General features: G+C 31.7%; 3 protein-coding genes and 2 pseudogenes across 4 annotated transcripts; 3 read left to right on the forward strand and 2 right to left on the reverse strand.

The window, feature by feature from the left end:
- Positions 1-6,513: 6,513 nt before the first annotated feature.
- LOC128032605 (ATP synthase subunit beta, chloroplastic-like) lies at positions 6,514-7,223 on the reverse strand (annotated as a pseudogene).
- Positions 7,224-8,228: 1,005 nt separating this feature from the next.
- On the forward strand, positions 8,229-18,973 carry LOC105799698 (ABC transporter G family member 39-like; annotated as a pseudogene).
- Positions 18,974-19,224: 251 nt separating this feature from the next.
- LOC105799697 (growth-regulating factor 3) lies at positions 19,225-22,161 on the reverse strand. Its single transcript, XM_012630373.2, has 5 exons — positions 22,065-22,161; positions 21,391-21,663; positions 21,096-21,263; positions 20,339-20,714; positions 19,225-19,765 (listed from the first exon to the last, which is right to left on the reverse strand). The coding sequence occupies exons 1-5, from the start codon at positions 22,159-22,161 to the stop codon at positions 19,330-19,332; spliced, it is 1,350 nt and encodes a 449-aa protein (XP_012485827.2). The 3' UTR covers positions 19,225-19,329.
- A 15,801-nt stretch (positions 22,162-37,962) lies between these two features.
- LOC105799699 (uncharacterized) lies at positions 37,963-39,783 on the forward strand. 2 transcript variants are annotated; one of them, XM_052621468.1, is made up of 4 exons: positions 37,963-38,468; positions 39,036-39,146; positions 39,256-39,335; positions 39,448-39,783. In XM_052621468.1, exons 1-4 carry the CDS (start codon positions 38,229-38,231, stop codon positions 39,530-39,532), a joined length of 516 nt encoding a protein of 171 aa, XP_052477428.1. In that variant the 5' UTR covers positions 37,963-38,228; the 3' UTR covers positions 39,533-39,783. The 2 variants fall into 2 exon arrangements, with proteins under 2 accessions (XP_052477428.1, XP_012485830.1); XM_012630376.2 differs by having other exon boundaries at positions 37,973-38,468; positions 39,256-39,336; positions 39,458-39,783.
- Positions 39,784-61,888: 22,105 nt separating this feature from the next.
- LOC105799700 (hypothetical protein) lies at positions 61,889-65,148 on the forward strand. The gene is made up of 3 exons (XM_012630377.2): positions 61,889-63,238; positions 63,736-63,922; positions 64,418-65,148. Exons 1-3 carry the CDS (start codon positions 62,396-62,398, stop codon positions 64,909-64,911), a joined length of 1,524 nt encoding a protein of 507 aa, XP_012485831.1. The 5' UTR covers positions 61,889-62,395; the 3' UTR covers positions 64,912-65,148.
- The last annotated feature ends 6,941 nt before the right edge of the window (positions 65,149-72,089 follow it).

Here is a 72,089-nt window from a genome sequence, read left to right on the forward strand (position 1 = left end):
TTCGTTCCCTCTCGACGGTCCGTGTCAACGTTAGCTAAATAAAATCATAAAACATATAATATTATCAAGTTTTATTCAAATTAGAACCAATCACAAATTTGAGCGTACTTTACAATTTATTCAATTTAGTCCCTAAATTCGGGACAAACATAAATTTCAATCTAAAGCTTCGGATATAAATTCGATTTCACAATTACTCATTAGGGACTTTCTATTTCCTATTCCTATTGAAATTTCATGATATTTTTCATTTTATTCAATTTTTCCTTAATATCTGAAACTAACAATTAAGTTTTACAATTTAGTCCTTTTTCTTAATCTAAGCTTAATTTCTAGATATTTCACACCAATTTCATCTACTTCTTAACAATGGTTACTTTATGAAACTTTAATAGTTTCATAAATTAGTACATGGGCTAGCTAAATCCAACTCTCATGACTTCAAATCTATAAAAATTTCAAGAAAAGGACCTAAATGAACTTACCAATTTATGGTCGAATGTTTCAAGCTTGGGAGGTTTCTTAGTTCAACAATGGTGGTCGGTTTAGATAATGAAGAAAGGTATTCTTTTTCTCTTTCTTTCCACGAAATCATCCTTTTATACATGCCTTAATGTTTGATTAGTTTTGGTTGATTATGTTTTATTTATAATTAACCTTAATTTCACTTATTTAGTTTAATAAAATCATACCGTCCATTAAGTATTAATTAAGTATGGTCTAATTGCTATTTTAGATCTAGTCCTCAAGTCATTTTCTAATTAAAAATCTACAACGATTAGAATTTACAAATTAGTCCTTGGGCCCTAATTAACCACAATTTTGACTAAATTGATCATCCAAATTTTAATTCATCTTTATAGTAACTCCGTAAATATCCTTGTTTAATATTTATGGAATCAATTTACAAAAATAAGGTCCTAAAATCGTAATTTTTATACCACTAAAAATTGAGTCGTTACAAATGATCTTCAACATTTTCAAAAGTACAAATATTTTCTACTTGAAATTATTGAAAAATCCAATTGAAATGAGCATACCAACACTTTTGAAGTATTGGAGTAAAATTGTGATGTTTTTGTGTTTTAGTTTTAATTTATTTAATGGGTTGATGTTGTATTTGATTGAATTTTTCTATTGGAGTAATGTCTAATGTTGTATCAATTAGACTTTTGCTTTTATATTTAGAAGTATGTTGACTTAGTTATTGAAAAGTCATATTGTTATGTTATAAAAATCATTATTACATTTTCAATTGAGTTTTAAAATAACAAGTTTAATCAAGTATGAGTAAGAAAACCGAGAATTGACCTTAATTGAGTTTAGATTGATTATATCTCAAGTTGAGTTTAAGTTTAAAATAGATGTTCAATTGAACTCGAATGGAGTATTGAATTTTGAATTTGAGCTCAACTTGATTACATCTAGAGTTGTCCATGGATCAGGTTGGCCGAACCAAGTAAAAATTTAGGCTCGTTTTTCTAGGCTCGGGCTTGAACTGACTCAAAAAATGGGCCTAAAATTTTTCTCAAGCTCGGTCCGGATAAAAATACTAAAACCTGAGTCCGGCCCGATCTACTCGTATTAAAATTTTTTATATTATTTTTTATATAAAAATAAATATAAAAAACATAATACATCAAATACACTAAAAATATTAAAATAAATATTTATCAACAAATGGAAAAAGAATAAAAAAAATACTTAAATAACACTAAGATAAGTGCAACTTAGCAAACAAATACCTCTAAAATAGTAGCAAAATTAATAATAAAATAAGAGTTATATAATATTCAAACAATAACAACAAAATTGTAGCAATATAGTAGCGAAATAATAGCAAAACAATAGAAAAACAATGACAAAACAGTAAAAAAATAACAACAATTTTTTTTTTACAAATTCGGGTCGGGCCGAAAAAGCTTACTCAAGCTTCGGTCCGTTTAAAAAATGGGTATTAAATTTTTGGGTCTATATTTTTACCCAAACATTTTTAACTTTTCAAGCAGACTTTTAAGCCGATACATGGGCAAGTGTAATTACACCTCTACTTGGGAGGCTTTTGATGGTGTAGACGAAGCTTGCTTTATTGGTGCCCAATAAGTTATATTGGTACTGAATAGTGTAGTAGCTGAGAAACACTTGCGCAACATCTCCAAATGCAGTGCTTTGGTTTGTTAGGAACATGATTTGATTAAACAAGATTGGGTGGCGGAAGTAGTGCACTGTGCATACATATAGAGAGCGTAATTATGCAGCTAATGCTATGCCGAATTTTGAAGCAAATCATCCCCCCGGGGAGTCCAAGTTTTCAGCCATCCTCCTCACCTCATCATGATGAAAGCATCAAATCAAACCACTCCTTAATCTGTTTTTTTTATATATACTTTCATGTCTGACATTTAGGATGGCTAATAAGAGGTTTAGCCACCGCCCTATACGTTGTTGGATGTAGATGAGTTGATATGTAACTTACGTTAGCTTTGACTTGTAAGAAGGGGGTTGGGTTGGCATCATTTCCTATTTCCTATTTCTGATTCACAAATGACAAACCAATACACGTATTCACGGGGCATTCCTCAATATCGGCGTCCTAGTGCTTTCTCACTGTCCCCCATTAATGCGTTTCCACCGCATTTATTCTTATTATTATGTCAAATTCTAATTAGCCAACAATTTGGATTCTCATCTCTTTTTCTAGACTAAAATCTAGGTCTATTAATTTGGGTTTGGCACTTTGCCTACCCTTGGCTCATTTTCTCTAATTAATTTAGCCATTAAATTTCATATTTGATGATGGATTGCACGTATTCAAACAGCGATAACTAATAGATTATACCCTAATACACTTAATTTAGATTTTTTTTCTTAATTGTTATTAGTTCATTTGAGAGAGTGTCTCAATTAATATAGATACGACTTATAAATTCATAAAAAATATTAATATTATTAAAATTAATTATACAAATTATGTTTACGAGGATTAAACTATCTAGTTTTATTTTTCATTAATTTATGCATCGAAAAGTAATTATAATTCACTTTTTTTTCTCATTACAAATCAGAAGGACATTAACTATATTTGGGAAAGAGATTGCCAAGTTTTCTCGTTTGACATTAGTTAACTATATTTGGGGGGTTTTCGTAATCGGCCAAGTTGGCTCCAACATTTCTACCCATTTAATATTACAATCTAGCTTGTGCATAATTACCAGCTTTATTGACCCATTTTTATTCCTACTGTCGACTACCTTTAGCAACTTAAAATTATAAAAAAATTGTTAAAAACTAATAAAAAATTATATAAAAAAGCATTTATATTGCATTCTCATTTTAGAAATTAAATCTCTAAATTTAGAATAAACATGTTGTATTAAATTAACTATTGAATAATGAGAATAGTTATAAGATTGGTTGAGATTATTACATGTTGAATCAAATTTTCTCGACCTTCCAAAGATAAAATAACAATGACCTTCTCCTTTTATTAATAATTTATTGTTTAATTTTTATTTCTTTTCCATTTTTACATATAATATTTTGGACCTTGAAATTTTGAAAATTATTTACTAAGTATTACGTGCTATAAAGTATTTTTCAGATGCTTAGATACTTTAAAGCTGAAATTGCCTTATTCAACGATTACAAATATTAGTATGTCAGCATAAAATATTTTGATAACTATTTTGATGACTTTTTATAATTTATTAGATTTTTTATAAGTTTTGTGATTTTTATAAAATATATAAAATTTATATTTTTTCATGAATCTTTATAATGTTTTATAATTTTTTTAGTTTATATATTTTTTATAATTTTTATTAAAGAAAAGTGACTATCACGTGCCATCATTTGATCGGATCGTTAGTTAATTTTAATGGTCAAACATAGTAAAAACCAAAACCGTTAACATAAAGGCTTAATTTATTTATTTTATTAATAGCAAGGGTTCAATTGGGGTAAATTAAGTTAAAAACTTGATTGAATTTTTATTTTTCTTAAGGACTTTTTATAAGTATAACCCTTTTCTTTTAAGTTACAACATACAATCAACAATTATTATCATGATTAATTACTATTAACACAAAATTTAATAACTAAATTAACAAATTAATTTTAGTCCTTATTTCAATATTTGTATACATTTCAATTTTATTATCGCACTTTATTACTTCCATAAATTATATATTAATAATATATTTGATTGAGTTGATGTCACAAGCTAACTTGATACCGACTCATAACACTATAATAAATAATTTAATCTAATATTTTTATTTTAATATTATTTATTAATTAATTTTGATAAAAAATTTCAAGTACCTAATATTTCCCACTTTCACCTCTAAAAAATTAAAATATTATCGAAGCTTGGATGTTAAGTCAAAGTCACCCTTTTAACCATATTTTATGATATAATAATATGTTTGTTTATTTTATTAATAAAAAGGAAATTTAAAATGACATAATCCGATCACCTTTTGGTCTCCCCTTCACCATCTAGGTTTCTATAAGATGGAAAAAGAAATGGAAAACACCAGCTTTTTTTAAGTTTTATGTTTATGCATCCATGCATCTTCTCCTTTGCTTCTGATATGCATGCATGCATCTTTCTATCACATTATTCCATTAATTTGTGTCTAAATTGATACATACATAAATTATACTAATTTTATAAATTAGTATTTTCTTTTTGTAACAAGGGTACTTAAACCATACCTCATTATCTAAATTATCCCGTTGTTAAACAAATTCTTAGTCAATCATTTTGTGATAGAAGAAAATTCATAACTAAAAGAAATTTAAAAAAAAGAGTTAAACTTTATTTCTTTACCCAAATTCTATAACTCATCCAAACTCAATTTTCAACAAACTAATCCCACATTCCAGCGAGCTTCTTTTCCTTTTTAAACCTGAATTTCGATTCTTTTCTCACTCAATTCAAAATCTATTTATTATTTTCTTAAAAATAACTTTTTTCGTTTTTTATATACTTTGGATAAAATAGTTAATGTTTGATGAACTTCTATAATGAAAACCCGGATAAATCATAAAATCTAAATACAGAGAAGAAACTACGTAAGGAAAAAGAAAAGGTAAAGAGGATTGAAAAATAGTTCCCTAACATTTAAGAAAAAGGGAAATTAATTGATACATTGTCAGAGGAGTTTTTAGACTCCATAAGCAAAGTTAGAAGGTTGACAAATGTCTTATAAGACTATAGTAAAATATTAAAAAATAAATATAAAAAGACACGTGTCAATTTTTTAAAATTGGTTGTGGAAAAAAAAGTAGACTATCAATGTACCAAACACTCGCTCTACAAAAACTTTAAAAGAGAAGAAAGAATCATGGAGAGGTGGAGAGTGTAAAAAAAGTTGAAAAGTTTTAATTTAATTAAAGAAAAACTATTTTGTACATCACCTATGGAGTTTTTTAGATTCCACAAGCGAGTTGAAGGTTTACATGTGTCCTGTAGGGTATATTTAAAAATTTCAAAAAATAAAATAAAATCTCTTTGGGATCTAGTTTTTGTCATCGAAAATTGGGTTCAAATGAGTTTTTCTACGAGTTCTTGAATTTTCCATTATTGAAATTCTTTGGTGAAGAACAAAAGAGATGAATATGAATAAGTTTGTTTGTTTTTTAAAATGCTTAAGGAAATATTTTTTTTTTTGGTGGGGGTTTAGTTAAAAATTGCCAAGTATCACAAAATGATAGGCTAAAATATGTTTTGAACAACTGGATAATTTGGCTAAAGGAGTATAGCTTATCACTTTGGGTAACAGAGCATGGTTTAGGTGCCACTTCTGACTAAAAAAAAAAATTAGATACAAACTTGAGAAAATGGATATAACTTAGGTATCATTTTGTGATTTAAGCATTGTTCTTATTGAAGGCATATTCATAGTTTACTTTGGATGACTTTTTAAATGAGATCTTGGCATATCTGTGTTGTTTGATTGGCATAAGCTCAAATGACTGTCTCTTAACTTTCTATTGTGCTTTGAAATGTATCAAGTCAACATTTAGAGCTCGAGTTATGTTATTTTTCTAACGTGGCATACATGAGGATTGTCATGTAGATGACACATCAACATTTAATTAATTTTATTAAAAATTTAAAAAGTATTTGTTTATATTTTATTTATAATTTTTATAATAATTTTAATTATTTTTAATTTTCAAAAATAGTTTTTTATATATTTTTAAATTTCAAAATAAAAAATATTAAATAAAAATTGTAAATGTGCCATTTGTAGTAAATGTGGTGTATGCAACTTATTATATTAAATATATATATGGGATGAATTAGGTATATATGCTGAAAGAATTATTTGGTAAAATAAGTCATTTTTAAAAAAAACTTAAGAAAATAGATCGATTTTGGAGAGAGTGTGTGAAAGCATGTTCAGCTGGACGCGTTTTTTGCACAGTTGGCAGGTAAAATGATTTCTTTCACTTTTGAATATCAAACAATTCTATTAGGGGTAAGTACGCAAAGATTTAAGGTCATTTCTTCAATTTGCTCTCCATTTCTAAGTTCGTAGCCTTCGCAGTAGCTTCGTCGATGTTACCTACCAAATAAAAGGCTTGTTCAGAAAGACCGTCTAATTCTTCGAAAAGTATCAATTTAAATCCTCTAATTGTTTCTGCTAGACCAACATATTTCCCCGGGGAACCGATAAATGCTTCCGCTACGAAAAAGGGTTGTCATAAGAAACGCTCAAATTTTCACGCTCTTGCTACGGTTAAGAGATCCTCTTCGGACAATTCATCCAACCCAAGGATAGCTATAATGTCACGAAGTTCTTTGTGTATTGTAAGGTTTACTTAACCCTTTGCTAGATTTCATAATGTTCCTCACCAACGATTTGAGGTTGGAGCATAGTGGACGTTGAGTCTAAAGGATCTACCATTGGATAAATACCTTTGGCGGGGGGTAAGGCGAGGTCGGTTGTAGCATCTAAATGCACAAATGTTGTGGCAAAGGTGGTCGGTCAAATCATCTGCAGTACATAAACCGCTTGAATAAAAGTTATGGATCCCTCCTTGGTAGAAGTAATTCTTTCTAGTGAAGTACCAGAAAACACGTCTAATCGGACGTTTTTCCCTTTAAATCACATTTTTGACTTTTTAAATATAATTAGTTTCTTTGGTCAAGTGGTTAAATGTTAGTGGTTTTCTCCTTGAGTCTTGAGTTTGATTCATCATCCACTCATATTTGTATTTTTATTTCATGTTGTTTTAAATATTTGTACGTCAATTATTTATTTTCTCCACGTATATTGTGAGTATGGTGCTTTCTAATATTATAAAATAAATTAATTATTTAAGATACAATTATTGTTTTTATATGTAAAATATTTCATCATTGTTTTTCATTTACATTTTGGGTATGATGTTTCAAATATTTTTATATGTAAAATATTTCAGTTAATTATTTCAAATATCATTATTGTTTATATTTGAAATATTTGAAATACACATACAAAAATATATAATACTAAAATTTACTACACTCATGATATGGATTAAATATTTGATTTTATAAATAAAAGGTTATTAATTAAAATAAAATAATATATTTATTAATTAAAACAAAAAGCTTGAAATAACATGAAATAAAAATTATAAATGTGTTTAGAAAAGGAATTGAACTTAAGACTCAAAGATGAAATCACCATTTAACCAAAGGAGCTAATATGTTAAAATATTAATTAAAAAATCTTAAAACAACATGAAATAAAAATACAAATATAAGTGGAAGAGGAATTAGACCCAATACCCAAGGAAAAAATTACTAACATTTAACTAAAAAGTGACTTAAAGTAAAAACGCGTCCAATTAAACATGCTTTCTTTGGAAAACTAGTCCAGCTGTACGCGTTTTTCTGCTAAACTGGACGTATTTTCACACACACTCCAAAATCAACCTATTTCTCCAATTTAAGAAAAAAGAAATCTATTTAGCCAAATATGTTAAACATTCGGCATATCTCCCTCGTTCAGCCGTATATGATATGCTATGAAATATGACCAATGTACATTTCAGGGGTTGTTGAAGTTGGAACCTGAATTTAGTTTTCCAAAATAGAATTTCATTTTAGGTTTTATACTATTTTAAAATTTTAGTTAATGGCATCACTTACAGGTAATACTACGGTGTCCACGTGAATTGAATTTCAAACAAAAAATCTGTTATAAACGCAATCTTTTCCAGTAGCCGCAAAGTGTTCATTTTTTTAGTTCAACGTGCGTCTGGCTTCTTTGCACTTCCTGACTTAATTTTAATTTAAAAGCAGAGAAAATAATCACAAAATCAGATTTTGTATTTCTATAGTAATAGAAAGAAACAGTTTTTCTTCAACCATGCACTGAATCGTAAGCAAAAACAAAGCTTCAAAAAAGTGATTAATTGATGGCGTCTATGTAATTCATACTTCAAACAGATTTGACTCCATTATTTTCATCTTCAATTCTTTGTCTCTCAGTTTTCATTTTTTTTCTGCCAGAAACCAAGGAGAATTCATTCATGTTGTTGATATTTATTAAGATTATTATTGTCTTAGTAGCCTGAATCAAGGAGTAAGACGAACAAAACAATGGCGTCAGCTCTTGCTGGAGATGATCTACTAGCAAGGTCGATGAGCAGCGGAAGGAGCTATCGGAGCTGGACCTCAGCCAGCTTCAAGGAGGTTTGGCAAGCGCCGCCGGAAGCGTTTGGCAGGAGTGGACGTCAAGATGAGGAGGAGGAGGAACTACGTTGGGCGGCTATAGAGAGGTTACCCACGTATGATCGGTTGAGAAAAGGGATGTTGACACAGATTCTTGATAACGGCAAAGTGGTTCACCATGAAGTTGATGTAGCTAAGCTTGGAATGCAAGCTAAGAAGCAGTTAATGGCTAGTATGTTGAAAGTTGTTGAAGAAGATAATGAAAAGTTCTTGAGAAGATTAAGGGACAGAACCGATAGGTAAGTTAACCAATATACGTATGTCGTTTTGGAATATTGATCTTATTTGATTTGATTGATTCGGTTTTGTTTGGTTTAGAGTGGGGATCGAGATTCCAACCATTGAAGTTCGGTTTCAGCATTTGGAAGTTGAAGGAGATGTATATGTTGGAAGCGAGCCACGCTACTCTTCTCAATGTTACCTTGAACACCATAGAGGTATTTTTTTCAAAAGAATAATTTATCGTTCAATTTGAATCTATTGTACTAGAATTTGATATTTTATTTGGTTTATTTCGATTTCGCGTTTTTAACTTTTGTTTAAAAGCAGAGCATTCTCGGATTGCTTCGCTTGCACCATCTAAGAAGAGAAAAATCGATACTTAAAGACGTTAGCGGCATAGTCAAACCTTCGAGGTTATTTTTCCCATGAAAGTTTATCATGATGTCGTAGTTTATATAACTTTGTGTGAATTATCAATTAAATTTGAATGAAAATTTTCAGGATGACTCTACTTCTAGGTCCTCCAGAGTGGAAAAACAACGTTGTTGATGGCACTCATTGGAAAGCTTGATCGTGATCTAAGGGTGACTTTCCTAATCCCACTTTATATAATTGGTTTCATCTGAAATATCATATGATCTCCTAAAAATAACTTCAACTTGGCTTTGTGTAAACAGTCATCTCGGAAAGTCACTTATTGCGGTCACGATTTGAATGAATTTGTTCCTCAAAGAACGTGCGCTTATATCAGTCAACACGATCTTCACTATGGCGAAATGACAGTGAGGGAGACATTGGATTTTTCGGGACGTTGTTTGGGTGTGGGTACCCGATATGAAATGCTTTCGGAGTTGTCCAGGAGAGAGAAGGAAGTTGGAATTAAGCCTGATCCTGAGATTGATGCTTTCATGAAAGCCACAGCAGTTGCAGGCCAAGAAACAAGCTTGGTCACTGATTATATTCTAAAGGTTATTATTCCTCTTAGTTTATCGCTTAGACAGACAAATTAAAAAGTAGTATTTGACTCTTGTAAGAATTTGTAACAGATACTTGGATTGGATATTTGTGCGGATATCATGGTCGGAGATGATATGCGTCGGGGTATTTCCGGTGGGCAAAAGAAGCGTGTCACCACAGGTATATTTTCTCCAACAGCCTTTTTGTCTATCACCGTGGCATTTTTAGTCTAATGGTTGTTTTCGGTTCAACTTCTACTATAGGAGAAATGTTGGTAGGACCAGCAAAGGCTTTATTTATGGATGAAATATCAACAGGATTGGATAGTTCAACTACTTTCCAGATTTGCAAGTTCATGAGACAAATGGTTCATACCATGGATGTAACCATGATCATTTCTCTTCTACAACCAGCGCCGGAGACATTCGATCTATTCGATGATGTTATCGTACTCTCAGAGGGTCAAATTGTCTACCAGGGTCCACGTGAGAGTGTCCTGGATTTCTTCGAATTCATGGGCTTCAAATGTCCTGAAAGAAAAGGAATTGCAGACTTTCTGCAAGAAGTAACATCCAAGAAAGACCAACAACAATACTGGTTCCAAAAGAGCCTACCTTACGGATATGTTTCAGTTTCTGACTTTGTCAATGGCTTCATTGTTTTCGCATTGGTCAGCAACTTTCAATGGATCTTAAGGTTCCTTATGACAAAACTAGTACCCACCCTTTGCTTTAGTTACTAAAAAATATGGAATTTCCAATTGGGAACTGTTCAAGGCGTGCTTTGCAAGGGAATGGCTGCTAATGAAGCGAAACTCGTTCGTGTACATTTTTAAGACTGTCCAAATAACAATCATGTCATTGATTGCCTTGACTGTGTTTTTAAGAACTGAAATGCCAGTTGGATCCTTGGAAAATGGTCAAAAATTCTTTGGAGCCTTGTTTTTCAGTCTAATCAATGTGATGTTCAATGGAACGGCGGAACTTGCAATGACGGTTTTCAGGCTACCAGTGTTCTATAAACAAAGGGACTTATTGTTTTATCCAGCGTGGGGTTTTGGTTTGCCAATTTGGGTGCTTAGAATCCCACTCTCACTTATGGAATCAGGGATATGGATTGCTCTAACATACTATACAATTGGCTTTGCTCCAGCTGCTAGCAGGTAAGTTACATTGAAAGCAATCCTTTTTTTTTTCTATTGATCATCATCTTGTTATTTTAGCCTTTGACTAAACATCATTTTTGGGTGTAATCTCCAGGTTTTTCCGTCAGTTCTTGGCATTCTTTGGCGTCCATCAGATGGCTTTGTCGCTCTTTAGGTTCATTGCTGCAATAGGAAGAACAGAAGTGGTGGCAAACACCTTGGGTACCTTCACCTTGTTATTGGTTTTTGTACTTGGAGGTTTTATCATTGCCAAAAGTAAGTGGTTGTTGACCTCTCTTTGTCGCTATTAACATTTAGCTTCAGTTCAAACATCCTAAGAGTTATTACTTGCAGATGACATTGAGCCATGGATGATCTGGGGCTACTATGTTTCTCCTATGATGTATGGACAAAATGCCATCGTCATGAATGAATTCCTTGATGAAAGATGGAGTGCGGTAAGATCTTCAAAGTCTTATGCATTTAGTTATATAAACTTGGGTTAGCCATTCATAAATCATTGTCTTACACATAATGGATGCAATGCCAGAACAATACAGACCCCAGAATTGATGCACCAACAGTGGGTAAAGTTCTTCTCAAGACCAGAGGCTTCTTCACCGAAGAATATTGGTTTTGGATTTGTGTTGGAGCACTCTTCGCATTCTCCCTTGTCTTCAACATTTTATTTATTGGAGCTTTGACTTTCCTGAATCGTAAGTGACATTCTTAATTTCATTTTGACAACATCTACAACTTACATTTGATTGGGTTTGAATAAATTTTCAATGTGGGATTTCAGCTCTGGGTGGTTCCAAAGCAGTAGTTGTCAATGAAGATGAAAAGAAGACTAAAAACCCATACTCGGGTGGAAGAATACCAGAAGGTGATTGAAATGCTTTTGAGCTTTGAGTTTTTTTTCCCCGTCTGTTTAGAAGTGTATAACTTTTCTGAATGATTTACAGGTATTCATATGAAAGCAAGAAACTCTTCTAACAATCCTAGAAAAGGCATGGTTTTGCCTTTCCAACCCCTTTCACTTGCGTTCAACCATGTTAACTACTATGTTGATATGCCTGCTGTAAGTTACTTACATGTTATCTGAGAGACATTGAAAACTTTATAAGCTGACATTTTGTTCATGATATTTTTGGTTTAATCATGGTTTCTTTACCAGGAAATGAAGACTCAAGGCATAGAAGTAGATCGTCTTCAGCTGCTTCGAGATGTTAGTGGTGCTTTCAGACCAGGAATATTGACAGCGTTGGTGGGTGTGAGTGGTGCTGGAAAGACAACCCTGATGGATGTTTTAGCAGGGAGGAAAACAAGAGGATACATTGAGGGACATATCAGTATCTCAGGTTACACCAAGAACCAAGCAACCTTTGCTCGTGTCAGCGGTTACTGTGAACAAAATGACATTCACTCCCCACATGTCACCGTTTACGAATCACTCTTGTACTCAGCTTGGCTCTGTCTTACTTCCGACACAGACACCAGCACTAGAAAGGTTTGTAAAAACATCTGTAAAGATCACTTGTTCTGGAATCATATACAGAGTTCCTATTGTAAAACTATGTTTGGAATTTATCGTTGAATAGATGTTTGTTGAGGAAGTTATGGAGTTGGTCGAGCTCAAACCACTAAGGAATGCTTTAGTTGGTCTTCCTGGAATTGAAGGCCTTTCAACTGAACAAAGGAAAAGGTTGACAATAGCCGTAGAGTTGGTTGCTAATCCTTCTATCATCTTCATGGATGAGCCAACTTCAGGGCTTGATGCCCGGGCTGCAGCCATCGTTATGCGAACAGTGAGAAACACTGTGGACACAGGGAGGACTGTTGTCTGCACAATTCATCAGCCTAGTATTGACATATTTGAAGCATTTGATGAGGTGAAGAACTTGATGCACTCATTTCTTTTTCAGGAACTTCACCACTTTTCTGTTGTCTTTTTATTTCTATTGCCTGCTTTTCATTGAACTTAGTATTATGCTTGTTGCAGTTGTTGTTAATGAAAAGAGGAGGGCAAGTCATTTATTCTGGACCACTTGGTCGTCATTCTCACAAGCTTATAGAATATTTTGAGGTGAAACTTATTATTAGGTAACTCGATGACAAAGTTGAGCAACATAAGCTAGTTCTAAAATTGCATCTTCGAGTGCAGGCCGTCCAAGGGGTTCCGAAGATCAGAGATGGATACAATCCGGCGACATGGATGCTTGAAGTCAGTGCTCCATCTGTCGAGGCTCAATTGGATGTGGATTTTGCTGATATTTACGCCAATTCATCACTTTATCGGTATGTTCAAATGCAATGCCAAAGATCAGGCAATTTTTCTCCCCTTAGACTGGCCCATCATTGGGCTCAATTTCTTAATTTTACAAACTTTCAGGATGAACCAAGAACTTATCAAAGAGCTCATGCACCAAAGACCGCACCAAGGATCTCTTCTTCCCAACACAATATTCTCAGCCATTCCTCACCCAATGCAAGGCATGCTTTTGGAAACAACACCATGATGGTCTTCTTGGAGGAACCCTCAATACAATGCCATCGGGTTTTCATGACAACATTTGAGCAAAAATGGGCCTAAAATTATCGGCATCTTATTTGGTATTATCTTCGGATTGAAAAATAGTTCCCTAACATTTAAGAAAAAGGAAATTAATTGATACATTGTCAGAGGAGTTTTTAGACTCCATAAGCAAAGTTAGAAGGTTGACAAATGTCTTATAAGACTATAGTAAAATATTAAAAAATAAATATAAAAAGACACGTGTCAATTTTTTAAAATTGGTTGTGGAAAAAAAAGTAGACTATCAATGTACCAAACACTCGCTCTACAAAAACTTTAAAAGAGAAGAAAGAATCATGGAGAGGTGGAGAGTGTAAAAAAAGTTGAAAAGTTTTAATTTAATTAAAGAAAAACTATTTTGTACATCACCTATGGAGTTTTTTAGATTCCACAAGCGAGTTGAAGGTTTACATGTGTCCTGTAGGGTATATTTAAAAATTTCAAAAAATAAAATAAAATCTCTTTGGGATCTAGTTTTTGTCATCGAAAATTGGGTTCAAATGAGTTTTTCTACGAGTTCTTGAATTTTCCATTATTGAAATTCTTTGGTGAAGAACAAAAGAGATGAATATGAATAAGTTTGTTTGTTTTTAAAATGCTTAAGGAAATATTTTTTTTGGTGTGGGGTTTAGTTAAAAATTGCCAAGTATCACAAAATGATAGGCTAAAATATGTTTTGAACAACTGGATAATTTGGCTAAAGGAGTATAGCTTATCACTTTGGGTAACAGAGCATGGTTTAGGTGCCACTTCTGACTAAAAAAAAAAAATTAGATACAAACTTGAGAAAATGGATATAACTTAGGTATCATTTTGTGAGTTAAGCATTGTTCTTATTGAAGGCATATTCATAGTTTACTTTGGATGACTTTTTAAATGAGATCTTGGCATATCTGTGTTGTTTGATTGGCATAAGCTCAAATGACTGTCTCTTAACTTTCTATTGTGCTTTGAAACGTATCAAGTCAACATTTAGAGCTCGAGTTATGTTATTTTTCTAACGTGGCATACATGAGGATTGTCATGTAGATGACACATCAACATTTAATTAATTTTATTAAAAATTTAAAAGTATTTGTTTATATTTTATTTATAATTTTTATAATAATTTTAATTATTTTTAATTTTCAAAAATAGTTTTTTATATATTTTTAAATTTCAAAATAAAAAATATTAAATAAAAATTGTAAATGTGCCATTTGTAGTAAATGTGGTGTATGCAACTTATTATATTAAATATATATATGGGATGAATTAGGTATATATGCTGAAAGAATTATTTGGTAAAATAAGTCATTTTTAAAAAAAACTTAAGAAAATAGATCGATTTTGGAGAGAGTGTGTGAAAGCATGTTCAGCTGGACGCGTTTTTTGCACAGTTGGCAGGTAAAATGATTTCTTTCACTTTTGAATATCAAACAATTCTATTAGGGGTAAGTACGCAAAGATTTAAGGTCATTTCTTCAATTTGCTCTCCATTTCTAACAATTATTTATTTTCTCCACGTATATTGTAGTATGGTGCTTTCTAATATTATAAAATAAATTAATTATTTAAGATACAATTATTGTTTTTATATGTAAAATATTTCATCATTGTTTTTCATACATTTTGGGCAAATATTTTTATATGTAAAATATTTCAGTTAATTATCAAATATCATTATTGTTTATATTTGAAAATTTGAAATTAAAAATATATAATACTTTCATGATATGGATTAAATATTTGATGAACCAAGAACTGAAATCACCATTTAACCAAAAGCTAATATGTTAAAATATTAATTAAAAAAATCTTAAAACAACATGAAATAAAAATACAAATATAAGTGGAAGAGGAATTAGACCCAATACCCAAGGAAAAATTACTAACACTAAAAAGTGACTTAAAGTAAAAACGCGTCCAATTAAACATGCTTTCTTTGGAAAACTAGTCCAGCACGCAAGGTATTTTCACACACACTCCAAAATCAACCTATTTCTCCAATTTAAGAAAAAGAAATCTTAGCCTTAAACATTCGGCAATCTCCCTCGTTCACGTATATATATGCTCAATGTACATTTCAGGGGTTGTTGAAGTTGGAACCTGAATTTAGTTTTCCAAAAATAGAATTTCATTTTAGGTTTTTATACTATTTTAAAAATTTTAGTTAATGGCATCAAAGGACAACGGATGTAAGCATTATTTTTATCATAGAAACAATTTTCAGCATTTGGAAGTTGAAGGAGATGTATATGTTGGAAGCAGAGCCCTGCCTACTCTTCTCAATGTTACCTTGAACACCATAGAGGTATTTTTTTTTCAAAAAGAATAATTTATCAGTTCGAATTTGAATCTATTGTACTAGAATTTGATATTTTTATTTGGTTTATTTCGATTTCCGCGTTTTTAACTTTTGTTTAAAAAACAGAGCATTCTCGGATTGCTTCGGCTTGCACCATCTAAGAAGAGAAAAAATCAGATACTTAAAGACGTTAGCGGCATAGTCAAACCTTCGAGGTTATTTTTTCCCATGAAAGTTTATCATGATGTCGTAGTTTATATAACTTTGTGTGAATTATCAATTAAATTTGAATGAAAATTTTCAGGATGACTCTACTTCTAGGTCCTCCAGGAGCTGGAAAAACAACGTTGTTGATGGCACTCGCTGGAAAGCTTGATCGTGATCTAAGGGTGACTTTCCTAATCCCACTTTATATAATTGGTTTCATCTGAAATATCATATGATCTCCTAAAAATAACTTCAACTTGGCTTTGTGTAAACAGTCATCTGGGAAAGTCACTTATTGCGGTCACGATTTGAATGAATTTGTTCCTCAAAGAACGTGCGCTTATATCAGTCAACACGATCTTCACTATGGCGAAATGACAGTGAGGGAGACATTGGATTTTTCGGGACGTTGTTTGGGTGTGGGTACCCGATATGAAATGCTTTCGGAGTTGTCCAGGAGAGAGAAGGAAGTTGGAATTAAGCCTGATCCTGAGATTGATGCTTTCATGAAAGCCACAGCAGTTGCAGGCCAAGAAACAAGCTTGGTCACTGATTATATTCTAAAGGTTATTATTCCTCTTAGTTTATCGCTAGATGCACAAATTAAAAGTAGTATTTGACTCTTGTAAGAATTTGTATGAGATACTTGGATTGGATATTTGTGCGGATATCATGGTCGGAGATGATATGCGTCGGGGTATTTCCGGTGGGCAAAAGAAGCGTGTCACCACAGGTATATTTTCTCCAACAGCCTTTTTGTCTATCACCGTGGCATTTTTAGTCTAACGGTTGTTTTCGATTCAACTTCTACTATAGGAGAAATGTTGGGACCAGCAAAGGCTTTATTTATGGATGAAATATCAACAGGATTGGATAGTTCAACAACTTTCCAGATTTGCAAGTTCATGAGACAAATGGTTCATACCATGGATGTAACCATGATCATTTCTCTTCTACAACCAGCGCCGAAGACATTCGATCTATTCGATGATGTTATCGTACTCTCAGAGGGTCAAATTGTCTACCAGGGTCCACGTGAGAGTGTCCTGGATTTCTTCGAATTCATGGGCTTCAAATGTCCTGAAAGAAAAGGAATTGCAGACTTTCTGCAAGAAGTAACATCCAAGAAAGACCAACAACAATACTGGTTCCAAAAGAGCCTACCTTACGGATATGTTTCAGTTTCTGACTTTGTCAATGGCTTCAGTTGCTTCCGCATTGGTCAGCAACTTTCAATGGATCTTAAGGTTCCTTATGACAAAACTAGTACCCACCCTGCTGCTTTAGTTACTAAAAAATATGGAATTTCCAATTGGGAACTGTTCAAGGCATGCTTTGCAAGGGAATGGCTGCTAATGAAGCGAAACTCGTTTGGATACAATCCGGCGACATGGATGCTTGAAGTCAGTGCTCCATCTGTCGAGGCTCAATTGGATGTGGATTTTGCTGATATTTATGCCAATTCATCACTTTATCGGTATGTTCAAATGCAATGCCAAAGATCAGGCAATTTTTCTCCCCTTAGACTGGCCCATCATTGGGCTCAATTTCTTAATTTTACAAACTTTCAGGATGAACCAAGAACTTATCAAAGAGCTCAGTGCACCAGCACCTGGCACCAAGGATCTCTTCTTCCCAACACAATATTCTCAGCCATTCCTCACCCAATGCAAGGCATGCTTTTGGAAACAACACTGGTCTTACTGGAGGAACCCTCCATACAATGCCATCAGGTTTTTCATGACAACAGTTATCGACATCTTATTTGGTATTATCTTCTGGAACAAAGGACAACGGATGTAAGCATTATTTTTTATCATAGAAACAATGTATTTCTGCCAAGGGTGATGGAAAATTTTGGGATTAACCAAAACTATTGTGATAACTAGATCAAGACAACAAGATCGATGAATCTTCTCGAGCAATGTATTCAGTGCTTTTCCTCGGAGCAACCAATCTCATCTTTATTCAATCTGTTGTTGCAATTGAGAGAACGGTCTTCTACCGGAAAGAGCAATGGAATGTATTCTCAATTGCCTTATGCATTCGCTCAGTAAACATTGTTCGATTTTGTACAAATGAAATTGATTTGTTTTCGTGACATTGCCATTGAATGGTGGACTTAAGAACTATCATTTATTTCTGCGGTGGCAATAGAGATAATCTATCTTGCAATTCAAACTCTCATTTATACATAACTTTTTACTCGATGATAGGATTTGAGTGGACCGGTGAAATTCTTATGGTTCTACTACTACATATTAACATGCTTTATCTACTTCACCTTGTATGGAATGATGGTCATCGCTCTAACTTCTGGTCATCAAATTGCCGCCATTGTCATGTCATTCTTCCTAAGTTTTTGGAACTTGTTCTCTGGTTTTCTCATTCCTAGGACTGTAAGTCATTTAAAAGCCATTAACTAACTACACTTTTCCGCTTGAGGGGGAAAGATGTGCTAAAAATTGCTTATTATTCATCGCATTGCAGCAAATCCCAATATGGTGGAGGTGGTATTATTGGGCATCTCCAGTGGCTTGGACACTATATGGCCTTGTGACGTCTCAAGTGGGCGACAAGGACGGTCCTCTTGAGGTCCCTGGACGGTAAAATATGATCGTAAAGGGCTTCCTTAAAGAAGATTTGGGGTTCGAATACAGCTTTCTTCCAGCAGTTGCCGTGGCTCATGTTGGTTGGTGTCTCCTTTTCTTCTTCGTATTTGCCTATGGTATCAGGTTCCTCAACTACCAAAGGAGATAGATAAGCTTCGAATTTCAAATTCACCAAACCATTTGACTAACTTCAATTGAAAACAACTTGTAGTTGGTCGGTGGAAACGATAGTTCCATATTCTTTTACATAAATGCAATGCCAAGATTTTCTTGCTATAAGATGTAATTGAAAGGCTAAAAGAACTGCTTCAAAATCAGAAATGGAAGCATCTCCATTTCATCGAAGTGAAAATTAGCTTTTCTTAATTATCCCCTATTCCACCATTGCTTCAAAACTTATTTTTAAGGAAAACCCTTCATAACCGTAACATATATATGTTTGCTAATATGACAGTTAAAGACCACTAGGACATAAAGCCAACAGACAGAAAGTGCAAGCAACTTGCATAGGAACGCGTTTTCAGTGTCTAAATTAGTTAAAAGAGTTGAAAGGGGAAGAGAAAAAAATAACATTAACAGTGACTAAATTCAAGTGCTGATATAGCTAATTTCAGAAGTAGAACCCTTAGGCAACTGATGCAGAACACTAGTGGCTGATGAATTAGATGTGGATGATGATCGTAAAGCCTCGGCAAGAGGTCCTCCCATAGAAGCCACCTGGTTCGATACTGCCCATCCTCCCATGGCCCAGTTCAACGGTGGCTGCTGATGATGCTCCCTTCTGCTGTCGCCAATTCCTGTAGACAGCTTCAACGACAGATCCGAGGAGGAATTCCCGGGCATAGAAATCGAGAGGCATGTGGAGGAATTAATGGGGCTTGCATTAGTTCCATTATTGTCAGGGTCTTGTAGTGTTCTGGGCCAATCATCAATAAAATGTCTCAAAATGTGACCATCAGATCTGTCATCGACCTCATTTTGGGCTTCAAAAAGACCCTTAGGTTTAGTTTTGGACTCTGGGGAACTGCCAGACATCAAAGAACATTTTAGTGCAAATATCCAGCAAAAAGAACAAAGCAATATAACGTAAAAAAAAGTAGTTGGGGTCAGCTTGTGCAGAACTTAAATAAAATTTGTCAGATTTTGATCAGGGTCCTACTATGGACGTATCACTACCAAAAAAATATCAACATAGCCCCTACAAAAGATACTTTGGAATCCAAAGCTCCACCAGTTTCATTAAATATGTAAAAGAATCCATATCAATTCAAATTCAGATACAGCTTATTTGGAAAGTGCTTGAAAAGTTATACGGTAAACCCATACGTCCAACATGCGCGTAACTTCGACAGTCAAAAGGAACATAGAAAAATCCCACCCTACCACAACACAATTTTTCTTTATTTGGCTCTACATTTTCACCATTTTCAAAAATAAGTCCTTTTTTTCAAATCCAGTTTAAAAAAAGTATCGATTATGGATAAATTTGTACATCCCTCATCACGATCCACTAAAACACAAATGCATATAGTTTCCCTTAACAATGGTACTAGCTAAAAGCCATCCAAATCCAGAAGACAAGGCAGCAAGATTTTACCTATGATTAAGCTGAAGAAGATCAACGGGAGGGGAAGGCCTAGAAAAGCCAATATTGTTGGGACCGTTAGCCACCGCTGCTAAGGTTGAAGCGGTCATTGGGGATCTGGCTTTTACGGCACCACATCCACTACCACCACCGCCGAAACGAGCAATTACACTGACATTGCTATTATTAGCTGCAGCGGCGGTGCTGCTAGATGTGGGCATTTCCACAGGCTTTCTTGAACGGTTGCGGCCACAGTGTACGTGTCGCTCGCAATACTTCTGTCCAGGCACCACGTCCTTGGAGCACCTCCATTTCTTGCCGTCAGTTCTCCGGCAATGGCCAGGCTCCGGATCCATTGCTGCTCTTCCCCAGTACCCTGATTGTAACACTGATCGCGCGTGTACATACCATTCATCAGAGCACTTGCATAGACATAATACAAAATTATTTTGTGGACCAATTTTTTTACCAGTTATTCTATGTCAAAGCAACAATAATAAATTAATGAAAAAGTGGGCAAGTACAGATTTAATCAATATACAAAGCAAGGATAGATCACGAATGAGATGAGATCTTAACGAAAATGCAATATTTTAAAACGTAAAGGTGAACAAACCCTAACGGGGAGTTCAAACTTGATAATCAAATATTTGGAAGGCAGAGAAAATCAAAACATTAATAAGGAGAATCCATGGAGTTAATATGCATTTAAAGAAATGTAAATAATTAATGATGTAACAGAAGCAAGAAAGATGAAAGAGTGACATACAAGCTGGCTGGTAATGGTGGAGGAAATAGGAGGAAGAGTAAAGAAGGCTTTTCTTGATTGGGTGGAGGAGTTCGGGAGGAACAGCAGCGCCTGCCAACATGTATCTATAGATCAATGCTTGTAACTCCAGTTCTTGCCACTGAGCCAAGCTGAAATAGCTTCCCATTCCTACTAAAAAGGAAACTCACAACATCAAGGAGCTGGATGAAACCAAGCCACTAAGTTATAAACTTTCCAAACCGGGGAGGTGGAAATTTTCTGCCAACAAAAGGGTGCCAAGGAATAAAAATCTTACTGCTGTTGGAATCAGGAAGTGGTGCTGATAGGCTGCCACTGATTTTGCTGTTGGATTCAGATACAAACAAGGGGAGAGCAGATGGTTTAGAGGATGCGTGTTGCTGTTGCTGTTGTGAGTGGTGGTGGTGGTGGTGATGGGCATCAAGGTTAAGTAGAAGTTTTGGTATCTTTGCAGAAGGTTGTTGCTCTGACTCATGCTGGTTTCTCCATTGCTTCAAATGCAAGTCCGTGGAGAGAGAGTGAGTGAGAGATAAAGATAAAAGAGTTGTAGTTTAGTTGCTTTTTTGGTTTGGGTTTGGGTTTAGGGTTCTTAATAGACAACTTTGTTTATCTGGTGTTGGGGTATCTGTGAAGAGAAAGTTTGGGTTAAGCTTTTGCAGGCAGGTTCCTTCTTTTATATATAAAATTTTGGCAGATAGCATAGCATCCTTAGGAAAGAGAGTGATATAGAATAGGGGGAAAAAAAGAGAAACTATGTTCTGACATGAAACCTGCAAAGCTTGCTTATAACCCAGTGGAGAACCCTTGGGACACTTGAGAAGAAAAAATAAAAGACTGTCAGACAAGACAGTTGAGCGCCCGAAAAAGTAAAAGAAACCCTCAAAAAAATTATTAAAATATCTATAATAATAAATCCTATTGATAGAGAAAGGAGATAAGCTTATTATTAACCTGCAGTTTTTTCTGCCTCTGCACATTGCATTGGAAATACCATTTTTTCTTTAAGCTCCTCTTTGAGAGACCAGTGGGGAAGGAGGACTCCATCCATTTAAGATAGTGCGGTAGAACTCATTTCAAGTTTTCAACACACACACAATCACATCAAAACATAAACAGCAATAGCTGCTGAGATATTATTAGTCTGACTGACAGAGGTTAATTACGGTTTAATTTAATCCTGTCTTAACTTTTTTCTATTTTAAGCGTAATTACATTCTTAAACCAGGGACGGTTTGTATATTAAAATGAGTAGATATAATATATTTTAGGATTTTGATGGAGCCGACAGAGGCCGACCTCAGGCTTTTCTGGTTTGTCTTTCCAGTCAAAGATGTGTCTTATTCTGCAGATATGCTTTAACTTAACATGAAGATTACCCTGCATTTACACCCCCCAACTAAAAATTCCATGTATTTTCCCAAGACAATAATAAAAAGAAAACAAGTTTATATTTGTTCGTCTTCTTCGTGTTCAAGTACATACATAGGAGAAACTATATATATGAATGTATCAAATACTATATATGTGAACACCTATATTGTTTAAAACATACGCTTTCTTTTCATACATGAAGTGAAAGAAAGGCATAACACACTCTACGAATAGTTTTACATAAGAAGATAAATGAATAGTTACATAAATTTTATTATTTGTAAGAAGAAGAAGAAGAAAGAAAACAATCTTGGATCAACTGCACTCACCATGTACGGATCTCGAAAGGGAATCCTACAACTACGACCAAAATCCACGTCACTTATTTCGTCTTTACTTGAACAACTTAAAAGAACAGTGGAAAATGAAAAAAAAATACAAGGGTCACATGTCTGAAGCAGATAAATACGTCAGTGACTGACACAAAATGGCAGGAACGATGTCAGAAAACACAAAGACAAAAGTAGAGCTGCTCACGTGGGTCCCTCGTCCCTTTTCAACCTTTTTCTGTAGGATAAAGTAAAGCACGCCGGCACACCATCCCCCCCACCCCTCACGTGCCTTGACGTGCCTTCCTCTTTCGCACCATTTCCATTTCCTTTAAAAAACAAAGAAGCTAATAATAAGAAGGTGCTTCGATCTCTCGAGTTTAGAAAAGACGAGGATCATTCATCGCTTATATTAATCATCAATCATCAACAAAAAAAATTATTAATATTTGTCATATATAAATAACAACTAATTTTACCTATTTATCTGGATTTGTTTATAGATAACTTAAAAATTCATTCGAGAAATTTGAATAAAAATAGTAAGCTTGTTTAAAATATGGGTCAAGTTTGGAATTAAATTTTAAAGCCCGAGCCAATTCCATTTTTCAAGTTTGTAATGTTTTATATTATGTTATTTTATATATAATGTAATTTTGTAACACATAAAATTAAATCTATAATAATACATAATACTATTATAATATAAATATTAAAAAAATTAAGATTACTATATACAAAATTATAATAAATAAAAATCATATAAAATTATTAAATATTAAATTAATATAAATATATTTTTAACAATTAAGAAAATAATATCAAAGGATCAAAAATAGGCTTGGGTTAGCCTTTTATAAATATGGGTGAACTTGAGCAAAATTTTAGGCCCATATTTCGGGCCAATGAGAGCTTATACAAACATAAAATGTATTAATATTATACTTAGGCCTGACCTGAACTTAACCCAGCCTAGCCCATGAATACCTTTAATTATATATTCGCATGCTAAAAGTTAATTTGTTCAAATATTGAGTTATTCATTTAAATTTAAAAGGGTGTACAAATTTTGATAAGGATCAAAGAATTAAATCAAAAAATAGGCTTTGACAAAAAAATTTAAACCAATTTAAAACATGAGTTAGGCTCAACTTAAGCATTCTAACCTCAAGCTTAATCCGATCCAACTCATTTTTAATTTTATAATATACTATTTTATTTTATTTTTAAATAAGGTAATTATTTAGTACAGAGGTAGTGAAAATTTTAACTCAACAAGTGAGATTGAAATTTGACCATATGTCATATTAATTCAATTATTTTAAATGCAACTTAAGGATACATGACAATTAAAAATTTTCATCACTTGTATACTAAATAATATTTTTTGCATATTATGTAATTTATAACGATAAAAATTTAAATCTATAATAACATGTAATATTACAATGGAAACATTAACAATTTGTTAAGTTGCCCATAATAAAATTTTCATAAATGAAAATAATATAAATATTAACAATTATTTACAAATAAAAATAAAATTGAGAAAAAATTTAGATGAATGGGTGTACCTAACCTATACACATATCTACAAACAAGTATCTCAGGCTGTGTTTTAACATTGGTTGTATCTTGCTATGCCATCGCATGTGAAACTTTTGTCAACTAATTTTATTCTTTGCTTGGTTTCAAGCTTTGTTTTATCTTGTAATGGTATTAGAAGGTTTTGTCTTGCTTTCATTGTATTTTCTAATGGTGACACTTGTCTAACCTTTGCACAAATTTTGTTCTTCATTTTGTCTCAAAAAAAAGTTCTTTGGTGTTGCCACTTGTTGATGTTGGTTGATAGAGGGACCATCCACAAAGTCCCAAGTAAATTCAAGATTATGCACTTAAAAGCATTTGTCTTATTAATTTTGTATGTTTGTTGGAGCAACTATTGCAAAGCTTGTTGTTTGTCCACAAAATGGCTTACTAAATTATTAATTAAATGTTTATAATTAATAGCTAAATCATTATTTATGAAAATATAGAGATATAAAATTTTTCATGTAGCATCCTTTGTATGCATTAAGTCAATAAATTATAACAAATACTTTACATTAGCTTTTGATCTAAAGTTAAATATTTTTATTTTAAAATTTATAGATGTGTGATATATGTTCAATTACTCTACCATAATGCAAAATGAATATTTAAAGAAGGTTTAGAAATTCATTGGCTATAAATCTCTCTATTATTAAATATTTTGAAGTAATAATTGAAGATTCAAGAATGACATGATTTATCGATTATTGTAATTTTGATAAAACAATTTTCTCAACAAAAGTGGGAGAGAATAAACAACTAGATGAGTTAACTACTTTGAATGGATTATCATTATTTTATATAAATCCTCGTACAAAGTAGTGCGAATAAAAAGTGCAAAAGAAAAGTTATTTTATTACAATTTTTTTGCCATATATGTTTACTAATCTTAGGAGAGTAACCAAGTTTCAAATACTAATGGAAAATGCTCTAATTTGAATCGATATGCTAGTAGGATAACATGTTAGAGAAAATGAAAGGAAACATGTTAGATCAATAGGTTCCAAAGATAAAAATCTTGTGGAAGAAAAATAATAAACAATCATTATGGTTATATAGTGAAGGCAAATGCTATAGAAAAACTCGACATAACTAATTATAAAACTCTAAAAGAGATTCAAATAATTGAAAATGAAAAGACCACAATAAATTACGCCACAACGAGAAAAGATAGAACCAAAACAAAAATACATAATTGTTGAAAACATTTCTACTTATAATATTGTTGCTAAAATAACAATATAAAATAAGGATCTTGAACCTACATCTGTTGAAGAATGTCGAAATAGAGAAAATTGACTAAATTCAAAAGACGTAATTCAAATAGAATTGAATTTACTTGTTAAACGTTATTTTTTTGGACCTGTAATCCAAAACCCTAAATGTGTCGACTTGTAGGATATAAATGGGCATTTGTGCGAAAACAAAATGAGAAAAATAAAATTGTAAGATATAAAACACGATTTGTAGGACAGTAGGTTTCACAAATGCCTAGAATTGATTATGAAGTGACGTGCTCTCATGTGGTAGATGCAAACAAATTTAGACATATTATTAGTCTCGCAATACATGAAAAACTTGATATACACTTGATGGGTGTTATTGCAACATATTTGTATGAAAATTCTCAAAGGATTTAAAATCCTAGAAAGATATAAGATTTCTCAAGAAAATTGCTCACTCATATTAAAGAAATCCTTATATATTAAAACAATTTGACATTTATGGTATAATCATATTAGTGAGTATTTGTTGAAAGAAAGTTATAAAATAATTCAAATTGTCTATGTGTTTTATAAACAGAACTTGATCAAAAAATTTTATAATTAATGTTTATATTGACAATTTAAATACTATTGGAACTCTTCTAAAGCTTCAAAATGTAGTGAAATATTTAAAAGACTAATTTGAAAAATATCTTCGAAAAATAAAGTTTCTCAAGTTGTGTAGTTTGAGTGTAACAACCCGGTACAGTGGTGTCGAAAAGTACGATTTCGGGTTTCATTTTAATGAACCAAGTCTATAAATAATTAATAAAAATATTTACGGGGTTATGCTAAAATGAATTGAATTGAGGATATGTAATTTATTTGATTTGAGTATTTAATCTAATCCAATGATTAAATTGTAAATTTAGATCGCTATAAATTTTAATTTAAAATTTGTTAAAGGGACTAGAATTGCTAATAGACTAAAAATTTTGGATGACAATTGTAACAGCCCGATTCTGGGCCTAGTCGGAACAGTGGTTTCGGGACCACAAATCCGACAAGGGAAAATATGACTATTATTATATTTTTATGGTCTACAATTTTACGGAAAAATTTCGTAAAAATTTCGTTCAAAAATTTCGACGTTTGGGCACTCAATTTAGTCAAAAGGACTAAATTGTAAAAAGTGCAAAAGTTGAGTTCTACATGTTAGAAGTGTCAAATTGTTATGAAATTCTAAATTGGAGGTCCTTATGTGGTAATTAGACCATTAGTTAATTGATGGACAAAAATAGACCTAAGAAATGGGTGAAATAGATTTTTTTAAATGGGGGCATTTTGGTCATTAGTAAATAAATAGAATTAAAATGGGAAAAAGATGGAAAAATGGTGTCCATCTTCATTAAGTTGCTGCCAAAATTTGGAAGACACCATAGCTAGGGTTTCTTTGCTTTCTCAAGCTCATAGTAAGTGCATCCTAGCCCCGTTTTTAATGTTCTTTGCATTTTTGAAATCCTCGTAGCTCGGTTTAGCTTATTTCACTGTTAATTCATGTTAGGGTTTATATTTGGAAAAATACCCATAGGTGAAAAGTGTTTATTTTGCTGTTTTATGGTGGAATATGAAGCTAGAAATTATGTTAAACAACTTTTGCTAAGCGATTTTAAACAAAAACGGGTAAATTGACATAATCGGTAAAAATAGTTAATGTTCAAAAGTATGTGTTAGAGTGAGAATTTGATGTTGCCATAGAAGGGAATAATGTTCAGCATGCCATAAAACATAAGAATAAGTGATGAAGCTTAATTTCCGAGCTTGGGGACAAAAGTGTAATTATGCAAAAGTTTGGGGGCAATATTGTAATTTTCAAAAAGTTGGGTGGTGGATTATTTTAATAAATGTGGACATTAAATGAGTTAAATTTACCATTATAGATCAAGAAAGACGAGAAGACTACCTCAAACGGGGAAAAGAGAAGGTAGTGGAGTAAATTGAAAAATTTCGATATTTTGCACCGAGGTAAGTAAACATGTGATTTAATGCATTATTTTGATATTATTCAATATATGTTAGTATTTAATAGAACATAGAATAAATATTTGGCAAGATCCTAAAAATGTGGTTAAGTTGGGAAAGGTGGTAAAGTGTTGAAAATATGGGTTTCGGTTGAACACTCGGAATAAGCCGGAGTACATTGAATATGAAGGGGTTGCTAAGTGCTGATTCCCCGACTCATTGGTGGTTGCTAAGTGCTGATTCCACCATATCTTTAAATATAAAGGGGGTTGCTAAGTGCTGATTCCCCCAAGGGGTTGCTAAGTGCTGATTCCCCGATTCATTAGTGGTTGCTAAATGCTGATTCCACCGTATCTTTCAATGTGAAGGGGGTTGCTAAGTGTTGATTCCCCCAAGGGGTTGCTAAGTGTTGATTCCCCGAATGATTGGTGGTTGCTAAGTGCTGATTCCACCATATCTTTGAATGTGAAAGGGGTTGCTAAGTGCTGATTCCCCGAATCACTGGTGGTTGCTAAGTCTTTGAATCCACCGATAACAGTTAACATTCCGAGTGTTCAACGAGGAAATTGGGAAGGTGAATATTTATGTATGGTGGACAAATTTATGGGAGGAATATTGGGTTTGATACATAGTCAACCCATGTATAAGGTAAGAGGAAGTATCAAAAACTACAAAAGAGCAAATTAAATATAAAACTGTTTTGAACAACGGCAGTTGGGCAACTTTGAAAAATTACCATAAATGGTGGAAAATGAATTGGAGGTTGAATAATATATGAAATTAAAGCTGAGTGAGTATATTTTCATATGAAAGAAACAGAGCAAGCAAAAGAGTTGTATATTTGGGGATATTTGAATTTATTTGAGACAGGGCTGGATTGATTTCGAAATCCCCTGTTCCAACTTTGGAAAATCACCAAAAATTGTACAAAAATAATTATGGCCTGAAATTTATATGACTGGATTCCTTATTGAGTCTATTTTTAATAGAAACAAACGAGACCATTGTTTGAATTTTTTTACAGAGAGTTAAGTAAATTTTAGTAAAGGGAGGTCAGAACCGTCGGGCAGTGAAACAGGGGAATCTTTAAAGAATAAACTGTACTAATTGGCTAAATCAAAAATTCTAAAAATTTTATGGTGTAAAGGTATATGAGTGTAGTTTCGGGAAAATTTATGGAACTTAATTTGGAGTCCTGTAGCTCCAGATAAAAATAAATTAGCGTCTGTGATGCAGAAAGACAGTTTGCTGGAAATTAAACGAACCTTGAAATTTATGTGTGACTAAAATTATGTTGCTATGAAATCATGTGGGAAATTTATTTATTTGTCATATGTTTACTTACTAAGCTATATGCTTACTCGTTTTTATTTTCCCTTGATTATAGTGACATCAGCCAGCTTGGAATTTGGACGAAGTCAGGAAATCATACACACTATCATCAAATTTTTGGGTATTTTGTAATTAATATTTTGAAATATGGCATGTATAGATGACTTTATGTGATGTGGTATAAATATATATATAGTGTTGTTCAGTTTAATATGTTGGTGATTATTAATGGAAAAATTATGTCTGAACATATATCTGTAATTGGTTGGAAATATTGAAGTTGTTTGAAATTGTTTTTGGAAAGTTGCAGGGGGTTTTACGTAAAACAAGCCAAAAAATCTTCAAATTTTATAAAAAAAATTATAAGTGTTTGAGTTCTAGTAATACCTTATACTCTATTTCGGCAAGGAACACGGGTAAGGGGTGTTACAACAATAAAAATGTCAAATTTGTGGCTAAAAAAAGATGGTTGTTATGTGTTTTTATTTATTATAAAAAATAATAGTAAAGTTAAAATAGTTTAAGAGGAAGGAGAGGGAATATGTCTTCTCCATCATTCCACGAGAGAAAAAAGAGAGAAGAAACATAATAGATTTGCTTAGGGTTTTGAACTTTAACCCACAAATTGATAAGTGTAGTTTATTACATTTCTTATAAATTTTATGTTTTTAGATCGAGGAATCATAATTTAACTAATTTGTGTATCAATTTATAAAACTGTTAAGGTTTTAGAAAGTTACCATTAATGATTTTTCTATGTTTTTAATGTTAAATTGATAGATTTTTAGTATATACATGAAAAATGACTAGATTTTTGAAGTTAGATGTTAGATTTTTACCTAAGAAAATAAAATGGATATCAAGTAGAGTTTGTAACAGCCCGTTTTTAGTGGAAATCGGAACAGTGGTTTCGAGACCAGAACTCCGAGTCCGTAAGAAAAATTATTTTAAAATTATTCTATGGTCTACTGTATAATAGGAATATCGTATAAAAATTTCGTTAGGAAATTTTACTGATTACATGTTTAATTGATAAAAGGATCAAATTGCATAAAATGCAAAAGTTTAGTTTTAGTAGCTATAAGTATCAAATAGCTACGAAATTCAAAATTTGAGGTCCTTATATGACAAATAGACCATTAAGAAGAGTTAGTAGATAAGTATGATGATTCATCCATGGAAATTTAAGAAAAAAAGGACTAAATTGGAAAGTAAAATAATAAAAGACGATAATTAATTAAATAATGAAAATATCATCTTTTTCATCATCTTTCCCAAAAATTTTTTATGAAAAGCCTAGCTGAGAGAAAAGAATTCAAGCAAGCTTACTTAGCTTAATTGGGTAAGCAATCTTGTCTTGTTTTTAGTAATTTTTATGTTTCCGAGATTGTAATAGCTTAATCTAGCTATCTCGGGGATTAATTTGTAAAGTTATCAAAGTACTAGGGTTTTTCCATGGATGAATATGCATGAATTATGAAATTTATGGTAGAAAATGAAAGGTTATTGATAGATAAACAACTTTTGTAAAGCGAGTTTTCATGAAATTGTGATTTAAGGACTAAATTGAAAAGATGTAAAATTCTTGGGAAAATTCTGATTTTTGTGAAATACAACGACTGTTATCGATAAATGTAAAAATCGACTAGGCTTGAAAAAAGGATTAAATTGCATGAATTCCATTTTCCGAGCCTAAGGATGAAATTGTAATTAATCAAAAGTATAGGGGCAAAATTGTAATTTTTCCTAGGATGTGAACTGAATTGAATTGATTATGAATTGTATTAAGTTGAGACAAAATACGGAATTGGATCGAGGAAAAGACAAAGTAACGGATTAGTATATTTTGTATACACAAACATTGTCGTGGTAAGTTCGTGTAACTAAATTGTATATTTATATGCTTGAATTGAATGTTGTGTGTTTAGGCCATTAGCCATGTTTGATGAGCTCATCACTGATTCTTGATATTCACACGAAATACTTGACTAATATGTTTGATGAAGATGTGTGTTTAGGGCATTAGCCAAATTTGCTTGGATGCATTTTTGTATGCTTACCTTAAATGTAAATGAATGGAAAGTTAATTTCCTGTTATACGAACTTATTAAGCATTAAAATCTGACTCTATTTTATAGTACTTCGGAAGCTCGTTGGTTAGAAGCTTGGTGGAGATACTTTACACTATCCATCAGCTTGTTTCGGTATAAAAAGTTAATTAAATCTTAGATTATAATGGCATGTAGGTAAAAGTGGTCAAGAATAGCATGTATGTGTTTGGTTGAATTTAGCCATTGGAATGGCTTGTGATGAATAAGTTTTGTTGTGTAAATATATAAGGTTATATCATGTTTGGTGTGAGATTGATATGGTTGATTTGTTAGTAATCTTATAAGTATTGTTTATATGAAATTTTGGCCAAATAGGTAAGTTTGGAAATATGGATTTATGAAGTGATATATCATGTATAAGACTTGATTTTTGGTTGGATTTGAATGTCTTGGATTAGCTTGTGAATGTGTTAGAGTGATAATGTAGGTGCAAGGCAAGTTTGGGTAAGGAATATGGCTTGGAAATGGTCTTATTTTGTCTACACGGGTAGAGACACGACCGTGTGTCTCAGTTGTGTGTGACACACGGCCCAGCACACGGGCCGTGTGTCCCCTGCATCTTAAAATTTCAAAACAGAATGCTCAGGATTTTTCACACGGCCTAGCACACGGACGTGTGACTTGGCCGTGTGACCCAAGTCAGAGAGTTACACGGTACAAACACGGGATGGGACACGGCCGTGTGCCCTATTTTGAATGCCTACACGGCCTGGGACACGAGTGTGTCACATGGTTGTGTGAGCCACACGGCCTGACCACACGGGCGTGTGTCCTTGCACTTTGAAAAAATTTTTTGAGTACCCGGTTTAGTCCCGACTTGTTTCTAAAGCATGTTTTGGGTCTCAATGACTCATATAAGGGACTTTATGAATACTTTTGATATGAATGTTAAATAATATGAAATGTCTGTATTTGATCTGTATATTTCGGTAAAACTCCGTAACCCTATTCTGGCGACGAATACGGGTTAGGGGTATTACAGAGTTGTTATGAGAGTTTGTTATAAATCAATAATAGAGGGTCTAAAATAGAAGAAAATGAAGTCGGATTATAAATCAACGCTTAGAATGGAGAGTTATGTTTGTTTCGGTTTAAGAATTTAAATTGAATAAAATGTAAAGTTTGTTTAAGATAATAATTGATTGTGAATTCAGTGAATTATTGATGGTGCTATTTGATTGTGTTAATTCATAGCTACTGACAATCTGGTTTCTTCAAAAGCGAAGGAAAAAGCTTAAATCATTGACAAATAGTTCGAAATTCCTTGTAAGAATCACAACAACTCAACTTATTATTTATTTTTCCTTTTAATTTCATTGTTAGGTAAGTTGACAAATAAAAGGAAGTTGCACATGAGTGGCTGACTAGAAATACAATATTGAGATTGATTATTGTGATAGAGAGTTAAATTGTATAAAAATTTGAAACAGTATACTTTATTAAAGTTGCACATTTGGCTTGTATATGAGACAATTCATGCCATGTTTTATATGAAATGACATTTAACGGAAGAGTTGTTGTTGAGATCAACAGAATGGAAACTGAACTTAGAATGAAATTAGAATACGGGTTGTTGTAGTCATTATTGGGCAAAGTTGAGAATAATTAATGAGTTATAGTATCAAGTAAAATAATAGTAACAATAATTGTTTTGACTATAAGTCGATGAGTGCTAGGCGCATTTTCATTCGAACGTCCCAACTGTGGCTTTCACAACTACTACTTCGACTGAGTCGTTAAGTGCAGGGTGCAAATTATTTACGTCGGATGTATCGATATGAAATTACTTCGACTATAGGTCGATGAGCATCAGAAGCACTAACCATTGGACATACCGATGGGTGTTGGGCACGATTATTGCTTTGGATTAACCGATGAGCGTTGGGCGTAATTTGTTTAGTTCAGGGACGTATCGATGAGGCACTGAGTGCCTAATTATAGTTTTAATAGGATCCGTAAATTAGTTTGAATCTGAGCTATGTATTAGCGAACATCAATATTGACCAAGAAGAATGGTTAGATTCAAATTGGTAATGTAATACAATATGACAAATTGAGACGAAATCTAATAAGGTTGCATACATTGTTAGCAAAAAGTGTTAATAAGTTCGTTAAAATAGATTGGCTAGTTATAATATCGCATTTGGTTTGTTTGGGATACATGTGTATATTAATGCATTGGATAAATTTTGATATGAAACATACTTGAGTTGATCTAAGGAAGAAATAAATCAACTGAGTCCAATTATTTACATTTCATGCTATATTGAGTAAGTTATAGTAATACCATTTGAAATTAATACTCACCGAATAGTATTGTTTTCATATGCAGGCTACGTGTATCTTGAGATTTTGTACTCAGAGTCATCAGCATCCAACCGACAAATCCTAGACTTAACAAAGTTCGTATATTTTGTTTTGTTTCAAGTTGGCATGTACTTGGTTTTTAGTAAAGTCATTTGGCTATAAATATGTATTTGTGGCATTAAAAAAAATTATTTTTTGGTTGCTATAATCATAATATTATTAGTTAATTAAATGGTTTTAATGTGATATACCTAGTTTGTGGTATGTTTCGGAATATCGAAGTGCTGGGAATTGATTTGCGAGATGATTTGAATATGAATATATTGTGAAATCTAAATTTTGCAGGGGCTTTTACGTAAAATTAGCAGAAATGTTGTCGAAATTTTCTTAAAATAATTTAAACACTACACTATCATTTCAATAAAATGAAATAGTAAAATAGGTTGTTTTGACATTTGAACGTAGCATTTTATATTCAGATCCACTAACTGAGTCGAATATAAGGTGTTACATTGAGTATTTAAAAGACGAGATTCATGTCTATCAGTTATCCTATATAGAAAATATCAAAAAGAAAGTGGACATAAGATAGTAGAGGTAAATAAAGTCCACTTTCGTTTTGTGAATATGATAAATAAAAAAAACTCATTGGTTTTAAAGTATCATATCTTAGTTCCATGAGAGAATTTATATACATGAGTGGATATAACATTTATTGTAAGTTTGTGAGCAAGATTTAACTATTTTCCAACATGTAGACATTAGAATATAATCAAGTACATATTTAGATATCTTAGATGGACAATTGGTATACGGTTATTTTACTCAAATGATTCACAATCTCAATTAGTTGGCTATGCTAAAGTTAAATTTTATCTAATATGCATAAAGATATATTTATTTAATTGGAGGCAGCCATATCATAACGTTCAACAAAATAAGAATCAACGAGTGTCTCTTCAAATCATGCAAAAAAAATTGCAACATGAGACTACCCAATTTGTATGTTATAATCGAATATTTAAATTCAAGCTATTTTAAGAAACTTTAAATGTATAGCTATTTAATAGTATTTCTTAAACATTGTTATGAAGCTAAAACTTAAATTTTCAATATATTATTTTAAAAAAATTTAAAAATACTTTAAAATATGTTTTATTCTATTAAATCCATAAATAGGAGGTCTTAATTATGAAAAATTGAAGAAACATTAGTTTGTTAGAATTATAATAATTATTTCAAGGAGCAGTAAAATTGATCTGTTTTAACAAGAATCTTAAATGGTTGGGCCTAAACTCAAATTGAAATAAATCTTAAGGCATCAAGCCCAAAACATATCCAACATAAAACCCAAATCACTTAATTGGATCAAACAATTACCCATCTCTTTCCTTTTTTCGGATAATCATTATTTATGGAGAAAAAGGCCAAACATTCATCGCAATCCTACTTGGTATTTTAGAAATGTTAGGTAATTGGGATTTTGTTATCTAATCAGCCTCTTTTTTTGAAAATTATATTTATTTTCTCAATTCCTGACAAGTTTTATTGATTCCCACCAAAATCAATAACCTATTCATTCATTCCTTTGTTTCTTCAAGAAAGAGTTACTATTATTTCATCCAAACTCCAAACAAGAAAAACTAATTCCCAGAGTGCCACGTTCTACCAATTATTTTTAAACACAATAAATGGGATTTTTTGGTTAGAGCAATTGTTTGAGTTGGTGGGAAAGTCTTTGTTAACATTATTTTTATCTTTTCTTATTTTCTTGGGTTTGAACATTGTGATTCTTCCTTTAATCTTTTTTTTTTTCATTCTTAATTAAAGAAAAAAACTTGCTTGTTGCCCAAGCCGTAGGTTTTCAGTCTTTCAAAAACAACTTGCAACATCAAATATATAAATAAATAATTATTATTTAATATTGTTAAAACTGTTTATTTTTGAAACTTTTGAAAAAAAAGCCCTTTAAGAAACAATTAACTAAAATGAGTCAAAATTCAAAGCAACAATTAATGCGTTTGATAAATTATTGAAAGTTTGATAAATCAAAGATTTTACAAGAATTTGATTGTTCTGTTTTATTTTAAATTTTACTTTAAAATTTTAATATTAAAATATAATTGAAATATTTGAAAAATAGAGGTACAACTTAAACTGATTAAAGAGATGGCAAAAGAAAGAGTAGATTACACCAAAGATATTCAGATTTATTATTTAATTGATGAAGGTATTAAACCAAAATAAAATCTGAAGTAAAGTCAAAAAGAAGACAACCAAAATAGGGTGGTTTAAGAACTAAGAATGTAAAAGCTACATTTGTAAAATAATAACAAACCAGCAAGTCATCGGTGTTCCAGTTCCCTCCCTCCTATTTTGCTTATGCTGCCTGCCTACCTGCCATTCTTTTTTATATTTTTTGTTTTTATTTATAGGTTTGAAACTGGATTCACTTTTTTTAAGGGAAAATGATTGATGATACAAAATATGATTGTTTTAAGCTTAAACTTGTCATATATTTTGAGTAAAGCTTTTATATTAGTGGAATAGGGAGAGAAAATGTTTGAATGGATTTTAGTTGTTGATCTTAAGAAAATGAAAATCCACGCCTGGTGACGTCTAATAGGTGCTGCGCTTTAAAGGCCAGATGGATGGCTTTTACTTTTTAGTTTTCTTGTTTCATTTTGAGACTGTTGAAAGCCCAGAGTGGAAAGTAGGTCATGTTTGTCAAAAGTTTAGCTTAGCTGCCGCCAATGCACCCCCCCCGTCTGCCCCTTACCAAAAACATTCTATATTTTAAACACGATTCTAGAATGATCGGATCCAATAATTACCTCTTAACACATCTACAATAACCTGCATCTATGAAAGTAGTAATGATTTTTAAAGATTTAATAATATTTGGCCCATCCGGGATTTTTAAAAAAAAATAAAAAAACCAAGCTACAAATTTGTTCTACCTATCATTATACTTATTTATTTTAAATATAATACAAGGATACGTAGAGGTTGAGTGTAGCATAATTTAGTAAATACACTTAGTTAAATTGAAGCTTAATTAGAAGATTTACTAAATTCCCGTATGATTGGATTTTTTTAAAAATTGAAAACAAAAGAAAAACATCGATATCATGATGAAGGACTAATGTATCGTAAGGGAAAGAAGTACGTGACAAATCAATTTCGTCAAACACGTCAAAATGCATGCAAATCAAATGTAAGTTATAATTTTTCTTTATTTTCAGAGTTAAATTATTTTGGACGAAACGAGAATTTGGAGGAGGCATTGAAATCGTCGGTTTACCTGCAGGTATGAAAACTACGTAAGCTCCTAAATGCACCTTGGACCCTTTGGATTCCATTCATCTAAACTGACATGCTTGATTCAATTTATTTCAAATTAAAACTTGAATAGGTAGAGTTGTAGCTCGCATCATTGAACAAGTTTTATTAAGTCATTACGTGGTTGTAATTACGAGAAATCTACGAGTGTGATGGAATGGAAGTTAGAGCTCCCTTTAGTTATTCTTAATTTAATCACTAATGTTGTCCATATTTTATATTTTAGTCACTTCTCCATTAATTTATTAATAGCCAGAGTGAAACTAAAATTCTTTTTAGGGGGTTGGGATTGAATTATAATTTTTTTAAGAAGTCAATGTATAACTTTACATATATTAATTTATAATTTTATCATTTTTGAAAGGATTAAACCATTTTTTTCACATTTTTGGAGGGTCAAGGTTTTAGCCTGTGTTTTTGCATCGTCTATGGTTGACCGAATAATGGTGTATCCTTTTTTATTGGAATAATAAAAAAAATTTAAGTCTTTAATGTTTATAGATTCTATAAACTTGTTCTTAGTTAAAAAATTCAATAAATTTAATCGTCAAATATTGATAATATTAATGATTAAATTAAAAAAGTTAGGGTTAAATTATTAAACTAAACATATTTTAATAATTAAGTGAGTATTAATATAATTTACCCTTCAACATTTTTGTCATGATTGTTGATTTTTTAATATTGTTGGAAGTAGGGATGAATGGTTAACCGATTTAATTTTAAAAATAAAATAATTTATTTAATTTTAAATAAATCCAAATTAAGTTTTAGTACGGGTCTAGATAGGTAGTGCGATGCATTTATCTTATTTTTTACCTCACGCTATAATATCTAATCTTAATGTCATTATTATTTTTACATTAGTAAGTAAACGTGTTGTCAATACAAATTCACACTTACATCTTTCATACTATGGGATTGTAAAAAAAACTGTTTTTTACCCAAAAAGAAAGAAAAGTTAAAATGGTGGGATAGAAGAGGTGGTGAAAAAAAAATACTGAATGGAGAGAAAGATTAGGGGTAAAAAGAGAGAAAATTTTGAAAAAAGGATAATGATGTGGGGTTGGGGTTTTCAAAATTTCAAGGGACAAAAACTCTTCTTATTCTTTCAGTAAAAGTTGAAATCTTCCCAATCTTTGATCAGTGGTTGGCTGTTGGGTCATTTCAGCTTCACCTTTTATTCTTTAATTTTTTTGTTTCTGTTATTCCATTTTTCTACCAAAAAACAAAAACCCTTGCCTTATCTTTTTTTACTATTATTCTTGGCTCACAAAACCAAAGTTTAGGGGGTTAACCAACAGGCTATCATTGTTTATAAGCACTTCTCAACAGGAGAACAAAAGAAGAGAGAGAGAAACACAAGCTATCATTTCAAAAGCAAAAGCTAAAGCAAGAAGATAATAAAGAGAGGAATTCAAGGTTGCAGGAGGGTTTCTCTTTTTCTTTTTCTTTTTCTTTTTTTTTATAAAAAATATCTGTGTGAAGAAACTGGAGTTAGGGAAGATGATGCAGACTGAGCAGCAGCCTCAGCACCAAAATCAGTTAACGGTTCAAAACTCTGGGAGTCTCAGCTTTAGCAGTCATTTGTCTAAGGAAGATGAGGAGATCTCAAAGTCTGCGCTTTCTACTTTCAGAGCCAAAGAAGAGGAGATTGAAAGGAAGAAGATGGAGGTTAGAGAAAAAGTTCAGCTTCAGTTAGGCCGTGTTGAAGAGGAAACGAAACGTTTGGCCTCGATTCGTGAGGTTTGTTCTATCAAAATTTTCCTTTTTTTTCCCAAAGCAAAACGTTTTCCTTGATTTTGACTTGGAAAGGTTGAATTTTTAATGTTTTACAAGTATGCTTTTTTGTTTTTTTTTTTGGTCAATTTCTCCAAAATACAGAGTTTAGAGGCTCACATAGTGGGCAAAATTCTTGCTCTGAGGTGGATTTTTGAAATTCTGAAAAAGGGTGTTTCAGGTTTAACCTTTTGATGTATTTTCCTTGTGGAAAAGGAGGTTGCTCCTCCATGAGTTGTTTAGTAAAAAGAAAAAAAAGATGTACTTATAATGTATTTCTTTAGGAAATTAGCAGCCTGTTATCTGTCAGATTTGCAGTTAAAGGTCTTAATATATATATAAAAAATGAAATTGTCAGTTAATTTTGGGTCTTCCCATTTTTTTTTCATAAACAACTATCAGAGTTAATAGATCAAGGGTGCCTTATAAAGAGGTTGCTATCTTGAAACATACAAGATTAGCATCAGAGCTGGTCTTAATTCCATATAGTAATAATAATAGTAGTACTGCTTTGTCTCATTGTAAATATTTCAGGAGCTTGAAGCACTGGCAGATCCTATGAGGAAGGAAGTTGCTGTGGTCCGAAAGAAGATTGATGCAGTTAACAAAGAATTGAAGCCACTAGGCCACACCTGCCAGAAAAAGGTAAAATTTCGCCATACTTTGAGGCCATTTGAACCTTTTTCCGTTAATTGTGATTGTATTCATATTATCAAACCTTTGAGAGCTATGGTGGTATTGAAATATGTTACAGGAAAGGGAATACAAGGAAGCCCTCGAGGCGTTTAATGAGAAGAACAAGGAAAAAGTACAGCTAATCACAAAATTAATGGAGGTTAGTATCTATATTGTAATGTAAAAAACAAAATTAAAGATGGCAAAAATGAAATAAATGAATGGAGGTTAGTGATGAAATGATCTCACCTTGTTGTTATATGTTTTAACTGATTGAACAGCTGGTGAGCGAAAGTGAGAGGTTGAGGATGAAGAAGCTGGAAGAGCTGAGTAAGAACGTAGATTCCTTGCACTAATAATATAAAGCCCTTAAGTTGTGTTTTAACTCATTAGGCTTGTGTGATGTATTTAAGGTTACTTCCATATTTATAAATGGATTGTGTTTACTGTTTTTTCGGGTTTGGTGTACTGTATGGTGTATTTTCGTTTGTAATTTCATTAGCATTTGATGAACCTTAGCTGATTTAGAAAGGGAAATGCCCCTATAAACAGGTTTGTAACTAAACTCTTGGTGACTGCATTTGCTTCTCTGATTTTTCATGCTCAATCTTTTGTACTCTATAAATTTTTTAAAAGTTTTATATGTAATTGGAAGTTGGTTTTAAAAGAAAGAATCGTGGTTGATGGAAAGGGCATTTGTGATTATGATGATTTTCAATGTTATTCTCACTTGAAGTTTCTTGTAAATGTGGTAGATGGTGCGGTAGGAGGGTCAATGTACGTAGTGTTATTTACTCCATTTAGATTCTTCAAGCCCAAGGGTCATCATCGTATCCCTTTTTCTTTTTAAATACAAATAAGAAAGAGTTGAAGAACGTTGAAGAACTGAAACCCATAACTATTATATCTGATAAATCTCTCAAAAGGTTTATGGACAAGTAATAAAATTTGATTTCTGCAACAAACGACGCATCAATGTGGGTTCGGAAGTTGGTCTTCATCAATTTCTTATGGCAGTGATGTTGTCATATAACAGTTTATGTAAGTTAGTTCGTGGTTGTATCCATGTCATTTTCTTTCATAAATTGTGCAATTAAATTTCAAAAGAAGTATTTTATCTTGCAATGGATAGGGTATGGTCCCCAGATGAAATCTGTTTTCAACCTGGAATCATGATTTTTCACCTGATATTGGAAAATTACCGATCAAAGATTGCAATTATCATGAAAACACTGCCATCTAGTTTGATGTAATAGTTGGCAGAGAATATATCACTCGCACAAAAAAGAAGTGTCCTTTTTAGTTTGCCGACACTGGAAGCAAAGTTACCTGTTTTTTTTTTTTTTTTTAACTCCAACTTTTATGTGTGCATATGCTGTGTTTTAATCAGAGCAATGATTCAACATTCTCAAACAAGCTGGTGCTTGTTGGTGGTGGTAAAGGCAAAAAGATGGGAGAGGTAGAGGTAGATTCTTCACTAGTTTCCTAGTTATTGCAATTGTCTCGCTGGAAATTTGAGAAAGGAAGGCACCTCTTGCTTTGGCGTGTCTTGGTTAACAAAACAAGTCGGAATTATTAATGCAAAAATAGAGTTGGGGGGATTAAATGAGGGGCACGAGACCCAACTTTTTATTCAATCTTGTGAAGCAGGAGCGGTGGGTTTATTAATGATCAATTGTGTTTCATACATGATTTTGTTTTTTTTTTTTTGAGTTCCAACGTTTAAGGGTTAATTGGGGGGGCGCTAAGGGAAGGGGAAACATAGCCTACCCAAATTGACAACTTGTTGAGCAGAAAAACCAAGTATTGCACTTATTAGTGTTGCGAAAAAGAAAAGACATTGATAATGGGTTTGTCTATTCCAATATGCTGATTCTTTGTATGAGTCAAATTTGATGTTCTGAATTGAAGTATCTCAAAATAGTAGGGCATTTCAAGCGTTGACAACCCCACCCAACTTACAAGTTTCACCCTTCCTTCTACAATCCCATATCTCAAATTAAACATCTTTCTATATATTCACACAACCAAAATAAATCTACAACTTAAAACTTGAACTCATACCCTTTTTTTATATAATTAAACCAAAGCCTTATTTGCATTTGAAATAAATAACGCTTTCAGTAGGCCCATTTTGTTGTGTTGGAAATGGCATATTTAGATGTTTTAATGGTGTTGGGCTGACGTTTCACGCCCATTGCATTGTTAGGGTTTTTCTACTGCATCCTCGCTCATTGTTAGGATTGGTTTCCATCATAACATTCTTCAGGTTCAACTTAATTCTACTTTCGACTACAATAATTTATCACTCTACTTGTAGTTCAGTAAACCACACAAAACATTGTTTAAAAACAAAGAAGAAGATACTTTGAGCAAAGGAAAATACATATATGTATATTATATGAATAACAGGGTAACAAATAGTGAGGACTCTGATTGTTTGATTCCAGCCATTTTATAGATGTAGAGATTACAATCCCAACTCTAAATTGTTAATTAAGGAGTGAGGAGCAGTACAGTTGTCATCCATTAGTGGATAACTATATTATCCAAATCCACCAATAATTGGTTTATTGTCTCCTTTAAAATTCCTTCTACGCCATATGCATCAACCACACTTTCATGTTTATGAGTTTCTCTCTTTTCAGTTGCATAATAGGTCGAAATTTAAACTCATTTGGGTCCGGAGTTAGCCTAGATATGGTCATGGATTGAATTATTTTTTTCATCTTAAAATGCCCCTTCATTGTTTAGGAGGGTGCGTGGAGTAATTCCAAAAATGAAATTGGATGGCAGTTGAGTTTCTACTCCAACATTCATAAACTCACCCATTTTAAAATTACTACTCGTTTATATTTTAGTATGATGACTTATTTGACTTACGTTATTTGTCAAATCATCCTTATTAGAATTGTGTGACTTGAATCTCATCACTTGGATCTGCGGGGGCGAAAGGTCGAGGGCCGAACCCCTGCGGTACAAACCATGTCGCACAAGTAGAATCCATATAGAACAACACTTCTATTTGACATCAATTAGAATGATATTTTTCAACCTTTAAATAGATGTAATCGAAACTCCTGTTGTATTATTCATTTTTTAACATTAGTGAATCTCTTCTCCGCTACCCGTGGTTTTTTTCCCGAAAGGATTTCCACGTAAATTCTGCGTGTTCTTTTTTTTTTCTTCTTATTTTGCGATCATTTTATTGCCATTGTCGACGTCTATAATAACAATCCCAAAATAGATGAAAAAGTTAACATTTGTTAACTCTACTAATATGGCACACACGTGGATTGCCACATGGATGTGATGTAAGCAATTAATTTTTTTTTTTAAAATTCAAAAAAAATATTTTAAAACTTAAAAAAGTATTACAAAAATATATAAATCATAAAAATATTTTTAACATTTTTTAATTTTAAACAAATAATTAATTGATAATGTGGAATACATATGGCAATCTAGATGACATGTCAGCAAAATGAACAAGCGTTAACTATTCCATCCATTTTGGGATATTTGACAAACAATTAAAAATCAATGGCTAAAAGAGGCTAAAATAATTGTTTTATAAAGTTAGAGGGCCAAAAAAGTCATTGTCCCTTACATTTTTACTATTTTTGTACAATATTAAAGAAATTCGCATTACAGGGTTTAAAAGATAGACATTTTGATATTTTACAAAATTGATGTAATAAAATAATAAGATATTGCTTATTGATTAAATTCAATAGTTTTAAGTTATAATGAAAGTGTATTATGAGTTTGAATAAACGTAAAAAGAACTCTATCTCCAAAACTTATGTAAACATCTTTAACATTAAACTTCCAAATTTGAGAATTAAGATTATAATTTGATTTAATTTTAATATGAGCACCAATAAATAATAATAGACACAAATGTATTAAAATTACAAAATTTTATTTTATTATCGAATAAAAATATATTTTAATGTATTCATGTTAAAATATTGTTTTCAATTTTAAATTTTAGTATTAAAATTATTTTAAAATTTTACATTTTAAAAAAATTTAAAACCAAATAACATTGTTATCAATTAAAAAGCAAAATCGAGTTCTATCAAATATGATCAAATTAAATAATTTAAAAGTATTAAAAATAGCAATGGAATAAAAATGAAGATAAATTAAGAATTCACCTTCTAAAAGTTCAAATAAAATTTAATTTAAAAATAAATACTCATAATATTACAAATATATTTAAATTTTCTATCTTAATCTTCTACTTCAAACTAACATTTTGGTCATCATTTTCCATCTTGATTTTTTTTTCAATCTACCTTTATCATATTGGTTCATAACACCATCCTTTTTAATATGTATTTTACCAGCTAAAAGTTTTTCCTTTACATGTACCCACCACATGATGGTTGGATTAATTGTAAAAAAAATATTGAAATGTGTGAAACAAGAAAATCTATCTACCCATTTCCATATCTAGATTTGATTTATGTTCTGCAATTATTCATTTGGAGAAGCTGATGACCAAATGAAAAGAACCCTTTCAAGACAAAGAGCGATGGAGAATATTTGAGAATGGAAATGTCAAATTTCCCTTTAAATACGAAGATTTGGATTTGGATGACATGTTGGGATGGAATAATACGACATGCATATGAGTTAGTGTATTGATTTTTTTAGAATTTCAAGGTATATGTAGCGAGAGAAAATGTGATCCAAAACCAAACACTGTTATAATACTGATGTCTATTCAGTTAAATCGTTAGTAATGTAAAATTAAAGGGTCAGTATTTACACACTCACGGTAGAGGCATACTCACACCATACATTACGTTCAAAGAGAGTTGTCCAAATACAGACCTACCACTGCTCCCTTTGAGGTTCTAACCTAGGTGGGTTCTATGAGTGAACAACCCTTTTGCCACCAAGCCAATCACAAGAGTGCTATATTATTTTTAAGATGATCTAGCATTAGTTAATTTCTAACACTAAATTGTTGGGGTACTGACTTTTGTTGCTTAATGCAGTTTTTGCATTTATAAGGATTAAAATATCGTAAAATTTAATTTTTATGGATTATAAAACGGGGATAAAGGATACCCTTAATTTCATAAAAAATTTATATAAATTTTGGATGATAATAAGTGATAATATTTTCTGAATAGTAAGATTGACAAATATATGGTTTCAAAAGAATGAGACTTGTAATAAGTCACTCAATTTTTTTAATATTGTTGAAACATAATTGATATCTGTTTTAGAAATATGGGTTTATTCCTCTAAGAATTTATGAACAACAAGCATGCAATCCTAAAGTTGTATCTAATTGCCTCAATAAAACAATGCAAAAGTGGTTTGAAATTCAATAAAATTTCAAATATTTAAGTATGTAATTAAGCCGTCAATTTATACAAATTTAAAAAAAACATTTAATATATAAGGCATGAGTTTTCATAAAATTTAGATATTTAAATTTGTAATTAAGCCGTCAAATATATATATAAATTTCACAATAAAGTTCCAAATATTTAAATAGATATATAAGGCTAAAATTTAAAAGAAATGCGAGTTTTCAGTAAAATGAAAATATAATCAAAATTATATTTTTGCAACATAATTTATATTTAAAAGAAACAAAAGAAAGAAAGAAATTACTCCACAAGAGGTTGCAACAACCATGGAATCCAATGCAGAGATAAAATTGTAAGGGAAAGCAATTTGTAGTTTGACTTTGACTTTTGCAATCCTAAACATAATACACTATATTAAAATTAATACAAATTAAATTATGATATAATTAGTAACTTTTTATCTGTGCATCGGTTGATTGACTTGACAACCTCTGTTTTGGAGGTATTGTTGTGGATATCCCCACTCTTACCTTGTTTTGTATGGCCACATCTGGAATTTTGGTCAGATGGCTATTTGTTTGGACCCTTTTTCTTTTGTCTTTTGATGGTACAACTGTGATTTCAGTTTGGAGCCATGTTTTTGTAATGACGTGATAATAAGTGAGAGAAATTAATTTCTCGCACCAATCGTCTCAACATGATTGATTTTATTGAAAAATAATAATACATTTATAGAATAATTAAATATTAATTATTATTTTAATTATAATAACCGAGTGAATTTATTGAATGAAAGTGATGGGTACAAAATAAATTTAAAGTCCTTATATAGAATCAGAATCTTAAAAGATCGAAAAGTAAAATAACATTCAATAATAGAAAAAAAGTTGTAGAGAAATGAAACGTAAGCTCAACCGGCGCCAATCTCCCTGACAAACATCATAAAATGTTGAAATAAAAAATAGAAAAGAAACAAAGAAAACAGATTAAAGATGATTCCACATACACGACTGATCATCAAATTGGGTCCATACATCGACAATCGGTTATAGCACAAATCAAAACTGATGACGATGCATCTTCTACTTAAAAAGCCTCCCCTTACCTGAGCTTCTCTTTCGATGACATTGCATGTGCAGTTTAATTACCGTTTTTGGCAATGAGCACAAATCGATAAAAAATAAAACTTTTCAAGAATCTCTTCGTATTTTAGATAAACAAATTTATCTCTGGTAAATCAATTTTCTGCGAATTTAACTTTAAAATAAGTAATAATGAGTCATTTTCTATTATAACATGTCGAAATATTAATCCCTAAATGTGTGTTACTTGTAGGATTGTTAAATGCTGGAACTGCAAACTCTTCCAGCTACGTAAATGCGTGGTAGTCTTGATGACACAACATTTTACGGAATGATATGTGGTTTGCATGGCACCGCCACCGCAGCAGCTTGACGAATTTTGCACGTATTACTTTTTACCTCTGCAGGTATTTACCTCTTTTACCTTTTGTATCAAACACTATGCATTGACTTTAACAGCAGGGGGCATGTCTGGAAAATGATTGAACTTTGTATTGAATTCCGATCCCTATCCATCTGACCCACCAAACAAAGAATATGCATGTTTTGACAAAATTTACATTTTTTATTTCCTTGTTGGCCCAATTATCATATCTCATCTCCTACTACTTCTTCCTCTCATTAATAATTGATGGGTTTGATAAAAAAAAATGCAAAAGGGATAAAATTATTAGTGGTTAAGAAAATATTTTTATTTTTAAGAATTTAGATTTTTTAATTTAAAATTTTAAATCTAATTATTAATACTATTAAAATTATTTTATTAAATTCATTAGTATGATATTTTAAAATTAAAAAGTACTCACTTGATAGCTAAGTAATTAATAAAATGATGTTGTAATAGACATAGCTTTAATAGAATAATTTTAAAAGTACTCACTTATATTTTCAAATCTTAAAAGTAGGAAATTAAATTATAAATGTAAGAAAAGTATAATGACTGAATTATAAATAAATTAATCACTTACAGATAACAGAGTGTAATTACATATTAAAAAATAAAAATAAACATTGTCAACTACTAAGGATTTCATAACAATTTAAATAAATAATTGGATACTCGATTAATTTTATAAAATTATAAATAATTACATTTAAATCAAATTATTAAATAACCTTTCAAAATCACCTTAAAACATATATGATTTACTTTTAAAATGGATTTAGCAGACTTGTTTAATCTTATATATTCAGAAAGAAGAAGAAAAAAAGTAAGCTTGTTTTATCCATTGAAGTGTTAACCTAGTTGGCTTTGGGAACTAGGAAAGTTGTTATACTTAGGGCTGAATTACATTTCGGTTTCTAGTTTTTTTGGTAAAAAAATTAGGGAAGCCTTTAAAATTGGGGATGATTTATATTTCGGTCTCTTTCTACATTTTGAAACATGCAAATTAACTTTTCCTTTAAATTTATCTATTAAATGATGACATGACATTTTAATTTAAATGGTTGATTACTAATTTGGTCCTTGAACTATAGATAAAATATCATTTTGATTTTCTTTTAATTTTCTTAACAATAATTCTAAAAATTTAAATATATTTAAAATATTAATAATTATGTTAAAATATTTTTGAAAATAAAAATTCAAAATATATATGTAAAAAATCTAAAAAATTATGGTTTTCATTCAATGAAAACGTTTTTGCTTCCATAAAAACTTTAGATTTGTATTGGGTACATTGGCAGTGTATTTTTTTTATTCTACAAGCAACTTTGAAAAATTGCCATGTGTTTTATTTTTTAAAAAATAATTGTTTTTTAATATTTTACTATACTCTTATGAGACACTAGTCAATCCCCCCACCTTCCTTATGGAGTCTAAAAACCCCAAAGCTAATGTCCCAAATAATTTCTCAAAAACTTTTTGGCATGTTGTAATTTTAAACAATAGAACGACAATTGGGGTCATAGTTGGCCACCGCCGGTCGGGCCACTGTCGACCACCATCGGTTGACCCACTGCCAATCTTTTGTTGATTGACTGGGTCAAATTTGTATTGTCTCGATCAGTTTTGGTTACGTTTTGGTTATTCAGGATTTACCAAAACAATTGGTTACAAAAAACTTAAGTCCATTTCCGGCTCTCATAAATTATTCTAAAATAAATAAAATAAAATCTACATGGAGATGATAATTTGTGATCTAATTACATATCCAAAAACAATTATAAAGCCTAAAATTACATCCAAATCTAAATTTTAGGAATCACAACTTTGGCAAATTTACTTTATATATATAATAAAATAATTAAAATGTATCAATTCACGTACATAACCCAAAACATGCATATAATTACAAGAACATTTTATCAAAATTAATCAAACATGAAGAAGAGAGAAACTCAGTATTAGTTTATACTATAAACATATCACAACCTGCTTCTAATACAAATTGTTGAAAAACTCAAGTTTAGGAAAACAATTTTGAGTCACAGTGAAAATTTAAAATTTTGAAAACCGATCTGGTTTGCTATATTTATAACAATAAACTTTTCTCAAAAAATACATGTGTTTTATGCAAGACGGAATTGTATCATTTTTGGCGTTTAACCGAACATCCTTCTATGTTATCCTTATATATTAAATTGCGTCGAGTTTGAACTCGAGCAACACGAACCAAATACAGGACAATAAACGATTTAATTACTCTCAATAGGAAAGTAGTTCTCTTAAATAGAAACCAATATAAATTGCAATTTCCAAAAAAAAAATTATTATTAGAAAATAAATTTCTACTACTTTTTGGCAAAATAACAATATATAAAACTTGTGCCTAAATAAACTTACCAATGTCACCTATTTATAATGAGGGATAAGAGAATCCTGGTTGAATAATAATAATATAAATAATATTTTTTTTACTACAAAACACTCTCCTAATCTAAATGCATAACTTTTGGTTCCTTATCTATTTGAACTCAAGCTTTTACTTATATCAAATTATAAGTCACGCATATATAGTCCATTATCTACTTAGGATTAAGATATGTCAGACTATGAATGTTGCAAGTAAATAATTCCAAAAATGGGTCTATGATCTATTCTACTTGGGTCATGTTCGATGTACTGTCAGTCCTATTAGTCACATCCGTGTCTATATCTTTTGGGAGTTATCTGCTCTGATGCTCTAGACAAAACATTTTCCAATTGGACTTGATATGTAATATCCCGAAAATTTCTATAGGAAGGAAAGTAAGATAATATCTCTGATATAGTAAAATAAGGAAATAAAGTGATAAAAAGGGTAATTTTGAGTTATGTTAACATTGGGAAGTATATTATGACATATTAATTCAAGAAAGGATTAAATCGTAAAAGGGAGAAAAGTTTTGTTGCCCAAGAGTAAATACTCAAAATTTGAGGGGTTAAAGTGTAAATACGAAAAAGTTGAAGGACCAAAGGTGTAAATATTTTAAGGGTGGTATGATCTAGAAACTAAGAAAAATGGATGGATTAGGACCAAATTGAAAAAAGGTGAAGAATTTTAAGGGACTAAATCGCAATTTTACCAAATTAAGTGATGACTCAAGGATGGAATTTTAAAAGATTATAAAGGGAAAAATGGTCAATTAGAGAGAGAGAACTCTAGAAGGTAATGATGATGTTGGTGATATTTTTATTTATTAATTAGATAAATGTTATTTAATTAATATTTTATTAAGATTTTAGTATTATTTTATTACTAAATGATTAATATAAAAGGGAAGAAAGATGAAGAGAATTCATCATATTTTCCATGCAACCAACGTGAGAAGAGAGGAAAAGAAAGAAATTTTCCTTTCTTTACAATTTGGTCCTTTTACCAAAAATTTACTATTTTCACTTAGAAATTAAAAGAATTTTCATAGCTTCCAAGAGAGAAAAATAAAAAGGAGACAATGGGGAGCTAGAATATCAAGTTAGATTCAAGAAATAGAAGCTGAACGAGAGAGAAAATCAAGTTAAAGATTGAAATCAATAGCACAAGGTAAGAACATCAAGATTTCAATATATTTTTGAGTTTGATATTATTGAAAAAGTAGGAAATTAATGTTATAGTAGAGTTTTCTTATATAAGGTCTTGTGTTGATATATTAGCGAAGGGAAATAAGTGAAAGTGATGAGAAATATTATAGAGAAAGGGAATAAGGGACTTATAAACTTAGTAATCAACATCTTGCACTAAAACAGTTTTGGACAGCAGCAGTAGGTTAACTTTGGAAAATCACTATAAATCGTGGAAATCAAATTAGAGGATGAACAAAAAATGAAATTAAATATTATTGAGTCTAGTTTATCATAGAAGAAACGGTGTAAGTAATGGAATTGTAAATCATGAGATATAATAAATTTTGTGAGACAAGGTTAGAATGAATTCGGGTTCCCCTGTTCTGACTTTGGAAAATCATCAAAACTGAATAAAATAATTAGAGGCTTAAATTTATATGTTTAAAATCCTGAATGAGTCTATTTTTAATAGAAAGAAACAGGAATATTATCCGAATTCTGTACAAAGAGATAATTAATTTTTAGTAAAGAGGGGTCAAAACTGTCAAACAGTGAAACAAGGGAAACTTTAAAGAATAAACTGTACTTATTGGCTAAACCAAAAATTCTGAAAATTTTATGTAAGAAGATATGTGAGTCTAGTTTCATATAAAATTTACGGATCTTAATTTGGAGTTTCTTAGCTTAAGATATAATTAATTTAGTGATTATGACTCAAGTGAAGAGCTTGTTATGAGTAAACAAGTAAATAGTGGTATTATGTATATATATCAAGGATGTGGAATGGACTGGATGAGGAAAAATATATGTGAATATTCAGCTAATATGAGTTTATTTTAAAATAGCTAATTTACTTGTTTTAGGTTTAGGAGTAAATTGAATAAAAGTAAAATTTTAAGGGTAATTTTGTAAAATGTCAAAAATGACCAAATTGCATGAAATGAATTGTTCTATTATAAATTAATGAAATATTAACTTAGATCAAGATTGGGTGAAAATTTGAGGAAAATGGAAAATTACCAAAATGTCCCTAAATTTTGGTATTTCTGCAATTTAGCCCGGTAAGTTCGTGTAACTTGAATTATATTCTTAAATGCTTGAAATGTTTGTTATTGATGTGAATATGATTTGATTTTTAATTGTATGAAAATTGATGAAACATTGATATATTTGATAAAAAGAGGAAGAAATCTCGGTTGAATGGAAGGAAAATTCGATGGATCTCTGAAAAGAAATTGACGGTAAAAAGGATCTAGCCCGGACGGGTGATCCTATCCTGGTATAGCCCTCCCGAGGAATATGTGGAAAATGGATTTAGCCCGAACGGGTAATTCGAATTAGGGTCTGAATTTAGCCTGGACTGGTAATTCAGATCCAAGCTCATTGGAGTAATTGTCATTGCAGGGGATTTAGCCTGGACTGGTAATCCCGAAAATACTCTATGAGTTTATATTACAGGGGATTTAGCCTGGACTGGTAATTCCGCTTTAAGGATAAGGTTCGCGGGAGTGTGCTCTCTGAAATGGAAATGTGCGCACATGAATATGAATTGACGGACCCGGATTTGTACACTAAAAGTGTACCTCTGAAAATCCATCGAATTTTCGAGAAATTCAATGGGATAAATATGAAAAATAATAAGGGTAATAGAAAAGATGGAATTGAATTATTATTGGAAATATATTATCGAATTTAATACCCAGGTTGGATTGAATGCGGGATTGAGTACAATCGTTCTATGCCGAAGGATGAATTGACGGATAAGACCATAACTGGGTTATGACATTACAAATGGAAAGGATGAATTGACGGAAAATTACCCAAGTAAACCGAGGTTCAGCATTTGTTGCGGACTTTAGTGTTTACTATATGTTTAGCTCTCATGAGCTTAAGTTCAGCCTTCGGGCTTCTGAAAGCGATGTACTCATATCTGTAAGTCGTTCTTCGATACAGAAAGAACTGGTAAAAGATTTATGTGGTTGAATGGAAAGATTTATAGATTATTATTGGTATTGATCTAAAATAAATGTAACTATTGATATTTAAATGATATAACGGGTAAAGTTCTAAAGTGAGATAACATGAGTTTGAAATGAACTATTATCGGTATGTACGCGAAATCCATGAAAATGATGGTACATGAAATATCGAAATAATGAAATGAATGATATATACCTATAAAGAAACGATAAGAGAATGATATATATCATGACATGTAAATGTATGATTATCTTTAATATGTTGATACAAGAAAATTATGCATGATGAGTTTATATGTAATGTGTGCAAGTATACTAACCAGTGTTGTTGCTTGATGCTTAGGCAAGTGCCAAGCTATTGGTTGAATAGTAATATGATTATTTAATGGAGGCATTGAATTGATAAGTATTTGAGGGAAAATATGCTAGTGTTCATGAAAAAGTGGTATGGTTTAAATTATGCAATTTCTTATGAAATGACTTATCATGTAATCAATTCGGAAAAGGCTTTAGTTAAATGCACTAGCTTGTGACTATGATTGAATGATATGTTTATGACTTGTGTGTCACGCATATGGAATAAGTGTGGAAAGTAAAGAAATGCAAATGAAAATAAAGAAATTATGAAGAGTTAAAGTTATACAAAGTCCTACTAAGCTTGGGATAATATGTAAGTGATCCTGTGAATTTATTCACCTTGTGAGTTGATGAATATAGCTTCATGAGTACTATGGTATTAATATTGGATTATTCTTGATATGTATAGATTTCATATTTTAAATGAACTAATATGATTAAAGACTACACGAGCTTACTAAGCATCCATTGCTTACGTATTTGTTTTTTTTTTTATTTACCCTACAGATTATCGAAAGCTCGATTGGGTTGGAAGCTTGTCAAAGATATATCACACTATCCATTGGTTCTATCAGTAATTTTGGATGATTTGATTCTGGTTATAATGGCATGTATAAGTTAATTTGGCCAACGTTGGCTCATTAATGTTTTGATTTTGTTTGGTTTCAAATATGAATGCTAGATTAAATGAAATGTCTGAAAATTAATTTGTAAATTTTGGTAATGCTCTGTAACCCTATTTCGGCGACAGATTCGGGTTAGAGGTGTTAAATGATAAACGACATATTAGTCTTTCAATCGGTTTACTAATTTTTGAACTAAGGTCATGTTTAGGTTCATCTACTAATAGAAGTCATCTTTTCATATTATGATGTAACCGCATAATATTGCTTAGTATTAGTTAAACGTTAGATAATTAGTGAGTCAATATTTGTTTCCATTTTTGTTTTGTGTGCAAAAAATATTAAGGAAAATGTACAAAATATATTAATGTAATTAATAGGTATTTTATTAAATCAATTTGTTCAAAAAATATAAATATACTCAGACGAAAATAGTGCACTTAAAACAATTAATCCAACAACTTTCTACTTCTCTTCCAAGATGTGTTTCCCTTGCCAAGTTGCCATCTGGTTGTTCCACTGCCATATATATATTTTTATTTTTCTTGGTTTCTTTAAATAGGGAAGAAAATATTGTAAACGGATGATGTTTTTTGAGTTTCGATTAGAAAGTTTGATAGTTTTTTAATATTTTTGTAAAATTTTAGTTTTTTACATATATATTTTCAAGTTTTAGAATTTTTATTTATAATTTCTATTTTAAAAATATTTTAACATAATTTTAATAATTTATATTTATTTTAAATATATATATTAAAATTTTTAGAATTATTGTTAATAAAATTTTAAAAATTAAAATAATATTTTAGCTATAGTTTAAGGATCAAATCAATAATTAATTATTTTAATTAGCATGCCACATCTTCATTTATCGATAAAATTTCATAAAAAATTAATTTACATGTTTCAAAATATAAAAAATCAATTTATTCATTTTCTAGTAAAGAAACCGAAATGTAATCTGTGTTTAAGTACTTAGGATTCCTAGTATTTTTAGATTATGCTTTTTGTTTTGTAATTACTTTTTAAATCACACATTATTATTTTCTATTTTTTTCAGTAACTAATGATGCAACAAATGAATTATAGAAAACCGAGCAACAATGTTTCCTTTTCTTTACCTAACTTCAATAATGGATGTTTTGTGAGTTTTTATAAAATAGAATGAATGACATGTAGCTACTAGTGTCACGGGCCAAAGTGCAAAGCCCGTGACCATAGCATAAGATGCGCCCCATGGAGGTCTATCAATTAGATGGGAACATTTAGCCCACGAGAACTGGCCTGATTCAAAGAACTGTTGAAGAAGCCTGTCAGATTGAAGCCTAGTTGGCCCGATAATGAAGATATGACAACTTAGGCTAATTTGGTAACTAATCTTAGAAGATTGAGGAAACCATATCTTGTAAAGATTATATTAGATTTGATATAGCATATCTTGTAAATCCCTAAAATAAATGGATATAATCTCGTCCGTCGATGTAAATGTATCTTGACCGTCGGTTTTGGGGGAGCTCAACTATAAATAGAGAGCCTCCCCCTCATTTGTACTCGTTCCATTGTATATTGAATTCTTGAGAGAAATAGAATTATGAAAGAGCATTTACTCAAACACCTTGTGTGTGTTCTTTTCTATGGCTTTCTGTTGTTCTTTGTGACTTCTTTTGGCATTAATCACTTCCGCTCTTCAACTTGGTGCCTTGGAGGAGTTTTTAAGGAATCCTCACTTGAGTTAGGCTGGCTTAGGCGAGTTTGGACGAACGAATCACCTAAGGCCGCACAGATTGCGAGGCAAAAGATCTAGCCCCGTGACACTAGAGTTTTCTCTTGGGAAACGAAACCTAATGTCTTTTTTTTAAGTATATATTAAACTTTTTATTCAATGAATTTTTTCCATTAGGGTTTTAATGAGTTAGACTCGTCCATTTATCGAATCTCAAATTCAGTTAAAAAATTATCAAAAAAATATTTTACTTTTAAAATTATATTAAGTTTTAGGTCTTTTATATTTTTATAAATCAATAAAATTACTCATAATAATATTTGAACCAAAGGTACCATGCATATAAAACTTTTTATTTACAATTTAAACTAAAACTAATTTTATTGTTATATAAAACTTTAATTTTAATTATGTGTTCTAATTTTTTTAATATTTTTATATATTAACAATGTTGTAAATCGGTGTTGATTGAGTTAGTATCACAGATGAACTTGACATCAATTTAAGATTGATGACAAAACAATGATACATAATTATATTCATTTAGCATTCTTAATTTGCATTGTTTTATATTTAAATTTCGTTTTACTCATAATTTAATCTAATTTGTTTATTCTAATATCGCGCATTTTTCATGTTTTATTATTAATTAATTTCAAATAATACTTTTCATTATTTATTGTATATTATCTTTAAACATATTTCGTATTCTAAATACGTGATTTTTCCACGCATATCGTATGATAAGATTGCTACTCTATTTTAATGTTACGAGTGGCTTAATAATATTTTTATTTTGGTACAATTTGCTATCAATATTTTATTATTATAGAAATAGATATCAATTAGAATATGTTGCGGATAAATTTGTGTATGCAACAAACAAGAATAATAAAGAAGAAATTGAAATGATTAAACACACAAATTTTACATGAAAAAACTTCTCAAAGAGGATAAAAAACCACAGGAAAAATTAGATTTCACTAATATAAAAGAAGCACAAAGATAGAGAGAATCGAAAAAAAGGAAACCCGAAACCCCGAAAGAAAAACCCTTCAAACTCAAAAACACAGAATTATCTTAATATGTATATTTTTGTTTTCTACACCTAGGGTAACTAAGGTCTATTTATAGGCTAAAATTCGTAGCTTTTATGACTAGAATATCCCAAGGTTAATTAGAGTGGGAAACCAAAACAGAGTTTAACTGAGAGAAGAAAACCGAGAAACTTGAGGAACACGTCGCTACGTCATGTCGTGGCTTTTGCGTCATCAGCATGAAGCTTTTTTTCTCATCGTGACGTCGACAACTCGTTGGGACAGAGAGTTTTTTCTTATTATGACGTTACTCACTGTTTTGCTTGAAATGTGAGGCAAACTTCCACAAATCTCCACATTGACTTGCATTTGACTTAACTTCTTTGCCAAAGCCCTATTATGAGCTTAATCGAATCTTCGTCGAATACTTACCAAGTCCAAGTAGTGCTCGAACTTTGAAACTGGAAGACTTTTTGTTGACATGTTGGCCGAATTGTGTTCTGTGCCAATTTTGTGAATCTGAACATCTTGAATGATCACCTCCTGAAAAAAGTGGTAACGAATGTCCATGTGCTTTGTCCTTTTGTGGAGTATCTGATCTTTGATGAGATGTATAACACTTTGACTATAACAATGCACGACAATTGCCCTTTTCTTATTAACCAGTTCGCTAAACAGGCCTCTTAACCAAATTGCTTCCTTCATAATTTTAGTGATTGTCATGTATTCTGCTTCAGTAGTCGATAAGGTCACTTTTTCTTGAAGTGTTGCTTTCCAACTAATGACACAATCTCTGAAAGCAAATAGATAACCATTAAGAGACCCCCTTCGATCTAAGTCTCCTGCATAATCTGAATCAACATATCCGACTAAACCTTTTTGATTTCTTCTGAACTCTAAGCACATATTTGAAGTGTCTTATAAATATATGAAAAGACACTTAATTGCATGCCAGTGTAATTTGTCGAGTTTGGCCATGTATCTATTAACAACACTAACATCATGTGCAATATCGGGGCGAGTGCATACCATTGCATACACCTTGAGTAAGGTACTTTTGACATGTACCTTTCTTCATCTTTAGTTTCGGGGAAATCTGAAATTGAAAGTTTAAAATGTGTAGCTAAGGGAGTACTTACCGGTTTTGAGTCTTGCATCTCAAATTGCTCAAGGATCTTCTTGATATACCTCTGTTGCGTCAAAAATTATTTCTTGAAACGTTTATCCCATAAAATTTCCATCTCCAAAATTTTCTTTGCTGCACCTAAATCCTTCATCTTGAACTTAGAGTTAAGCATGGTTTTAAATCATTCACTTTTTGATGAATTCTTAGCCACTATCAACATATCATTAACATAAAACAACAAATATATGAACGGATCATCATCTAAACGTTGTAAATAAACACAGTTGTCGTATTTACTTCGTGCGAAACCAATGCTTAACATAAGTCGAACTTTTTGCATCACTGTCGAGGAGATTGCTTCAAACCATATAAAGATTTTCGTAGAAGACAAACATGATTTTCCTTACGTTCAATTTCTAAACCTTTCTGTTGCTACATGTAATTTTCTTCCTCAAGGTCACCATGAAGGAAAGATGTCTTTTTCTCTCTCTTTTTGGTAAGGATAAAAAAATAATAATAAAATATTTTTTTAAAGATTTTTTTCTTAACATGTTAAGCATTGTGATTTTTTTTTTTGGATTTTCAACAAAATAATGACATATAAATGGTATGAACAAGTTGAACTATTTTTTCCTCTTTTATTTGGTGTCATGCATATCCTCAATTTAGTCTCTCTGAATAAGATAATTGTATAAATTTGTCATTATCGTTAAAGTTTTCATTTTTTAATGGATTGTTAATGTGGACATTAACACATTGAATGAATGACATGTAGCATTTTTTGTTGACTTTTGACTGAAGTTTAGGGACCTCCCTATAATTAATCGAAAACTTCCACCCCCTAGACTTTATTGAGAGGTCTAAATTTTAGTCAAAAGTCAATAAAAAAAATGCCATATGTCAATCACTTAATGGGCTAATGTGCCACATCAAAGATTTCTTAAAAGAAAACGAAAAATTTAATGAAAGTAACTAATACGCATAATTATTTTATTTAGAATGAGTAAATTGCAAAGAAATTAAAAAGATCAAAATAAAACAGACCTATTTTGATGTAGTTTACCTTAAAAATAATTAAGTGATGAGAGGTTAATCCACCAAATTTATCCCTTAAACGTTGAAGCGTGCAGGAAGGTGGATTGGTAAAGAAAAAAAAGTAATTTTCCGTTGATGGGTTTCACCTAAATTCTTAAATATGTTTTGATTAAAAACAAATAATAAATAACTAAAGGGCAATGGTGCAAATCCATGCCGCCGAAGATTCTCAAAGAAAAAGAAGAAAGAGAGAATAAAAGCATTAGGGACATACGAAGCTAAAAAGCAAATTAGGTGGATTTAATTATGGTAATGTTGTCGTTAAATATGTATTGTTACATGAATTATTTAAAATTAGCTTGTTCCCCGACAAATTGAGGTGATCGGGATTATATAATAACATAAAAAAGACAAAGGACGTGGAAGAGCAATAATTAGAAGATTTCCCATGCAAATTAACTGTACTAAGGCAAAGTTTAACATGACAAATGAATTACTGGTTGACGTTTCTTGTCTGGCTAGTAATAATTTATTAATAATTATTATTCAAATTTAACACCTAAGATAGGGTGATGAGTTCTTACATTGCTGAGAAAACAATGAATAAATATAAATCCAGTTTCCCCCACCCCCCATGCAATAGGTATCCAATGCTCTATTTTTATCCATAAACAGAAAAAAAAGAAAGAAAAGAAGCATTCTCCGTCTGATCTGCATGAGTTCGACAGTAAATTAATTATTTTTCTTTTGAGAATTTCTATATACATTTTTTATATCTAATTGGGTTTTGTATGTGTTTTCAATTATTATTATAAGGTTAAAATATATAGTTAGTCTTCTCAGTATTTTGATAAAATTTTGTACTAAAATACTTAATTTTTATTTAAAAATCTTAATTGTATCATTAAAATTGTAACTATTTTTTTATCAAAATTTGTCAATTAAATATGTTACATAATATACAATTGACAAAAAATTATTATGTTATATTAGTAAATTTTAACTATATACTAACGATGATTATGACTAGATTGCGATTTTTAAACTAAAAAATTGAAATATTAAATTATTATTAACTTTGAAAATTCAGAAATTAATTTTTATTATTATAAAATGATGTATATATGTCGCCACATTTTGAGTAAAACATAGAAGCGGGTGGAGCAGTGAAGAGTGAATAACTACACGAAAGGAAAAAAGAAAAAGAAGAAAGGATAACGTAAATCTGGCACTGGGGCAGGGTGGCTCAGCACTGGCTGGCTGTCAAACATTCATTCTTTTTCTTTTCAGTTTCATTACATTACAGCTGCAAAATATTATAATGGTAAAATTTACGGCAAATACCAGCTTTATAACATAATTATTGGGCCACGCCTCATGTGTCCCTCATATCAGGAGATATTCATATAAGCCACACTTAAACTAACATACTTAAAATCTCCTATGGTTGAATGCCCTTTTTGGGATAAATCTCCTCTTTTGCCTTCATCATTTAGAGATGATGAAAGTGAGTTTGGTTTTTCCTTATTCTTTTGTTTAATTCAATCCAATTTATCAATGTTGTGTGGGAGTTGTGTCTCCCTTTACGTTTATCGTAGCTTTGTTTCACGGATTGCTTTTTTTTTTGAATGAGAATGTTTGTTGTCAACTATCATTAACTAATTAGAAAATATGTTCTATTTTTATGGATCATATGATTAAGGGACAAGGTGAGCTATCATCCTATCAAACTTAGTGAATATAGTTTGTTATTATGAATTATATGAAGGCTTAATTATATAGGAGGTACTTAAATTACTATAAATGTATTTTTTGGTCATAATTAAAATTTATTTGGTATCAATATTTATATTACCCCTACTTCTTGATTTGCAGCTACTACTATTTTTTGATTCATCTATGCATTAACTACATCAAACCTAGATGTATGAAAATTGGAGAAAGAAACGCAGGAACCGAATCTTTCTTTCACTAACTTGAAAAATGCTCAAAAATGTGAAATAAATGGAGATAAATTCAAAAATCATGTTTCAGAGATTAAAATTCACGGATTAACCTTGCTGGAAAAATCAAAGATTGAATAAAGACATCAAAAACCAATTTCTCCTATTCTTGCACCAAGCTAACATGAAAACAAAAGAAAAGAGAGTTTGTCAAGATTCTTGCTTAATGAAAACTAGGCTTACCTTCAAATTTGCTTCAATGGAAATTAAGATCGCAAGTTGAAAAAGCAAGAGGAGTTTGAGTTAACTTTGAAAATGAGTTTGAAGGGGTAAAGTGCTATCAAGGGCTTGGGCAATTTGCAACTTAAAGACCTCTAGCTCTCCAAATCATACTTTTTAGTATTCACACGTTAACTCTTTTAATTTTGCTAATCTTAATAAAGCACTTAACAATTCTATTTAATGTGTAATTACTTCCCAAATGATTCGGTTTAAAAAATCTAACCCAAAAATGAATTCCCAGATAGCAACGCAAATCGGGTAGTTTCAATTTTTTGGGGTTGAGAGTTTAATTCTTTTTAATTTTTTTACACATGCAAGATGAGTGATAATATTTAAAAATTAATTTTTTTTATTTCATTATGAAAAATTTATATAGGTTTGTAATATTTTATGAAGTTGTTTTCTCTGTCTAATCTAACTTGTTTGGTATTTAATACTTCTTTTATATCAATTTTATTTTAAAACATATTTAATAATTAAAATAAGTGATAATTAAAATTAAATATGAGTAAAGTTAGAATTTTAAAAGTCTTCATAACATATTTTAATATTTTGATCCTGCTCAGTTATATTTTTGACTTCGATCTTGAATTATGGTATTATTACAAAATTAAATTAATTATTAAATAATATTATAATTTGATAAAATAAATAATTAAAATATCAATATAATAAAGGCATTATTAAAATTTTATATATAAAATAATAGTTAAAACATAATTAAAGCTATTTAAAATGAACAATAAACAATTACAACGAAAACATACATGTTAGAATAGATGTCGATAATGGCAATAGAATGATCGCAAAATAAGAAAAATAAAAACACACAGATTTTACGTAGAAACCCTTTCGAGAAAAAATCACGGGCAGAGCAAAAGAAATTCACTAATGTTGAAAAATCAATGATATAAGATGAATTTCGACTACATCTATTTAAAGATTGAAAAAAACTCTATTCTAATCAATATCAAATAGAATGATACCCTCGGCCTCTCGCCCCCGTCCCTTATTTTGTCACTGTATTTATTCTTTCAGTAAGTGACTAGATTCGAGTGACATAAACTCTAACAATACATTATCATTTTGTTAATAAAATTATAATTTGACATAATTTTAAAATTTTTGTAAATATCAAATAGCAGAAAAACTTTATTTAAAATATAGTTTAGCTTAATATTTGTAGTGGATATCTTCTATACTAGCTTTATTTTGTTATTTCGGTATTTTTCATGTCGTGGTTACCCTTTTTAATAATGTTGGACTTCAAAATTAAATTTAAATTTTGAGAGATTCTATATTAACAATATGATCAGAGATATAATTGAACTCAGTGTTATACAAGAAAACAGTGGTAAGAAATCAATATCATCATCAACTAAAATGGACCCTCAATCTTATACAAGAAAACTGTGGCAAGCAATTCAGATTTCAGACAAGAAGGGGTAAACATTATGTCACCCAACTCTCAAGCCAAATCCAAACGCAGGTGTGTATAAATTGAACAGTAAAAAAAAAAAAAAACCAAAGAAGGTGAAAAAAAAAAGGGGGAGGGGAAATGAGCGTCAAAGATTGAGTCAAGATCCGGGCTCTGTAACTTAGTTAGCACGCGCGCTCCACTTTTTTTTAGTTTCGTCGTTTTCTTTCCGCTTCGGCTCTCGAGATTCTCTCTTTTCAATTCCCTTTTTTTCACTTTTTCGTGAGATTATCCCCGATATTTTTGAGATCGTCAACGCTTCTTGCTTTAATTAAAATAATCTCCCAAGGAATGGAACCACCAACAACTCGCATTCTAAGCCGGACATCTGTGAGCAAAACCACCTTGTCTGTCACGTGGCGCATACTCAAACGCTGGGTTTGAATGTTTTGTTTTTACTAATTGAGTTTAATTTTAAGGTAGTTGAAGTCATTTCAGTATGATTAGTCTATTTAGGTATATTTTTTTAATCAGGTTGAAAAGAACCAGTAATGTGTGTGTCCAGCTGTAAAGTTTAATTTCATATTTGGGGTACTAAGACAAAATTTAATGATGATCAAGTTGTAGTGGAACATAATATAGGAACTCCTATACAAAGGCTGTATCGCAAGCAATTCCCCCTGTTTCTTTTCGTTGATCATATGCACATGTCTTCACCCAGTTATTACTTACGCAGAAAAGGGACAATCTCAACAAATATATTTTATTTGACACTGTCAAACAATCAAACACTGGGTTTTCTTTTTCGGTTGTAGATCCTTTAAACGCTAGAAAACAAACCCATTTTTTACCTTTTTCTTTTTTTAATCTTTATCCCTGCTTAAACATGTTGTCGACAATGGAGAGAAAGAGATATAGGCGGACACCTGATCCTCTCTTATATAACATGATAAAGTACTCAGTACAGCCTTAAAAACACCTGCAATTTGCAGCCATTTCTCTTTTTACGGTGTAAATCTTATTATTATTTTATGATAATTTATTTATCACTTGTTGCCTCGATATTGTAAACTCTCCAGATTTGAATCAGGAACTCTCCGCATTCCTTCCTTACATATTTCTTTATTTTTTCTCCTCTTACCTATATTTGTAGGCCAGCTTGCCCTCCTTCAAAATCTCTACTTTTTGCAATATTTGCACTGCATTTTTTGTATTCTGGTGTAAAGTTGAAACCTCTTCAGCTCTTTCATGCCACTGTTGAAGTCCATTTCTTGTTGAAAATTTTGGTTTGATGATGGGTCAGAAGCATTTGCAGGAGTTACTTGAGGAGGATCAAGAGCCATTTCATCTCAACAAGTACATTGCTGATAGGCGTTGTCAGCTGAAGAAACCATCACCTCAGACTCATCTCCAACTGAAGAAACCCAAACCCATCTCTCAAACCTCAAAATTTCCTTCCAGTTTCTGCAAAAACGCTTGCTTTTTCTCCTTCCATGACTCGCCAGACCCCAGGAAGTCTCCATTGTTGGGGTTTCCATCTCCTTGTAAAAGTCCCAATGCCATTTTCCTTCACATCCCAGCTAGAACAGCAGCTCTTCTACTGGAAGCCGCTCTCAGGATTCAAAAGCATTCTTCGTCCATAACCAAACACCACAACGGCGGCACTGGTTTTGGCTTCTTCGGCTCCATTCTGAAGAGGATAACTCACCGTAACAGGAACCGAAAGCGGGAGATAGCTAACGATGGAGCAAAAGTTTCAGTCAAGGACATTTTAAGGTGGGATCCAGCTGTGGCCAAAAACAATCTAAGTCAGAAGAAAATGTCCTCATCGACATCAATATCGGAAGACAAAAGTGGTTATGAAATGGGGTTTTCATGTTCTTACAATGGTAGGCCAAGCAGTGCTGTTTGGTCAGAGAGCAATGAAGAGAAATCCTTGGATACTTCTTGTAGCTGTAGCCAATCCGAGGATTTTGAAGAGATTTTCTTGTCCGAAGATGTTTTTGGAAATAGTTCAGCTTTTCCCTCTTGTGAGAGCCCTTTCCATTTTGTGCTTCAAAGAAGCCCTTCTTTCGGTCACCGGACACCCATCTTTTCTTCGCCGGCGACATCCCCAGGTCGCCACCAAAAACAGGTTAGTACATTTAATTGCAACATGAGTAATAATTTGATTAATCCATAAAACTGCAAATCTGGGTGTGTTTAAAGCCTCTTCATTTTGGGAGTATTTGAGTAAACTCGTGACTCAGGTGACTGAGTTCTCTGACATGACTGAACTGCCGGCAACTTGGCTGCAAAAATATTTTGCCGGAATTTGATCTGAATTGACAAATATGTCCTCTTTTTGTTGGAAGGTTTCTGTTGTTCTGACAGGTTTTGAGGGTTATATATGTCATTTAGTTTTTTAATCATTAACATTTTCTTTGTATGTTTCTTAATTGTCCTGTTGATCATGCGTGTCTGACATGCAAATCTTATTATTATTACGGGTCTGTTCAGTAAGTAATTTATCATGAGGGACAAACATTTTTATTTTTTGGTCGTAAATAAACTCTAATTCATTGCCCATTAAATTTTGGAACTTTCAACCAAAACCCTGTTTTAGAATATTGTTGTATTGGATTGTGACAGGACAAGGAAAGTTATAATGAAGTAGAGAGCTTAAAGAAAGCGCAAGTAGTAGAAGAAGAAGAACAGTTCAGCCCTGTATCTGTTCTGGACCCTCCATTCGAGGACGATGACGATAGACATGTGAATGTTGATGATAATGATGGGAACGACAGTTTTGATCTTGAATGCAGCTATGCAGTTGTACAAAGTATGTTTTCTTCAATCTCTGTTATTCCGTATTCAATGCATAAGTTTAATTTGATTCATAAAGATAGACATCTTAAATATGATGGTATGCGTGTGTGTGTGAGTGTGGGATCCATGAAAATTTTGTCTGCCATTTTTGATTTTTAGTTTGTAAGTTGAGCTAACATGAGAGGAGTTGATGAAGCAGGCATCAATATTTGTTGTCATAACTTAATGTGTGACCCACATCTTCAACTATGCTTGTACTTTTTTACTCGTCACACTTTGTTTTTTGAAAACTTTATGCTTCTGATGATTCAATCCATTTAATTAAATCTTGTCTGACATTTGAGCAAAGGAGGCAAATGGCTTTTAAACTCGACTTGAATTGAATTCTGATGCAAATATAGGCATATAACAAAGCTTAGGTTACCCATTTGTCATTGTTTGAATCTATGTTCATTATAATCAGCAGTGTATTGATGTCCTCTTGGGTTTTTGTTGTTATGATCACCAGGAACAAAGCAACAGCTACTGCACAAGCTTCGTAGATTTGAGAAACTTGCCGAATTGGATCCAATTGAACTTGAGAAAAGAATGTTAGAACAAGAGCAAGATGATGATGATGATGATGATAATGAGCATGAATCAGGTTCATGTGATGATGGCATGGTCCAAGAAGTAGTTAAAACAAGCTTCCACAATGTCCCAGAAGGCATGAAAAGGCTAGTAACCGATCTTATCGGGGAGGAAGAGACGGAACAAAGCTGCTACGGTGATGGAGAAGCAGTAGCTAAAAGGGTTAGGCAGAGGCTGGAATCATGGAAGGAGGTGGAATCAAACACCATAGACATGATGGTGGGACAAGATTTGAGAAGATCAGAGGTTGATGGTTGGAAGAGAAGTGAATTGCAGATTAGAGAGACAGCATTAGAAGTCGAAAACGCTATCTTCGGACTACTGATGGAAGAATTGTCGGAAGAACTAGTTTCCTCCTCAACCCGAGTTTGATTCGGAACAAATTTTGAAGCTCAGCTAGGATCATGTCATCGTGTCCAAAAACAAAATAAATATGGTTTCCCTTCAAAGCCATATAATAATTTGAGTATAGTATGACTTATATGCTTAAAGCTGGGTATTATGTATATTCAATCATGTATTTACAGGGTTCAATGGTGTTTGGATCCTAGCTTTAATGACATATATGTACAATTCCTAGCTCTTCATATATATATACAGGGGCATAGATAGTGGGGGCTGGCAGGTCTAAAATGGAAAAAAAATTATTTACGCAGTTTAAAAATTTAAATTAGTAAAGTAAAATTATACTTTAGTCTTCTTAAAAATAATAAAAATTTGATTTAATCTTTTAAAAATATAAAGATATAGATTATTAAAATGATAAAAGTACATTTTACTACCATAAAATTATAATTTGATTTGGCCCTTTTAATTTGTTTTTGCTTCGTTTTTGAGTAAATATCATTAATTAGTTTGAGTTATTGGCACTCAATTTTATCCAAAAAAATCATTTTAATTATTCATTTAATTTTTATTTGTTCTTTTTAATCCTTAAATTTATGATGTTTGTCAAATTATCTCAAAATAGTGTTAACTTTGTTGATGGTTCATGTGGATGCGTTATGGCGATGCCCAAAGCTGCTTGTTGCGTGAGGTTTGATTTTTGTATCCATCTCTAGTCTACCGAGTTTGAATTGGTTTCAGATGATGGGTTTTATTATTGTGATGTTTGTGCGGAAGAAAAGGTACTGATATGAAGGGAAGGTCAGTGAGGAGGATAATTTTTCTCTGAGTCCACTTCTGGAAATACAGCCAAGGCATGGTGCGCGCTTCTTTATTATTATCTTTGCGAATTTGTTTTTGACATCTTTGCCTATTGTTTCTTTTTACTTTTCAATTCTAGTGGGGGAAAATAGTGATTAGTTTTGATAGGATTAGATTAGCTGTTGATTTGGGAATTTATGTGGAGTCCGGAATTTAGCTTAAATGGTGGCATTATATATGAAACTGCTATGGAGTTTTATCATTACATGGATTCCTACTACTAAGCTTCATTCTTTGTGTCTTTTATTTCACTTTTATATTTACTTAAATAACAAAAGCTCATATTTATATATGGTTCTATAGTTGTAGTATGAAACAGACTAATTCTATCATACGTTTACAAGGCACAAGCTCACCTAAATTTAAATATCCAAACTCTTATTGGCAAATTTTATATTTGTAATTGATTAAAATCAATCTTTCTCTGATCGAGTTTGAGTTTAACTTACAACTTGACTTGTTTCTTTGCTTACTTGGTCATGGTTTTGTTTCCATAATATTACAAAATAGAAGCAATTTGATTTATTTTATTATTATTCATGTGTGTCACTCTTAGGTTAGGTTCTTCATTTCAAGATTCATGTTATTCTCTTCCACTTTCCAATTATTTACTATCGATGTGAGTGATAAATAACATTTCTATGGGATTTTGGTTTTAACGAGTAGTTGAAGGATGACTTGTTATATGGAGCTCCATTTGAATTTCTATTTCCTAATGTTTAGAATTGTTAGAATTAAGTGACTCAAATTCTTATTTAAATAAAATACAATCGTAAAATAAACTAAAAGTAAAATCCTTGTAGAACTACATTTATTTTATTTTAGAATAAGGTTTTTTAAACCTTATTAATCTCCATCTATTTGATATTGATTAGAATAAGGTGTTTCAATCTTACTACACTTTTATTAGAATATGATTTTACAAGCCTATAAATAGACATAGTTTTACTCTTCTTGTAATCATTCGAATTCGACATAATGAATTTTCTTCTCCTCTGCCGTGATTTTTTCCCGAAAAGGTTTCCTCTTAAAAATCTGCGTGTTCTTTATTTTTTATTTCTCTTTTCTTTGCAATATATTGTCATTACCGACATTCTATTTTTTTACAAACCGGTATCTGAGCTTCCGGGTTGCTCATCTCAATCACGGTAATGGTGTCTTTGAAGTATGAAATTCCGCTGTTAGATTGTAACACCAGATTCGCTTTGTGACAGATAAATATGTAGGTAGTTCTTGCACAAATGGACTTAGAAGAAGCCCTTCTAGGGGTAGATAAGATGCCTTCGACATTGACGGAGGAAGAGAAGAAGCGTAAGGATTGAAAGACGTTAATACAGTTACATCTGCACTTGTCTAACGAAATTTTGCAGGATGTGATGAAGGAGAAGACCATCGTTGTATTATGGAAGAGGCTAGAACAAATATGTATGTCGAAAACTCTAACCAACAAGCTGCATATAAAGCAACAAATTTATGCTCATTATTTGGAGGAAGGTGCGTCTATGCACGAACACTTAACAGTGTTTAAAGAAATTCTCTCAAACTTGGAGGCCATGGAGGTTCAGTATGATAAGGAAGATTTAGGGTTGATTCTACTTTGTTCGTTGCCCCCATCTTATTCAACCTTTAGAGTCACGATTTTATATAGCCGCGAGCCTCTCACAATTGATGAGGTTTATGATTCTTTGACCTCGTATGATAAGATGAAACATCTTGTGGTTAAAACAGACTCTCAGGGAGAGGGTTTCATTGTTCGTGGAAGACAAGATCAAAATGCTGATGATGATTGTGGAAGGACACAGGAACGGAATCCTCGCGGTAAATCTAAAGGTAGATCAAAGTATTCAAACAGAGGTAAAACTTATAACTTCTGTAGGAAGAAAGGGCTCATTAAATCTAAGTGCTATAAGCTACAGAATAAGATCAAAAAGGAGGTTGCGAATTAAAAGGGAAAACAACCAGAAAATTCCGGTGAAGCTTCTATCAACAATTCTAAAGTGAGCGATGAGTAAATCCGTGATTTGGGCCACACCTTCCATATAAGTCCCAATTGGGATTGGTCTACAACTTACGAAACAGTGTCTGAAGGTGTTATTTTGATGAGAAATAATGCTTCGTGTAAAATTACAAGTGTTGGAACGATTAAAGTTAAGATGTTTGACGGAGTTGTTAGAACACTTAATGACGTGAGACATGTTCCAGAATTGAAGAGAAATTTAATTTCTTTGAGTACTCTTAATTCAAAAGGATACAAATACATAGTTGTGGGGTTTTAAAGATTTCCAAAGATTCCCTTATTGTGATGAAATGGCAAAGAAAAACTACCAAGTTATATGTTTTGCAGGGTTCTACTGCTTCTAGTGATGCAGCTGTCGCTTCTTCTTCCTTGTCAGATGATGATATTACTAAAATTTGACATATGTGTCTAGAGCATATGAGTGAGAATGTCATGGTAAAATTGAGCAATAGAGGACTTCTTGATGGGTAAGGAATTTGCAAACAAAAACTCTATGAGCACTGTATTTTTAGGAAGAAAAAGAGAGTTTGATTCACCAGAGGATTCTATAACACGAAGGGAACGTTGGAGTATATTCATTTTGATCTATAGGGCCCATCAAGAGTGCCTTCGAGAGGTGGATTTAATTATATGTTAACTTTTATTGATGATTTTTCCAGAAAAGTTTTGGCGTTCTTCCTGAAGTAGAAAAACAATGTGTTTTCTGAATTTAAGTCTTGGAAAACTATGATTGAAAAACTCACGGGAAAACAAATAAAATACCTTCACACATACAATGACTTAGAGTTTTGTTCTGATGAATTTAATAAACTGTGCAAGTCAGAAAGGGTGTGAGACACTTGACAGTTCGTCATACTCTACAGTAAAACGGCGTTGCAGAACGAATGAACAAAATGATCATAGAGAAGGTTCGATGCATGTTGTCAAATGCCAACTTACCAAAGTTGTTTTGGGCCGAAGTAGCCTCTACTGCATGTTTTTTGATCAACCGATCTCTATCTATTACCATTAAGAAAAAGACTCCACAAGAGATATAGTCTGGTAATCCTACTAACTATTCCGATTTAAAGATCTTTGGATGTCCTGTGTATGCTCATGTTGATAATGGAAAATTGAAACCGAGATCCATTAAATGTGTTTTTCTTGGTTATAAAACTGATGTAAAATGGTATAAGTTATGGTGTCCTGAAAATAGAAAAGTTGTGATTAGCAAAGATGTTGTTTTTGATGAAATTTCTATGCTATCTAACCTATCTCTTAAAGACTCTTCAAATAAAAAAAAATCAAAAGCAGGTGAAGCATCAGATTAATCTAGAATTTACAACAGAGTCGACTCCTCAAGCCAGTACAAAAAGTCAGGATAGAGTTGCTTCTTCACCACAATACTCTATCACCAAAAACATAACTAGAAGAGAAACTAAACCTTCAAAGAAGTATGTCGAGGCTGATCTAGTTTCTTATGCTTTAAATGTGGCTGAAGATATAGATGCAAACCAAGAGCCATCTAATTATTCTGAGGCTGTGAAGACTCAAAAAAGTGGATGTTTGCTTTGCAAGAGGAGATGGAATCACTCCACAGAAACAGAACGTGGGATCTTGTGAAACTTCCTGAAGGTAAGAATGCTGTTCGTTGTAAATGGGTGTTTAAAAAGAAAGAAGTGACTCTAAGAGTTGAAGAACCCAGATATAAAGCAAGACTTGTTGCAAACGGTTACAGTCAAATTCTAGGAGTGGACTTCACAGATGTGTTCTCCCTAGTTGTGAAGCATAGTTCGATTCGAGCTTTGCTTGGTATTGTGGCCATGTATGATTTGGAGCTTGAGCAGTTAGATATAAAAACTGCGTTCTTGCATGGAGAACTTGAGGAGGATATTTACATGCAACAACCAGAGGATTTTACAATTTCAGAAAAGGAGGACTATGTTTGCTTGCTGAAAAAGTCCCTTTACGGTTTAAAACAGTCACCAAGATAGTGGTACAAGAGGTTTGATTCCTTTATGACTTCTCATGAATTCAAAAGAAGTAGATTTAACAGTTGTGTTTACTTTAAGAAAAATAGTGATGGTTCTTTTGTGTATCTACTCCATTATGTTGATGACATGTTGATAGCAGCGAAAGATAAATGAGAGATAAGAAAGGTTAAAGCCCAACTAAGTGAAGAATTTGAGATGAAAGATTTGGGACCAACAAAGAAGATACTTGGTATGGAGATTCTCAGAGATAGAAAAGCAAGTAATTTCTTTGTAGGTTCAATATGTAGAGTGCTAAGCCTGTTAATACTCCTTTAGCATCCCATTTCAGACTTTCATCAGTTTTGTCTCCACAATCAGATGATGAGATTGAGTACATGTCACATGTTCCATACTCTAGTGCAGTGGGATCTCTCATATATGCTACGGTTTGTTCACGTCCAGATTTATCATTGCAGTCAGTGTAGTTAGCAGATACATGGCAAATCCCAGTAAAGAACATTGGAAAGCAGTTCAGTGGATTTTAAGATACTTACGAGGTACTATTGATGTTTGTTTACAGTTTGGAAGAACTAGAGATGGAGCCATTGGGTATGTTGGTGCTGATTTTACTGGAGACTTTGATAGAAGAAGATCTCACACAGGTTATGTCTTTACAATCGGAAGTTGTGCAATCAGTTGGAAAGCCACTTTGCAAACTACAGTTGTTTTGTCTACCACTGAAGCTAAGTGCATGACGATTATTGAGGCTTGTAAAGAAGTTATTTGGTTGAAGGGACTCTTTAGTGATGTAACAACCCGTTTTCAGTGAAGTTAAAATAATGGTTTCGGGACCATAAATTCGATTCAGAAAGGAAAATTATTTTAATAGTATTGCATGGTCTGCATTATGATAGGAATGATGTATGAAAATTTCATTAAGAAAATTTTACCGATTGCATGTTTAATTGATAAAAGGACCAAATTGCATGAAATGCAAAAGTTAAATTCTAGTAGCTAGAGGGATTAAATAGCTATGGAATTAAAATTTTGAGGTCCTTATAAGGCAAATAGGCCATTAAGAAATGTTAGTAGATATCTATGATGATTCATCCATAGAAATTTAAGAAAATAAAAAGACTAAATTGGAAAGTGAAAAAATAAAAGATGATAATTAAATTAAAAGACAAAATATCACTTTATATCATCATCTTCCCCAAAATTTTCTATGGAAACCCTAACTAAGAGAGAGACTTCAAGCAAGCCTAATTGGGTAAGAAATCATGTTCGATTTTTAGTAATTTTTACATTTCTGGTAAGTAATCAAAGTATTAAAATTTTACCATGGATGAGTATGCTGAAATTTTGAAATTTATGGTAGAAAATGAAAGGTTGTTGATAGATAAACAACTTTTGTAAAGGAAATTTTCATGAAATTGTGATTTAGGGATTAAATTGAAAAGATGTAAAATTCATGAAAATTTTTTGATTTTTGTGAAATACATGGATTGTTATTGTTATATAAAAAATTCTGCTAGGCTTGGAATAAGGATTAAATTGCATGAATTTCATTTTTCGAGCCTAGGGACAAAATTAGAATTAATCACAAGTATAGGGGTAAAATGGTACTTTTGCCTAAGATGTAAATTGGATTGAATTGAATTGAATATGAAATGTGTTAAATTGATGTTAAATTGATGTTAAATTCATTTATATAGATTCGAAAAGATCAAATAAGGAGTTAGATCGAAGAAAAGAAAAAGTGTCGGATTAGCAGAAAATCATATACAAGCAAGTGACGAGGTAAGTTCGTGTAACTAAATTATGTATATTAATATGTTTGAATTGAATGTGGTATATGTGAACTGTATAAATGTCTTACGTATGAAATTGATCACATGTTCAAAAATGCTTGACAAGTAATAAGTCCCATTTGAATAAATGAAATTCGATGGATACATGATTTCCCGTATTGGTTGTGGTTCTGCATATGTTGCAGACACATCATAGCTTTAAAAAGCATCTTGTTATAAGCCCTATTGAGCTTCCCGTTATATGGCTTCTGCGAGCATCCTGATCGGTATTGATCCTGCATGTGTTGTAGACATACCGCAGCTCTTTCTAAGCGTCCTGTTGTATGATAGGTATGGATCCTCTATATATTGCATACATACCGCAGCTCTTTATGAGCGTCCCGATATATGGCTCTTAATGAGCTTCCTAATATGACTCGCTTGAATTTCCTGATATATGGCTATCCGGAGCTTCCTGATAATAGCTCTTTGGAGTTACCTGTTAAGCTCACTTGAGCTTTCTGTTTCAAACTCTTATAAGTTTCCTATTATAGCCAGGATAAGCTTCCCGTTACATGGCTCACA

This window comes from Gossypium raimondii, chromosome 9 (assembly GCF_025698545.1).
Source record: "Gossypium raimondii isolate GPD5lz chromosome 9, ASM2569854v1, whole genome shotgun sequence".
Lineage (NCBI taxonomy): Eukaryota > Viridiplantae > Streptophyta > Magnoliopsida > Malvales > Malvaceae > Gossypium > Gossypium raimondii.

Coding starts and splice junctions, on each gene's coding strand:
- LOC105799697 (XM_012630373.2), bottom strand. CDS start 22,161: ATGGATGGAGTCCTCCTTCCCCACTGGTCTCTCAAAGAGGAGCTTAAA. Junction 21,264..21,390: donor ACTTCCTGATTCCAACAGCA/GTAAGATTTTTA, acceptor CCTTTTTAGTAG/GAATGGGAAGCTATTTCAGC. Junction 20,715..21,095: donor CCACCATTACCAGCCAGCTT/GTATGTCACTCT, acceptor ACGCGCGATCAG/TGTTACAATCAGGGTACTGG.
- LOC105799699 (XM_052621468.1), top strand. CDS start 38,229: ATGATGCAGACTGAGCAGCAGCCTCAGCACCAAAATCAGTTAACGGTT. Junction 39,147..39,255: donor GCCACACCTGCCAGAAAAAG/GTAAAATTTCGC, acceptor AATATGTTACAG/GAAAGGGAATACAAGGAAGC. Junction 39,336..39,447: donor CTAATCACAAAATTAATGGA/GGTTAGTATCTA, acceptor TATGTTTTAACT/GATTGAACAGCTGGTGAGCG.
- LOC105799700 (XM_012630377.2), top strand. CDS start 62,396: ATGATGGGTCAGAAGCATTTGCAGGAGTTACTTGAGGAGGATCAAGAG. Junction 63,239..63,735: donor CAGGTCGCCACCAAAAACAG/GTTAGTACATTT, acceptor GGATTGTGACAG/GACAAGGAAAGTTATAATGA. Junction 63,923..64,417: donor CAGCTATGCAGTTGTACAAA/GTATGTTTTCTT, acceptor TATGATCACCAG/GAACAAAGCAACAGCTACTG.